Genomic DNA, 72,089 nt, shown 5'->3' on the forward strand with positions numbered 1-72,089 from the left:
AAGAACTACCCCACTCATGATCTTGAGCTGGCAGTTGTTGTCTTTGCACCAAAACTCTGGCGACATTATTTGTATGGAGTTCAGTGCAGAATCTTCACAGACCATCAGAGCTTGAAGTATTTCTTTACCCAGAAAGACTTAAACATGAGACAGCGCAGGTGGCTAGAGTTGGTTAAAGATTATGACTATGAAATCCTCTACCACCCAGGTAAATCTAACAAAGTGGCGGATGCACTAAGGCGAAAATCCAGTACAACTCTGATGCCCTTGTCATCATTATCACTGCCACTGTAGAAGGAACTGTCAGACTTTGGAGTTGAAATTATTTATGGGCAACTCTCTGCATTGACCTTGGAGTCAACCCTGCTTGGGGATATATAGAGAAAGCAAAGTGAAGATCCAGATATCCAGAAGATCAAGCAAGGGATACAAAAAGAAGAAAAATTAGAGTTTCAGGCTTCAGACAGTGGAATCCTCTATCAGGGGAGCCGCCTTTGTCTCCCCAATGATGAGGAATTGAGAAAGAAGATTCTAGAAGAAGCTCATAGTACACCATACTCCATGCACCCCTGTTCCACCCAATGTATCAAGATTTGAAACAGAGATTCTGGTGGTATGGACTCAAGAGAGATGTTGCAAAGTATGTCAGTACTTGCCTGACATACCAGAGAGTCAAAGCAGAACACCAGAGAGCAGGAGGAGTCCTACAACCCATCCCAATACCAGAGTAGAAGTGGGAAGAATATCCATGGACTTCATAACAGGTCTTCCAAGAACCACTAATGGGTACGATGCGATATGGGTTATAATGGACAGGTTGACAAAGTTTGCCCATTTTCTAGCCATCAAGGTGTCCCACTCTATAGAGTAGTTGACACGGCTGTATGTTAAGGAAGTGATCAAACTTCATGGAGTTCCGAAGTCGATTGTTTCTGATAGGGATGGGCGCTTCACCTCTCATTTTTGGGAGTGTGTTTAGAATGCATTAGGCACCAAACTCAAGTTCAGCACAACCTTCCATCCCCAGACTGATGGACAGATAGAGCGAGTAAATCAGATTTTAGAAGACATGCTCCAAGCTTGTGCATTAGATTTTAAGGGTAGTTTGTGCAAGTATCTGTACTTAGCTGAATTCGCCTACAACAATAGCTACCAGGCCATTATCAAGATAGCACCGTACGAAGCACTGTATGGCTGAAAGTGTAGATCACCTATATGCTGGTTGGAGGCTGGAGAAAGAAAAAAGATGGAATCAGAACTAGGCAGGCAGACCGAGATGATAGATGTAACCACTCAGGCCATCCAGAAGATCAGATAGAGAATTGAGACTGCCTAGAGTAGGCAGAAAAGTTATGCTGACGCACGCCGTAGGCCACTTGAATTCCAAGTAGGGGATTCAGTCTTCCTCAAAGTTGCTCCTATGAAGGGAGTGACGAGATTTGACAAAAAGGGCAAGTTAAGTCCCCGCTACGTAGGACCCTACCTGATCACAAAGAGGATTGGGAAGATAGCTTACAAGCTTGGCTTACCTCAAGACATGTCAGCAATACACAATGTATTTCATGTCTCCATGCTAAAGAAGTGCTTCCACGACCCTAGCCAAGTGATTCAACCTCAGTTAGTGCAGATCCAGGAGGATCTTAGCCATGAGAGCAGACCTACATAGATAGTGGACAGAGAAGTTAAGAGACTAAGAAACAAAGAAGTACCACTAGTGAAGGTCATTTGGCAAAATCAGAAGCACGAGGAAACTACTTGGGAGCGTGAGGACAGTATGAGACAGAGATATCTAGAATTATTCTAAGTTTGAGGACGAACTTTTTATAAGGTATAGGGAATTGTAACAACCCAAATTTCCTCATTTTGAGTCCTAATAGTACTTAAAAATATTAAGAAATGCTTTAGATATATTCTAGAGATTTTTAGAAATTTTTAGAGTATTTTTATGCAATTTTCAGAGTTCGTTTGGTATTTTTACCAAAAGAAATGAATTTGAGGCAAAAAGAGGATGGGCCGAGGATTGAACCGAAGACCTCTAGTTAAGCAAAGTCTTAAGTTGTTTCAGATGACCAGGAACCCAGCAGGGCCGTGCTGATCAAATAAAGGGCGAAAGTAATTTAAGCAGTAGTAGATAACATAAAATACCTAGGTATAAGAGGGATAAGTTAAGAGAGGAGTTGAGGTTTTATTTTGTCGTGGCCTAACCCTTCCTCTCCTCTCTCGCGTGCAACGGCGGTGCTCGGGCGGAAACGAAGAAGGAAGCTAGGGCTTCGTCTTCGGCGGCCGGCCAAGGGTCAATCCGAGTGTTTTTTTTTTCACATCCTCACGATCCTCTCGTCAAGGAGAACGTGTAGACGCGAGGAGTCGCCGGAAAATTCGAGCTATCCGAAACCCTAGAAGCCTATCTCGGCTGTGAGTCAAGGGAATAAAGGTAAGTGTTACTCACCTGCATTAAGGTTTGTTTCGAGCTTCGATTTTCTTTTCTCTACTGCCGGAACATGTTGTACCGAATTGAGGTTGCTAGGGATGAAGTTTTTCCTTCTTGGCTTTCAGAATATGCTGTACAGAATTGATTTGTTAGAGGTTTAAGAATAGTTTCAAGATTTGCCTTCTCCTTTGCATTTCTGCTATAGCATGCTTAAAGATTTCTGTCACTCTATAAAAGCATAAGCTTTGAACAAGTTTTACATGGGTTTTGTTTTAAAATTCCAGCAAGCTTAACTTGATTGTGCTACATGAGGGACACGAACAACCCTTGGGGCTTACTGTTTTGGGTTTGTTTGTGTTGTGCAATGGGCATGAACAACCTTAGCTTTGGGAGTATTCGGTAGATCTTTTATTGCTATTTCTTTAACGTGCAGTTTATATCTTTTCTCTGTCTAGTTTAGCAATTCTAGTACAAATTACTTTGTGATTTCTGAGCAAGAACATCCACCAATTTCATATTAACTGTAGGTCCTTTGCTGATTTGTAACCAGGCGTGAACAGCTTGTAGTAGCAGTGCAGATTTATTGCTTCTACCGTGCAGAGTTATCATTTTCTTGCTTTGTTTAGTGTGAACGACTTTAAGAAATAAGCATTGTATGCAAATTTTTGTAAAGCATTGTATGCAGATTTTCGTTTAAGCATTTCAATTTTAGAATTATTTAAGCGTTGTAGTTTTATAATTGTTTAAGCATTACAGTTTTAGAATTGTTTAAGCATTGCAGTTTTGTATAAGGCCTACTTTTATTAGAAGTATTAATTGTTGGGGTTGCAAGGTTGCAAACATAGTCTCATATTGGAAACACATGGGAAAGATCATGGGTTTATAAGAGAAAAGATATCTCCATTGGCATGAGGCCTTTTGGGTAGAGCCCAAGAGCAAAACCATGAGGGTTTAGGCCCAAAGTGGACAATATCATGTCATTATGGAGATATCTAAATTCTTTTCGATCCAACAATTGGTATCAGAGCCCGGACTGCCAGAAGGTTTAACCACCGACTGTGCACAAGAGCTATGGTCTGATTGAACCATGTGAGTACAATATTGACCTCGAACAAAAAAAGTGGGGGCTCCTATGTTCGGATCAAGAGGACCAGACATCAGGCAGGAAGTCCTAGTTGCGGCTAGGCAAGGAAAGTCCTAGTAGGTCGGGTGGACCGAGGGGCAGGAAGTCCTAGTTGCAGCTAGGCAAGGAAGTCCTAGTAGGTCGGGTAGACCGAGGGGCAGGAAGTCCTAGTAGGTCGGGTAGACCGAGGGGCAGGAAGACCTGGTGGGTCGAGGATCGGACGTGGGAAGCCTATCGTCCTTTGTTTGAGGGGGGGATTGTTGGGGTTGCAAGGTTGCAAACATAGTCCCATATTGGAAACACATGGGAAAGATCATGGGTTTATAAGAGAAAAGATATCTCCATTGGCATGAGGCCTTTTGGGTAGAGCCCAAGAGCAAAACCATGAGGGCTTAGGCCCAAAGTGGACAATATCATGTCATTATGGAGATATCTAAATTCTTTTCGATCCAACATTAACAAGTAACAAGTATTTTACTTGAAGAGGCTAGTACCCAACTTCCGAGGTTGTCGTTAAACAAATCCAGGTGACCGGTTCCGATGTCTCGGCCCTGGTAAGACCAAGGTCTTTACCCTCGTAGGACTGGTGGCTCGCTACCTCAGTTTCTATTAGGGAGCGCACAATGGTACTAAGCCTGGGCCCAAGAGATTATTATTTTGAAGTATAAGAGTATAAGTTTTAGGAATAAATGAAATAAGTTTCTCCTGGGTTTAAAAATCAGCAAGTTTAGTTCTTCTTTTCTAGCATGTTGTTTAGTTTTTCTTACTGTTATTTGCTATTAGATGAGCAGCCTTACATGTTTAGCATTTCAGTATGTTTTGATTTCTTTGCTATTAGAAGAGCATGAGCAGTTTTTCTTTTAAAGCATTCAGTTTTAGTTTTTGGCATAGATATGTATATACATGCACAATGAGTTTTGTGAGTAGACAGTGCTTACTAAGCATCTGCTTATAGTTGCATTTCCTCTTACTGCAGATAAAGGAAAATGAAAGCTATAGTGAAGGAAGGCGACAAGGGGGTGCGGGATGGATGTGTGATGTCTGGACTATGGAAGCCTTGGGATCTTGCTACAGAATTTATTAAGATATTTGCTTTTAGACTGGTTGTGAAATTTAGGTGGATTAAGTCTTTCTTGCATTGTTAGAACTATTCTTTCTTGTTGATGGTCTATTCATAGAATGTTTTAGGTATTTAGAATTCTTCCATTTAAATTATTTTGCACATTAGTTCCATTATTTGAGTTGTATCACTGTCGCATACATGTGCATATTGATATATTTTAGTTGAGAATAAATACTTGAGTAGAATGTTGGGATGAGTTATTATGTTTCCAGCTGCTACTTAATTGCATATTTAGAGTTGTCTGAGAGTTCTAAGTATTACTATCAACATGTGAGCAACACTAGTTAAGTAAAGTTTATAGTCTAGTAACGTCCCACCCTCACAGACTAGTAGAGAGGAGGGTGGGGTCGTTACAGATTAAGAATACACACTTCCATAATAACAGAGGTATTGTTCTTTTCTTTAATCAGTATAAAAAAAAACTACCTCAAATGGTCCTGCTCAATACAAATAGAGTGTACTAGTGTAATTTATTAGTCAAGATAAACTAATACCTAATTAGACTACGACTCTTCCAATGGTTTGTTCCTTTCCATCTTAGTCGTGAGCTACTGTTTATAATTTATAAAAAAACTGATAACATGATCTTCTGTGTGTGGCACCACACATCATGTTATCTACAATATAAATTAATTGAACAACTACACTTAACATATAAATGTAGACATTTTTTACCAATGTGATTTTTATTTCTAAATTAATGTTTATACAAAAAGCTAGGCTTTTAGTATACATTCCAACAATCTCCCACTTATTCTAAAAGACTATGCTGCCATATACCCTGCCATAGATCTGATTCCCAAACCTTCAACATGCTCATCAAAAGCTCTTGCCTTAAGGGCCTTAGTGAAAGGATCTCCAGGTTATCACCTGATGCAATCTAGGCGGCAACAACTTCTCCTCGTTATATGATGTCTCGTATTGGGTGGTACTTGCACTCTATTGTGTTTACTTGCCTTATGGGCTCGTGGTTCCTTCGAGTTTGCTACTGCACCACTTATTATCACAATTCTTTCTAATAATTTTGGGCAAACTAGGAATCACATCTAAGTCCATTATGAAGTTTCTGAGTCATACAGCTTCTATGGATGCCTCAGAGACTGCCATATACTCAGCTTCTATGGTGGAGTCCAAAAAACAACTATGCTTAACACTCCTCCATTTATATGGCTTTACCTCCTAAAGTAACACAAAACCCCGAGGTCGACTTACTATTGTCCCTATCTAATTGGAACTCAAAATCAGTGTTACCCACAGGGATCAAATTATTTACCTTGTAAACTAGCATATAATCTCTAGTCCCTCTAAGATACTTTAATATATGCATTACGGCAGTCTAGTGTCTCGGTCCTGGGTTACTTCGATATCTGCTAACTATGCCCTGGGCAAAACAGATATCCGGTCTCGTACACAACATAGCATACATTAGGCTTCCGACAGCCGAAGCATAAGGAACTGCCCTCATATCCTCTATCTCCTTTGATGTCTTCGGAGACATCTCTTTAGATAAAGATACTACATGCCTAAAAGGTAGAAAACCTTTCTTGGAGTCTTGTATGCTAAAATGAGCTAGGATTGTATCGATATATAAAGCTCGGGATAAGCACAACATTCTTTCTTTGTGATCCCTTATTACTTTGATCGTGAGAATATGTTCATATTCTCCCAAGTCCTTCGTATTGAATTGCTTGGACAACCATACCCTTACTTCTAACAACACTTTATATTGTTTCCAACTATCAAAAATATCATCTACGTATAGTACAAGAAATACCACCACGTTTCCATCACACTTCTTGTATATACAAGCCTCATCCGGACACTAAATAAATCTATAGGTCTGGATTACTTCATTAAATCGGATGTTCCAAGACCTTGAAGCTTTGCTTCAGTCCATAAATAGACCGATTGAGCTTACATACTAGATGCTCTTTGCCTTTCACAATAAACCCCTCTGGTTGCTTCATATGGGTGCTTTCTTCAAGACTTCCATTAAGGAAAGTTGTCTTGACATCCATTTGCTAAATCTCATAATCCATATGAGCAGTAATAGATAAAAGAATCCGGATAGACTTAAGCATGGCTACCGGTGAAAAAAGTTTCCTTTTTCAACAAGCCTTGCTTTGAAAGTTTCCACCTTCCCGTCTATCCCTCTTTTCCTATTGTGAACCTATTTACACCCAATGGCTTTTATACCATTTGGTGGTTCTACAAGCTCTCAGACTTTATAGATTCTATTTCAGAATTCATCGCATCTTTTTCAAGATGCTGCATCTTTATCTTGGAGTGTTTTGTCATATGTCTGGGGATCAGGTTCATGTTTACCCGGGATCAAGTCCGAAGACTCTCCCAAAAACATGAATCTCTCAGGTTGCCTCACAACCCTCTCACTGCGACGAGGCACTGTCTGCGGTTGTGTATCATTTGTGACACATCTTGCAGTTTCTTGTGGTACTTCATCTTGTACTGTTGGTATTAGACTAGACGTGTCCTCTCTAATTATTTCCTCAAGAATAAATTTACTTATGGGCTTGTGGTTCATTACATAGTCCTCTTATAAAAATCGGGCATTGGTGCTAATAATGACCTTCTGATTTTTAGGACTATAAACCTCTTTTCGTTTCTCTAGGATAACCCACAAACAAGTGAACTCCTATCCAACTTATCAGTGTCTCCCTTCAGCACATGTGTTGGACTATCCCAAATTCGAATATACTTTAGATTAGGTTTACTCCTATTCTACAATTCTATGGGAGTAGAGAGTTCTGACTTAGAAGGTACTATGTTCACTTCCGTTTCCAAAGTATATCCTCAAAACGAATTTCATAATTTTCTGAATAACTCATCATCGATCTAATCATTTCCATAAGAGTCCTATATCTTCTTTCTACTACACCATTTTTTTGGGGTGTATCAGGTGCAGTTAGTTGGGATTGAATCCCAAATTCTGATAAGTGACTCCTAAACTCTTCCAAGAGGTACTCGCTACTACGATCTCACCGTAGTGTCTTGATACTTTTACCTTGACGTTACTCCACGTCAGCTTAGTATTCTTTGAACTTAGACTTGCGGCGCATCAAGTAAATGTACCACCTCTTGCCTGGATAGTCATAGATCCACACAAATCAGAATGAACCAATTTCAACACATCTTTGGCTCTATACCCCTTAGACTTAAAAAGTTTCTTGGTTATTTTTCCTTCCAAGTAAGACTCGCAGGTTGAAAATATTTCCACTACCAATAAATCCAAAAGTTCATTGGCTATTATCCTTTGAATCCTACTCAAGTTAATATAACCTAGCCTTAGATGCCAAAGATATGATTGGTTCATTTTCAAAGGTTGCTTTCTCTTATTAGAGTTAGAAGATTTGTTATTAATTTCCATTTGTTGCATCGTGGAAGTTATTGGATTTATAAATTACCAACCAACGTACCAGAACAGATAACTTCCCTCTTTTTCTTGATAACAACTTTATTATCAAAAGAGACAGAATATCAAGTTCTTTTGAATAGTTTAGAAACCAAAATCAAGTTATTTCTAAACTTGGTACATAAAGACAGTTTCTCAAAATCTATATTTTATTCCTATCAGAGGATAAACATCTCCCACTGCAACAGCTGCTACTTTTGTAGTAGTGCCTATGTAGACAGTGTTTTCCCTTTCATATAGTTGTCAAGTTTCCTGGAACCCTGCAATGAATTGCAGACATGATCAGTGGCTCCCGTATCTATACACCAGGTACTGGTACATAACACCAATAAACATGCTTCAATAACTAATGAATAAAATACACTTTTATTATTCTTATTTCTGAGAGGATAGTCTAGCTTAGAGTCCAAGTTTTGTTTCCAATCATAATTGGGACTACTAAGTCATAGTATAACGGCTAGGGGATTGACAAACATATGAAATCCTAAGAATCACAAAAATATTTGGTCAAGACCAACACCTTAAAATCCCCGTGAATTTTATATACCATGATAGTGTGGACATATACAAAATCAAAAAAGGAGATTTTATCCATTCATTTTATTATCTCGTGAACCTAACTTTATGACAAATAAAATTAATAGTTGGTCTATCTTTGATCAAATATTTGGTCAAAACTTTGAATTTAAAATAATATTGATTCCTCAAAACAATATCATTTAAATTCACCAACACCTTAAACACCATGAATTTTGCACGCCACGATAGTGTGGACGTATACAAAATCAAACATTTGTAAGAAAAGGGTTTTACCCATTAATAACCTTGTAAACCTCTCTTTATGACAAATAAAATTACCTCAAACACCGTGAATTTTGTATGCCATGATAGTGTGGACGTATACAAATCCAAACATTTGTATAACGGCTAGGGGATTGACAAACATATGAAATCCTAAGAATCACAAAAATATTTGGTCAAGACCAACACCTTAAAATCCCCGTGAATTTTATATGCCATGATAGTGTGGACATATACAAAATCAAAAAAGGAGATTTTATCCATTAATTTTATTATCTCGTGAACCTAACTTTATGACAAATAAAATTAATAGTTGGTCTATCTTTGATCAAATATTTGGTCAAAACTTTGAATTTAAAATAATATTGATTCCTCAAAACAATATCATTTAAATTCATCAACACCTTAAACACCGTGAATTTTGCACGCCATGATAGTGTGGACGTATACAAAATCAAACATTTGTAGGAAGAGGGTTTTACCCATTAATAACCTTGTAAACCTCTCTTTATGACAAATAAAATTACCTCAAACACCGTAAATTTTGTATGCCATGATAGTGTGGACTTATACAAATCCAAACATTTGTAAGAGGGGTTTTACCCATTAATTTTATTATCTTGTCAACTTGACAAATAAAATTACCTCAAACATCGTGAATTTTGTATGCCACGATAGTCTGGATGTATACAAATCCAAACATTTCTAAGAGGGGTTTTACCCATTAATTTTATTATCTTGTTGACTTGACAAATAAAATTACCTCAAACACCATGAATTTTGTATGTCACGATAGTGTGGATGTATACAAAATCTCAACATTTGTAAGAGGGGGTTTTAATTTTATTATCTTGTCAACCTATCTTTATGACAAATTAATAGTTGGTTTTCCTTCGGTCACACAAATAATAGCAGTGACTTCAATGAGGAGGATACTATTAAATGTGCCTAAGTGTATAGCATTACTTGATACTTTATCCATTAAATAAGATTGTGCCCCTTCCGATGGGGAAGATCACACACTCCTAATTAATTTCTATAATCATCCAAAATGGAAGTTTGATCTAGTGATCCGCAAACAAACTCATCCGATGGGCAGGAAGGCACTCAAAGCCAACACGCAAGTTTATCACATCACTTACAACTAGTAATGGAGACCGTGGAATTTATCTACTAATCTCTCTCCCACTTAGTTATTTAAAGTGAGGAATTTTAACTATGCAAGCACACATCACATACATCACAGTAAATAAAAGCAATAAATATGGAAATTAATTTTCCAACTATTATGGCCTTTTCCATCACTGTCCTTCGCGTGCTGCCAGCCCTAGGGTTCATGCTGTAGGATCGAGATGCGCTAGAGGGGGGGGTAAATAGTGCTCGCGGCTAATTCGTTTTTCGATTATCGGAAAACTATCAGAGTTTAAAACGTGCAGCGGAATAATAAGCGGAAATAAAATAAAGAAACACAAAGACACAAGGAATTACTTCGTTCAGAGCCTAAGGCGACTCCTAGTCGAAGGCCCGCGATCCTTGATCACTTTCCGTGGGCAACAACTATAAGCTCGATAAGAATTACAAACTAATTACAATGAAAGTATTATAACAACTTTATACCGACAACTAAAGAAAAGGAAAACAGAGCTCCGGGTCGTCGGGGGGTTGTTGCAGCACTTCTGGATCGTTTCGTTAGCAGCTAGATGCAAAGAAATCGCTTGGAAGTTCAATGATTAAGGTGCTGCTTGAAACCCCCTTATAAAGGGTGTTCAAGGCGCCTCCATGCTGCCGAGTCCTCCGCGTGGATCAAGCTTGAACAAGTCGAAGTTCATCTGAATAAGGCGCCTTATGCCCTATCCAAGGCGCCTTCCAAGGAGCTTTATACCTCCTTCAAGGCGCCTCCATGGGTGCTTCGCAGCCAGCTCCAACTTTGCACCCGAGGCGCCTCCAAGCTCCATGGAGGTGCCTTAGACACTGTTCATCCGAGGCAAAACTTCATTATTTTGTACCTGCAAGACATGTTAGTCCCAAACAATATCCTGCAACACAAAGTTAGCATAAACAACAGCATGAATATGATAAAGAATATTATGACAATCTCCGGACTATCCGGATCTGACTTCAGATTTCCGTCCGGAAACCCTAGGTCTGTTAGTTAGAGCCCTAGAGCCAATCATTTGATGATTGTATGGACTCATGTATATCATATTCTTGTATATATATTAAGGCATTTGGTTTTTGGTTATTATGCTTATTTGTATTAGTGCCAGATAAAATAAGTATAGTAACGTCCTTGAGTAGAAGGTTCTTACCTATATCAATCGATTGGTTGAATCGATAGTGAGATGATATAGGGAACACTACTCTAAATCATTTCTAGTCGAGTATTAACATTCAGGGACAATGTTAATACAATAAGACTAGCATGTAGGTCAGCTCGATGACTTGATCTCACAAGTCATGGATATAGAGATATCAAGCTGACACATGGGTATGCATTAGAGAATGTATACTGAATGACCCGCCATGAGAAAGTATCATGGATCATTATATGAGTGTCATATACTTTCTCATGTGGCTATTAGTATGACTATTAGTCCTTAGACCTAAAGTCACCATGGATCCCTACATAAGGAGTTATGTACTTTGGTTTCGTCAAACGTCACCCGTAACAGGGTGGACTATAAAGGCGATTACTGGGTATGTAACAAATTATGCAGAGGGATGTGAGTGATGTAGATGGGATCTATCCCTCCCATATGACGGGAGCGACATCAATAGTCTTGATAGAGTTAGACCACGAAGTGCATGGCCATGCCCAAATGAGTCAACATTAGATGTTGAGCTCATTTGATCGAGTGAGTCTACTTGGAGTTCAAGATTTAGATTGATTAGAGGATGACACGGTCTATGCCTCACATTGATCAATCTAGATGTCTAGGATAGAAGGACAATGTCACATATTTTGTGAGGAGTCACAATTGGTACTCACAAGGTGATGTCGGATCTCGACATTCTTGTAACTTGGGTAGTAATGATGTGTTGCTAGATACCGCTCATTACTTATGCTCCTAAATGGGTTTAGGGCATTGCCAACGTTACAAGAATGTATAGGGTCACACACTTAGGACAATTAGATGGAGATTTGGTTCATATGATGAACTAAGAGGATTAGATTCATTTGATGAATCATATTGGATTAAGAGTAATCAAAATTGGGCTAATTGAGTTGGAATCAAGTTGATTCATGTATTCAATGAGTCTAATTTAGATTATGACTCATTAAATCAACTTAATTTAATGAATTAGATTCATTATATTAAGTTGGCTTGAATCATATGGTTGGATTAGATCAACCATGAGAGAGATTTGATCAAGTTTGACTTGATTTGAGAGGAAGAGAAAAAGTCATGTTTGACTTGACTTTTTGCCACATCACTAGTGAGTTGGCAAGATGTGGACCAATAGGATTGCTCCACATCATCAATGTGTGCCACCTCATGGAGGTTACAAGCCTCCATAGCATTTAATGTGGCCGGCCCACATTAAATGAGGAGGTTACACTTGTTGCCATGTCATTTAGTGAGGTGGCAAGATGTGGACCAATAGTGTTGATCCACATCATCCTAGAGTGCCACCTCATGGGGGTTACAACTCTTAATGGTCTCCACATTAATTGGAATTAATGTGGGGGTTACACTTCCTAGAGTGGCCGGCCACTTGATGGCTAAGGGGGTTGTTTGAATTTCCTCTCATTGATTCATTCACTCTTCTTCTCCCTTGTGTGCTCTCTCTTCTCCTTCTCCCATTCCTTGGTCGAACACTTCATTGGTGCTAGCACACCTTGTGTTTTGGTCATCTCCTTCTACTTGTGTCTGTGTGGATACATATAGAGGTTGTCTACTTTGACAACTAGAGATCCGGCGACATCTTGGACAAGCGGGAACGTGAAGGGCTTCGCTACAAGGGTAATGATCTTAACTTTAGTGTAGATCTAAAGTTTTTACAAATTCGTACAACAAAAAGGTTTTTCGATAATTTTGTTTACGAATCTTTGCACGAGATCCATGGCTTTGGGTGACTCGGGGTTTCCGCGACGCGAAAAAGCGGTTTTCGCGGCCCGAAGAACCCAACAGTGGAAAGACTTGTACGAGTTCGTTTGTATTTTTATGAAAAATATACCTTCTATGATTTTCTGTAAAAATTGAGTTTTTAGAGTTTTTATGAGTAATTTTTCCGAAGAAGCGAAGCACAAGTGTCTCGGCACTTGTAGGCTTCGGCTACCGGAAAGTTTTCTTTTAAACGGCTTCATTTTGCCCCAAATCCGTTTGGGACAGCGGGGTCGGGTGCCATTAGATCGCAAAGGAGCAACTCACGATGGTTAGATCGTGGGTAGGGGAATTGCCCCTAACCCCGCAAGGGAATTTGCTCCGCGATTGCACCTGAAATCGCTAAAAACGAACCCGCCGGGAAGATTTTACCGAAACGGTAATGTCTCGACCCAAATCGTTTTGGGACAGCGGGTTTAGGCGCTGTTGGATCACAAAGGAACCCTCGCAATGGTTAGATCGCAGCTAGGGGCGCTGCCCCTGGGCCCCGCAAGGGGATCCGTTCCGCGATTGCGCCCGAAACCGCTAAACGGGACCGCCGGGAAATTTTACTCATAAAAATTGTAAAAATTATTTTTAAAATTACAAAAAAATTATGAAAAATATATAATTTTGAATTATATATTAATTTGTGATAGTCATGGCCCAAAATACCCAATAAGATTGGATTTGTGTTGTAATTCATAATACGGCCTGCGTGCCGTCATATGATTGTGTGTGCTGTATTTTTTATTTTTTTTCACGGCCTGCGCGTCGTGCCTTTCTCTTATTCTGGTTGTAAATTAGATTTAGACTCGAATGTAACTCGAGTTTCATATTGTAATGTACAAATTGGAGCGGTGGAGGGTCCACACGAGACGGAGTTCCGAGGCGGGCACGAGCAACACAAGGTGGTCAAAGGGAGGAGCTTGGAGAAGCTATTGACCCTAGGTTGACCATTCGATCTTCTCATTGGCTTGAGAAGATCGTAGTAGGGCCATGACTAAATCACAAATAGATTAATTAATTAATTGTTATGTATCTGATGCATGTTTAATAATTAATTAATTAATTAGTGCCTTAACGATTAGATTAGATCTAAGTCGTGCACATGATGCACCCTTACGATTAGATTAGATCTAAGTCGTGCACAAGATGCATCCTTCTCGATTAGATTAGATCTAGATCGAACCAACTTTAAATGCCTAACCATGCCGTGATACCTATCACTACCTCGATCACATGTATTGTTGAATCTGCCAAAGCAGAGCAATACATATTATCTTGGTAGGGTACGGAGGGACAATCTTGGTCCCGCCTATCAACGCATGGGTGAATACAAACTCAATTATATTGAGTATTCCTAGTTACTCGGTTGGATCGAGTCAACTATAGGCATTCTTCCAATAGTTGGAAAGGTAGGACAAAATCACGTTTATATTAACTCTCGGGCGTATTAGCCAAAGCTAACTCGAGTTTTAATATAAATATGGATCTTGATCCTATAAACAAGAGTTGCATAGAGATGTAATTGGTAATCGTTACCTACCGAGCATACTAAGCCTTGGGCGTATTAGCCAAAGCTAACTCAAGGGTTAGTATGATGTGGATCTTGTCCCACAAGAATTATAATATTCAGTGGGAGCATCATTTAGTTAAAGGCCTAATTAAATGATTTTAAAAGAATATGATATTTATTTTTGCAAATTTTTTGTTGTAGATAACCATGACGTCGAACACGAATTCCTTCTCCCTGCGATCTGTCCTTGAGAAGGACAAGCTCAACGGAGCGAATTTCCTGGACTGGTACAGGAACTTGAGAATAGTTCTCACCCAAGAACGTAAACTGTACGTTCTGGAGCAGCCCATTCCGGAGGCTCCTCCTGCCAATGCCCCGCGAGCCGACAAAGATGCTTACAAGAAGCATCAAGACGACGCATTAGATGTGTCCTGTCTAATGCTCGCGACCATGAACTCAGAGCTTCAGAAGCAACATGAGTTGATGGGCGCTTACGATATGGTTGAGCCTCTTCGCCAACTATATCAGGGACAAGCGAGACATGAGAGATTTGAGATCTCTAAGGCACTGTTTTAGTGCAAGATGTCAGACGGGGCTCCTGTAGGTCCTTATGTACTCAAGATGATTGGGTACATAGAGAACCTACAAAGACTGGGGTTCCCACTTGGCCAAGAGCTGGCCACTGACTTGATCTTGCAGTCCTTGCCGGATAGCAATAGTCAATTCGTTCTCAACTATAACATGAACGAGATTGACAAGCCACTGCCCGAGCTACTCAGTATGTTACGAACTGCTGAGATTAACCTTAAGAAGGTTAAGCCCATTCTGATGGTCCAGAAGCACAAGGGCAAGGGCAAGCCCAAAGGTAAGAGAAAGTCTCAAACCAAGGGCAAAGGCAAGGCACTGAAGCCGAAAGGAGGGGTCGCCAAGGATGCTACCTGCTTCCACTGCGGTCAGATCGGGCACTGGAAGAGGAACTGCAAGGTATACTTGGAGGATCTTAAGAAGAAGCGAAGTGAGACTTCCACTTCAGGTATATATGTTATAGAAGTCAATCTATCTATTTCTACATCATGGGTATTAGATACTGGATGTGCTTCTCACATTTGTACTGATGTGCAGGCGCTGAGAAATAGCAGAGCATTGGCAAAGGGTGAGGTGGACCTACGAGTAGGCAATGGAGCACGGGTTGCTGCTATTGCTGTAGGAACTTATCAGCTATCTCTGCCCTCTGGGCTTGTACTAGATTTAGATGATTGTTGTTATGTGCCTGCTCTTACTAAGAACATAGTTTCAGTTTCTTGTTTAGACAAGAAAGGATACTCTTTTATAATAAAAGACAAATGTTGTTCTGTTTATTTAAAAGATATGTTCTATTGTAGTGCACCACTAATAAACGGACTCTATATTCTAGACCTTGAGAGCCCTATCTATAACATTAGTACCAAGAGGTTCAAGTCAAATGACATGAACCAAACTTATCTCTGGCACTGTCGCTTAGGTCATATAAATGACAAGCGCTTATCCCAGCTCCATAAGGATGGTTTGCTGGACTCATTTGATTTTGAATCATATGAGATATGCGAGTCATGCCTACGAGGAAAGATGACCAAGACTCCTTTTAGTGGGCATAGCGAGAGAGCGACTGATTTGTTAGGACTTATACATAGTGATGTATGTATCCCTTTTAATGTCACTGCTAGAGGCGGTTATAGGTACTTCATCAAGTTTACTGATGACTTCAATAGATACGGTTATGTGTACTTGATGACACATAAGTCCGAATCCTTTGAAAAGTTCAAAGAATTTAAGAATGAAGTACAGAACCAGCTTGGCAAGAGTATTAAAATACTTCGATCAGATCGAGGTGGTAATACTTAAGCCATGAGTTTCGTGACTATTTAGCTGAGTGTGGGATTCTATCCCAACTCACTCCTCCTGGAACACCACAGTGGAATGGTGTGTCCGAAAGGAGGAATCGTACCTTATTAGATATGGTACGATCTATGATGAGTCACACAGATCTTCCGACATATCTATGGGGATATGCTCTAGACACGGCAGCTTTCATTCTCAACCGAGTTCCATCCAAGGCCGTGATAAAGACACCATATAAGATATGGACTGGGAGAGATGCCCAGGTGTCTTTCATGAGGATTTGGGGCTGTGAGGCTTACGTACGACGTCAAGTCTCAGACAAATTAGGACCCAAATCCGACAAGTGCTATTTCATTGGATATCCCAAGGAAACTAAGGGATATTACTTCTACATTCCCAGTCAGCACAAGGTAGTTGTGGCAAAGGGACTTTGTTTCTAGAAAGACTAGTGGGAGCGCGTTCGATCTTGAAGAAGTTCAAGATGCGAACAATAGCACTAATGCCTCGATGGAAATTGAACTGGAACCACAAAGAGTTGTGGATGATGTTGTTCCACAAAGAGTTGAGGAACAACAACCAGTTCAAGTAGACATACCTCTTCGCAGGTCTGATAGGGTACGTCGTCAGCCTGAGAGATACTCATTTCTCTTGTCTGACCATGATGGCATTGTGTTCATAGAGGATGAGCCCACCACCTATCAGGAAGCTGTGATGAGACCAGATTCTGAGAAATAGCTAGAGCCCATTCTCGGAGCTGGAATCTTCGATTCGATGATGCGATCAAACAGTTTGGTTTCATCAAGAACGAAGATAAGCCTTGTGTCTATAAGAAGGTTGTAGAAAACATAGTTGTCTTCCTCATATTGTATGTGGATGACATACTACTCATTGGGAAGGACATCACTATGCTTCAGTCTGTCAAGACCTGGCTAGGGAGTTGCTTCTCAATGAAAGACTTAGGCGAGGCATCCTGCATTCTAGGGATACAGATCTATAGAGATAGATCTAAGAGATTGCTTGGCCTAAGTCAGAGTACATACATTGACAAGGTACTCCTTCGGTTTGCCATGCAGAACTCCAAGAAGGGATTTCTGCCGATGTCCCATGGCGTGAGTCTTTCGAAGACTCAAGGTCCCTCTTCTAGAGAGGAGAGAGACCGCATGGATCAGATCCCTTATGCCTCAGCCATAGGATCGATCATGTACGCTATGCTATGTACTCGACCTGATGTCTCGTATGCTTTGAGCATGACGAGTAGATACCAGTCAGATCTAGGTGAAAGTCACTGGATAGCGGTCAAGAATATTCTTAAGTACTTGAGAAGGACTAAAGAATATTTCTTGATATATGGAGGCAATGATAAGCTAGTTGTAAAGGGTTATAGTGATGCTAGCTTCCAGACCGATCAGGATGATTAAAGATCACAGTCGAGGTTCGTGTTTTGCTTGAATGGTAGTGCTATGAGCTGGCAGAGTTCACAGCAATTCTACAACATTTCCATTTCATTCGAGAGATTATCGATAGAGGAGATGTGAAGATTTGCAGAGTACCTACAGAGGCTAACATCGCAGATCCCTTGACCAAGGCTTTGGCACAGAGAAAGCATGATGGTCACACTAGGTCATTAGGCCTTAGAGCCTATACTGATTGGCACTAGTGCTAGTGGGAGATTGTTAGTTAGAGCCCTAGAGCCAATCATTTGATGATTGTATGGACTCATGTATATCATATTCTTGTATATATATTAAGGCATTTGGTTTTTGGTTATTATGCTTATTTGTATTAGTGCCAGATAAAATAAGTATAGTAACGTCCTTGAGTAGAAGGTTCTTACCTATATCAATCGATTGGTTGAATCGATAGTGAGATGATATAGGGAACACTACTCTAAATCATTCTTAGTCGAGTATTAACATTCAAGGACAATGTTAATACAATAAGACTAGCATGTAGGTCAGCTCGATGACTTGATCTCACAAGTCATGGATATAGAGATATCAAGCTGACACATGGGTATACATTAGAGAATGTATACTGAATGACCCGCCATGAGAAAGTATCATGGATTGTTATATGAGTGTCATATACTTTCTCATGTGGCTATTAGTATGACTATTAGTCCTTAGACCTGAAGTCACCATGGATCCCTACATAAGGAGTTATGTACTTTGGTTTCGTCAAACGTCACCCGTAACAGGGTGGACTATAAAGGCGATTACTGGGTATGTAACAAATTATGCAGAGGGATGTGAGTAATGTAGATGGTATCTATCCCTCCCATATGACGGGAGTGACATCAATATTCTTGATAGAGTTAGACCACGAAGTGCATGGCCATGCCCAAATGAGTCAACATTAGATGTTGAGCTCATTTGATCGAGTGAGTCTACTTGGAGTTCAAGATTTAGATTGATTAGAGGATGACACGGTCTATGCCTCACATTGATCAATCTAGATGTCTAGGATAGAAGGACAATGTCACATATTTTGTGAGGAGTCACAATTGGTACTCACAAGGTGATGTCGGATCTCGACATTCTTGTAACTTGGGTAGTAATGATGTGTTGCTAGATACCGCTCATTACATATGCTCCTAAATGGGTTTAGGGCATTGCCAACGTTACAAGAACCTATAGGGTCACACACTAAGGACAATTAGATGGAGATTTGGTTCATATGATGAACTAAGAGGATTAGATTCATTTGATGAATCATATTGGATTAAGAGTAATCCAAATTGGGCTAATTGAGTTGGACTCAAGTTGATTCATGTATTCAATGAGTCTAATTTAGATTATGACTCATTAAATCAACTTAATTTAATGAATTAGATTCATTATATTAAGTTGGCTTGAATCATATGGTTGGATTAGATCAACCATGAGAGAGATTTGATCAAGTTTGACTTGATTTGAGAGGAAGAGAAAAAGTCATGTTTGACTTGACTTTTTGCCACATCACTAGTGAGTTGGCAAGATGTGGACCAATAGGATTGCTCCACATCATCAATGTGTGCCACCTCATGGAGGTTACTGTTGGTGCAACCTTAGGTCAAGGTTGACCTGGTTGACCTGACTCGAGTTGACCTGACTCGAGTTGTGTTTTGATGTTTGATGATGTTTGACGAGAAGAGAGTTGTATTCCTGATGTTTGACAAGAATAGGTGTTTGGGAGATTGTAGGTGCAACCTTAGGTCAAGGTTGACCTGGTTGACCTGATTCGGGAAAAGTCCAAGCAGGGAGCTTGGCACGCGAAAAGTCCAAGTATGGAGACTTGGCACTGGAAAAGTCCAAGTACGGAGACTTGGCACGGGGAAAAGTCCAAGCAGGTAGCTTGGCACGCGGAAAGTCCAAGTATGGAGACTTGGCACGGGGAAAGTCCAAACAGGGAGTTTGGCACGGGGAAAAGTCCTGGTGAGTGAAGCCAGGCAGTCGGAGAAGTCCTGGTGAGTGAAGCCAGGCAGTCGGGAAATCCTGGTGAGTGAAGCTAGGTGAAAGTGAAAGTCCTGGTGAGTGAAGCCGGGCAAGGGAAAATCCAGATGGATCAAGGGTGATCGGACATCTGGTGTTGAGAAGGTCAAGTAGGTCAAGGGAGTGACCGGATACTTGACACAAAGAGGAAAGTCCAAGTGGGTCAAAGGGATTGACCGGACACTTGGTAGGGAGTCTTAGCAGGTCAAGGGAGTGACCGGATGCTAAGCATGATGTACCAACAGGTCAAGGTTGACCGGATGTTGGTTTGGGAGACTTGGGACTTGGTTTGGGGAAAAACCAAGCTCTGGATCGGTCACCAGACCGATCCAGTGATACGCTTGTGTATTTGATCGGTCTGCTGACCGATCAGATAACAAACAGAAGGCACGCATCGATTCTGTGAGCTTACTGATCGGTCTGGGGACCGATCAGCATGGAGCCTGATCGGTCTGTGGACCGATCAGGCGATATCCTGATCGGTCTGCCGACCGATCAGGTGACGATCTTGAGGAGTGCGAGGAACCGCACTCAATAAGCCCTGATCGGTCAGCAGACCGATCAGAGCACGATCAGTAGCTAGCGGAGTTCGGGAGAAAGCGCTGATCGATCTGTGGACCGATCAGGCACACTCCTGATCGGTCTGTGGACCGATCAGGGCACTAGCCGTTGCAACGCAACGACTATATTCCTTCGTGTTTTTCTTCGCAGGTATAAGAGAAGCTACAGGGCTTCGTTGCTGCTAATGCTTCCTCCTTAGAACTTCTGTTCTTGTGCTCTAGAGCTTCTGCTCTTACCTGCTATCAGAGCTTTGCTGAGCTCCTCGCAGCTGAAGCTTCGCGTGAGCTTCTCGACTGGATTCTCGTCAGCTGCTGCTTCATCACTCCAGTCAACAAGAAAGGCAAGCAAGTGTTTCATATTGTTTTTTGCTTTCTTGTATCTGTTGTACTCCTATCTTGCTTGTGCAAGAAACATTGTGGCGAGGTTTCTCCACCCAGAAGGAGTATATTGTATTAGCCGGTTCTCCGGGGACTCATCCACCGACGGATTGGTAGGCTTCGTCCACCTTACGGACACGCCGAGGAGTAGGAGTTCATCTCCGAACCTCGTTACATCCATCGAGTTTGAGGTTTGATCTTCTCACCGTTGCCTTTCTACTGTTTTATTTCCGCTGCTAACTCGATTTGTAGAAAGAAAGCGAATTTGGGGTCGGCTATTCACACCCCCCTCTCTAGCCTCCGTACGAAGGATCCTAACAAGTGGTATCAGAGCGAGGCACGCTCTTCATCGGATTAACACCCGTGGGAGCACAAGCTAGAGAATGGATCGACTCGGAGAAGACATTACGTTTCCACCCTTCTACGAGTGCTGCGACTTCGCGTATTGGAAGGTAAGAATGAGGTATTTTCTTATGTCTAACCTTGAATATTGGAGTTGTGTTCAATTAGGTTTCAAGCCTCCGATGGACAAGAAAGGAGAAACCCTAGAGAAGAAGGAGTGGACCAAGGAGCAAATCCACCAATCAACCATCAATGATGAGGTAACGAAAATCATTGAATTTTCTTTACCTAATGATATTTTGTGTAAGATAGGAGGATACAATAATGCCAAGGAGTTGTGGAACAACTTGGCCAAACTCCATGAGGAGAGCCCCACTTCAAGCCATGAAGAGGAGCCTAGTGAGCCAAGTAGCTCACATCGTGGAGGTGAGGAATTAGAAGTTGAGGGCTACTCAACATCTAAAGAAGAAGAGGAGGTGAGTTCTTCTTCAAGATCGGAGCACGAAGAAGAAGCTTCTACCTCCGGGAGGGATGAAGAAGAGAGCATCCATCCATCCTCAACCCTAGGTAACTCAAACACTTTAAGTTCAAGTAAATTGCATATAATGTGTTTTGAGTGTAGGGAATTTGGACATTACAAGAGTAAATGTCCAAATAAGACTAAGAAGACTCCACCGGCGCCAAAGATCAAGGAAGTCGGAGTCCCAAAACGTAAGGGCAAGGAGCACGTGGTGTGCTTCCAATGCAAGCAACGGGGACACTATAGGAGTCAATGTCCAAGGGGGAGGCAATCTCACAAGGACAAAAGACCAAGCACGTGTAAAGGGGGAGCGAAGGCAAACCCTAAGGTATCCTCTAAGGTTCATTCTTACATTTCTAATAAGATACATGCTAGTAGTCTTATTGCAATTGTCAAGAATGATAAGCATGATAATCATAGAAATCAACATGTGTGCTTAGGTGCTAAACATCTTAGTCTAGATAAGAACAATACTAAGAAGGCCAACCCTAGGATTAACTCATCTAAGGCTAAGGAGAACCTAGGTAGAAACCCCAAGACAACTAGACATATGCCTAGGAACACCTCAAGAAAGAATGATAAATTAAAACTTGAGGTTTTAGAGAAAGAAAATCAAGTCTTGAGGTCAAGACTTAACACTCTAGAAAAGGCCCTAAAGAAATAAGAGAAGTCAACTCTAGGGTCTAAGGGTCAAGTTTCAAAGCCCAAGGACAAGAAAGGTTTGGGTCACAAACCTAAGTTCCCAATGGTCAAGCCCACCTATCATAATGTTCCATTCGATTATGGAACAAAATCTAGGGCTAAGAAGACCACCACCAAGGTCACAAGGGGAGTCACCCCTAGAGTTGATCTTGATGAGTCCCAAATGACCAAGGCTTTAAAGCCTAAGAGGGTCATTAGGAGGGTTGCTAGGGAAGTTATCCCTAGTGAATATTTAGTGAACCCAATGAGCTCAAATAGGTATTGGGTACCTAGGAGCATCTTCTCTACCCCATAGATGGGTTAGAGAGTGTCAACTCCGATTAGAAGGGTAGTTAACCCAACTTTGAGGAAATTGACGCTCAAGGAGCATTTTCAAGGTTTTTGGGAACCTTTGAAAATGAAATGGAATATTTACTCCTTGGAAGAGTAAAATGTGCCATCATGGAAAATGATGATGTTAATTTCAATTGGCACAATTTGGGAAAATCTAGAGAACTCTTGAGGAAAAATGAAACATGCCAAGATTTGAGGATAAATTTGATCTTTAAGTGGCATGAATGAATCTAGAGTTCAAGAAGCGTCAAAATTAGGATTTTGGCATATTAGGGCAATCAAGGGTTAAAGCTTAAGTATTAGCTAAGGCTAAGGATACTTAGATAGGTAATCTAGATATGTCTTATTCATGCTAAATCTTGCCATGATTGTTTGCCCTCACATGTCATGACATCATATTTAAGTTTATCTTTTGAAATGTCATGATAATGCTTAGGTTAGTTTTATGTCATGTTTATTTAAGTTCCAAACTTTATGCCATGACATCATGACATTGGCACATGCTTCTACCTATGATATTATTTCATGCCATGTCATCATCTCTTGCATTAATGATCAATTTAAATTGATTTAAGGATAGAAACACAATTTGATATTGAGATCAAATTGGTGTTTAGAAAATGCATGAGAACTTAGCCTAAGATGACCTAAACCCATATCTCACATCAAAATTGACTTGGATGTGTTTGATACACTTTAGATGTGTGTGAGATATTAGGATCATGAGTTAGGATCAAGGTGCATAGTTCTTGTACCTAGATGAGCCTAATTCAAGAAATTGGGGATCATAGGGAAAGCTTATGTACAAGTCATGTGCATATAGCCCTAAGATTGTGGTCCCAAATTAAAGGGTTTAAAATCATTTCAAAATTGATTTGAAAAACCTTGGTGAAGCTTTTCTAGTGATAGCATTCATCATTGAACAAATTGATACAAAGTTTTTGAAACCTTGAGCTATTTCAAAACTTTTCGAACTTTGTATCAAGATTTGAAAATGGAAATTATTTTCATAGAAAACTATTTTTCCTTAATAGTATATGTTATGAGGAATATATCCTCAAAATTTTATAATTTTTGGAATTTTCTAGAATTTGTTGTGAGTTTCTGAATTTCGGGAGAAGGAAATCAGAACTCGAGTCTGTCCAAGGCTGGATCGGTCACTGGACCGATCCAGGGAAGGCTGGATCGGTCTGGGGACTGATCCAGAGGGTTTTTGATCGGTCCGGTGACCGATCAGGCATGCTGAATTTGCTAAATTTCGACTGTGGCCTGAAATTTCAGCTGTGGGAGTTGAGTTTCGGGTTTCTAAAGGTTTGAAACTCTCCAAGACATTGTTGGTGCAATGGTCAAGGGGGAGTTGACCTTTAGGGGGAGTCTTAACTAATTGTCAAGGGGGAGTTGACTTTTAGGGGGAGTTTTTTACTTCTTAAGACTTTTGAGGATTAGTGATAAGGAATTGTCACTAAGTTGAGTGTTGAGTTTAGTATCAAGGGGGAAATTAAGGGTTTCAATGAAAGGTATGGGACTTTCATTGAGAAGAAACTCTTGACCTTGATTCCCTCTTTTTGATGTGTGTCAAAAAGGGGGAGAGATGTCCCAAGGGGGAGAGGTTAGGTTTTGGAATGATGTTCAAGGAAGAACATTGGAAAACCTAAGTTAGGTTATCGGGTTAACCTAACTTGATTTTGGATTTTGTCAAACATCAAAAAGGGGGAGATTGTTGGTGCAACCTTAGGTCAAGGTTGACCTGGTTGACCTGACTCGAGTTGACCTGACTCGAGTTGTGTTTTGATGTTTGACGATGTTTGACGAGAAGAGAGTTGTATTCCTGATGTTTGACAAGAATAGGTGTTTGGGAGATTGTAGGTGCAACCTTAGGTCAAGGTTGACCTGGTTGACCTGATTCGGGAAAAGTCCAAGCAAGGAGCTTGGCACGCGAAAAGTCCAAGTATGGAGACTTGGCACTGGAAAAGTCCAAGTACGGAGACTTGGCACGGGGAAAAGTCCAAGCAGGTAGCTTGGCACGCGGAAAGTCCAAGTATGGAGACTTGGCATGGGGAAAGTCCAAACAGGGAGTTTGGCACGGGGAAAAGTCCTGGTGAGTGAAGCCAGGTAGTCGGAGAAGTCCTGGTGAGTGAAGCCAGGCAGTCGGGAAATCCTGGTGAGTGAAGCTAGGTGAAAGTGAAAGTCCTGGTGAGTGAAGCCGGGCAAGGGAAAATCCAGATGGATCAAGGGTGATCGGACATCTGGTGTTGAGAAGGTCAAGTAGGTCAAGGGAGTGACCGGATACTTGACACAAAGAGGAAAGTCCAAGTGGGTCAAAGGGATTGACCGGACACTTGGTAGGGAGTCTTAGCAGGTCAAGGGAGTGACCGGATGCTAAGCATGATGTACCAACAGGTCAAGGTTGACCGGATGTTGGTTTGGGAGACTTGGGACTTGGTTTGGGCAAAAACCAAGCTCTGGATCGGTCACCAGACCGATCCAGTGATACGCTTGTGTATTTGATCGGTCTGCTGACCGATCAGATAACAAACAGAAGGCACGCATCGATTCTGTGAGCTTACTGATCGGTCTGGGGACCGATCAGCATGGAGCCTGATCGGTCTGTGGACCGATCAGCATGGAGCCTGATCGGTCTGTGGACCGATCAGGCGATATCCTGATTGGTCTGCCGACCGATCAGGTGACGATCTTGAGGAGTGCGAGGAACCGCACTCAATAAGCCCTGATCGGTCAGCAGACCGATCAGGCCATACCCTGATTGGTCCCCACGACCGATCAGAGCACGATCAGTAGCTAGCGGAGTTCGGGAGAAAGCGCTGATCGATCAGGCACACTCCTGATCGGTATGTGGACCGATCAGGGCACTAGCCGTTGCGACGCAATGGCTATATTCCTTCGTGTTTTTCTTCGCAGGTATAAAAGAAGCTACAGGGTCTCGTTGCTGCCACAGCTTCCTCCTTAGAACTTCTGTTCTTGTGCTCTAGAGCTTCTGCTCTTACCTGCTATCAGAGCTTTGCTGAGCTCCTCGCAGCTGAAGCTTTGCGTGAGCTTCTCGACTGGATTCTCGTCAGCTGCTGCTGGTGTGAAGCTGCTGCTTCATCACTCCAGTCAACAAGAAAGGCAAGCAAGTGTTTCATATTGTTTTTTGCTTTCTTGTATCTGTTGTACTCCTATCTTGCTTGTGCAAGAAACATTGTGGCGAGGTTTCTCCACCCTGAAGGAGTATATTGTATTAGCCGGTTCTCCGGGGACTCATCCACCGACGGATTGGTAGGCTTCGTCCACCTTACGGACACGCCGAGGAGTAGGAGTTCATCTCCGAACCTCGTTACATCCATCGAGTTTGAGGTTTGATCTTCTCAGCGTTTCCTTTCTACTGTTTTATTTCCGCTGCTAACTCGATTTGTAGAAAGAAAGCGAATTTGGGGTCGGCTATTCACACCCCCCTCTCTAGCCTCCGTACGAAGGATCCTAACAGTTACAAGCCTCCATAGCATTTAATGTGGCCGGCCCACATTAAATGAGGAGGTTACACTTGTTGCCATGTCATTTAGTGAGGTGGCAAGATGTGGACCAATAGTATTGATCCACATCATCCTAGAGTGCCACCTCATGGGGGTTACAACTCTTACTGGTCTCCACATTAATTGGAATTAATGTGGGGGTTACACTTCCTAGAGTGGTCGGCCACTTGATGGCTAAGGAGGTTGTTTGAATTTCCTCTCATTGATTCATTCACTCTTCTTCTCCCTTGTGTGCTCTCTCTTCTCCTTCTCCCATTCCTAGGCCGAACACTCCATTGGTGCTAGCACACCTTGTGTTTTGGTCATCTCCTTCTACTTGTGTCCGTGTGGATACATATAGAGGTTGTCTACTTTGACAACTAGAGATCCGGCGACATCTTGGACAAGCGGGAACGCGAAGGGCTTCGCTACAAGGGTAATGATCTTAACTTTAGTGTAGATCTAAATTTTTTACAAACTCGTACAACAAAAAGGTTTTTCGATAATTTTGTTTACGAATCTTTGCATGAGATCCATGGCTTTGGGTGACTCGGGGTTTCCGCGACGCGAAAAAGCGGTTTTCGCGGCCCGAAGAACCCAACAAGGTCGACCCAACGCCTACTGTTCCCTCTACGGGGAACGCGTCCTCACCTACTCCACTCAGGAGATTTACCTGTTGCCAGTGCGATCCTCCAGATCGATTGGACTTTTGCTCAGCACTCGACGCTTCTGGACTTTCTGCTGGACATCCGCTTCCCGACTAGTCCAGTCTTTCACCTGGTTCGCGACACCAGGACTTTCCACCTAGGGTTACCACCCCCTAGGACTTTTTCCTGAAGCCATCGACCTGCCAAGACTTTCCGCATAGGGTTACCACCCCCTATGACCTAGGGTTAACACCCTCTAGTATTTTCCCTTTGCCTAACCGCAGCTAGGACTTTTCTCCACCTAGGGTTACCGCCCCCTAGGACCTAGGGTTACCGCCCCCTAGGGTTTTCACCTGCCTAACCGCAGTTAGGACTTTCCTGAAACACTCATTCAACATGTTAGATAACAACAAGACTTAACTTTGAACAACTTTGCCATTATCAAAATTCGGGTTCGATCGTCGGATGCTTCCCGCACCAACAATCTCACCCTTTTTTATTATGGCAACCCAAATTCAAAGTTAAGTAAAACAAATGCATAAGTATATTAAAAAGTTTTAAGTGAGCAAGCTTAAGTATATAAATTCAAATGAACCCCTAACTTAAGCTAACACTTAAACTTTTGTGAAGCTCCCCCTTAATACAAGGTTTCCTTTATGAATTTCCTAACACTTACACTTTTGTGAAGCTCCCCTTTACTTTTTTACTTTTTTACTTTTTTACTTTTTTACTTACTTTTTACTTACTTTTGAATTTCCTACTCTCCCCCTTTGCCATTTATCAAAAAAATAAGCCAGTTGAAAATAATTTTCAATTTTTCTTCTTGAAAAGTAAATTAGGCTATGAAAAAAAACGGGACAAGTGCTAAGTTGAAAAATAAATTTTCACTTAAAATTTTGAAAGCACTGAGTTAAAATTTTACAAAACTATCTGAAAGGTAACTTAGAAAATATCTTAGCAAGAATTTATAAAGTTAGGTTTCAAGGTTGGCTAAGTTTGAAAAAAGTTTGAAAGTTGCTCTATGAATCACTTAGCTAAGCCTTTTGAAAACATTGAATTTTGAAAATATAGCTTAAGTGAAAAAGGGACTTAGCTTAATTTTGAAAATAATACTTATTTTTGAAAAAGAACTTGTTAATTTTTAGGTTGAAGAGAGAGAGTAGCTAAAATTTTAATTTAGGTTATTTATTCAGTTGGTCCTTAAGTCCAAGCATGAGTCAAGTTAAATAGCAATCAAATTATCTAATTGGTGTTGATCAGGTATCAGAGCCCTAAAGTGCAACCATGCTTAATCTTAATATTTCCATTTCCTTTAGTTTGAGAGATACTTTTAGCTGAGATAAGGTTATTTTTGTCTTTAACAAGTAACTAAGCAAATTTTTGTGATATCACAACAGTTTAAATTCTTAGTTTTTAAAGAGGGAGTTTAGCAAAAAAATTTGATCAAGACTCAGTTTAGCTAAGATTTTTACTTTTAAAATACTTTTTATCAAAGACTTAGCTAAACTTATGAAGATAATAGTTTTGTTTTAACCTTAAAAAGACTTAGTTTTTCAAAACAAAATTGTTTTGATGACATTTTGAGAATGCTTTGGAAAATACTTAGCATTTTCAGCAAAACTTAGCATTTGAAAGCAATTGCTTTGAGAGACGCTTAGCTAAATTCCCTTTTTGTCTTTTTTAAAAAAAACTTTAAAAGGTACTTAGCTAAATTTGAAAAACTAATTTTAAAACCAACTCAAATTCACTCCCCCTTAATTAATGCTTTAATAAATTCTTTGAGTTCAGGAGTTCAAACATGAGAGGTTAAAATAAATTATTTTCCTATCTTTCCATCTCACTCATTCTAGATTAACAAGCATGTTTAGCATATGAGTGTGCGTGAGATGGAGTTGTCTTTACAGTTGATATAAAACATAAGTTTTAAAATAATTTTGAAATTAAGTTTTGAATTTCAAATAATTTTGAAATTAAGCTTTGAAAAGATTTTACAATGACTTTGAAATTAAGTTTTGAAAAGATTTTAAAATGATTTTGAAATTTAGTTTTGAAAAGATTTTGAAATGATTTTGAAATTAAGTTTTAAAATATTTTGAAATGATTTTGAAATTAAGTTTTAAAATATTTTTAAAATGATTTTGAAATTAAGTTTTAAAATATTTTTAAAATGATTTTGAAATTAAGTTTTAAAAGATTTTAAAATGAATTTGAAATTAAGTTTTGAACAGATTTTAAAATGATTTTGAAATTAAGTTTTGAAAAAAATTTAAAATGATTTTGAAATTAAGAATTAAAATATTTTGAAATTAAGTTTAAAAATATTTTTAAATGATTTTGAAATTAAGTTTTAAAAGATTTTAAAATGATTTTGAAATTAAGAATTTAATTAAAGTTACGAAATTAATTATAGTTACGAATTGAATTTTGAATGTGAAATTCAAATTTGATTCTCTTTTAAATTCTTTAGTCATCTCACCCGATCTAAATTTTCAATCAGGTACTCCTATAATTGTGGTGAGATGAATTGAGGTTTAAATTTAAGGGTTTGGTTTAACTTTGTGTTAGATTCAGGTTTAGCTTTGGGTTTAACAAGTAAGCATTGTTTGGATAAACTTCTGGGCTATGGTTAGTCACAAGGAACTCATTAAAGTAACCATGCCTTCGAGGTTTTCCAAATAGTCCTACCCATTGAACTTAATACTAAACCTTGGTCTAACTAGTTAGGATCCATTTAAGGGTAGTTTCGGTCAGTTCCACTTGGCCAAATGCACCAGGTCGAAGCCATATCTTCCTAGACATGCGATGCCCAAGCTTCCCTAACGTACTATCATCCAAAAACTTCACCAGTACCATGGGTCAAGTTAAACCTATCCCATTTTATCTAACCTTAATTACCCTGCCGGGTAGTCTACTCTTGTTTACCCATTTCGGGTAGATTAAGTTCGGTTACCCAGTCGGGTAGTTTAGTTAGGGGTGCCAGCTATTCTGGATCCTCCTTCTATATTTTTATTTGATTTAAATTGAATTTTTGAATTTTGATTTAAGTTTAAATTTTTTAATTTAATTTAATTTCGAATTTTTAATTTAATTTTGAATTTTAAGTTCGTTTAATAAATATCATTTTTCTTTTTGCTCCCCCTGGATCATAGCCTCGATATGGTCTATCGAGGTAGTGTATTTGATCCTTCGGGACCCAGTATTGGCCAAGTCCAACTTGATTAATCAATTTGGACTTGGGGACCCATGCTTGAATCGTGTTTCTATTATTTCTATTAACTAGAGACAGATATGATTTATATTTTGTTTTGTTCTTAAATCCAAGCCCGGCTTTGTTGTAAACATCTCGCTATTTTCCAAGAATCAGATCCAGATTCTTGGAACCCATGGTAAACCGTTCCAACGTGTCCTTGAGTTCTTTAATTTGAGTTTTCAAATTGGAATTTTCTTCCTCAAGTTGTTGGTCTTGAGTTGAACTTCCAATTTGAGCTGGCTCAGTTAAAGAACTCGAGTCAGTCGCTTCCTTAAGGGTTGTTACCTCCTTTTGGAGTGACTTAACTCGGACGTTGGATTTAGCCAACTTCTTTAGCAAGTAAGGGACTATATTTTTTAAATCGTCTAATTGAGTTTCGGCGAGTAAGGCACTTACAGTGGGGTTAGGTCCTTCGGAAATGAATGCGGATTCATGGCTTCGCTCGGACTCTGTTTCTGACTCGCTCTCCGTTTCGGATTCGAACTCAGACTCGTTGTCGATAATGTTTGCTAGAACTGGTAGAGCGAGAAGGCTCGCTTGCTCTTCTTAATCCGATTCGGATTCGTCTGATGACTCGGACCAGGTTGCTTTCAATGCTTTCTTTCTTCTCTTCTTGTTTGGACAATCTGGCTTGTAGTGCCCCTTCTAATTACAGTCGTAGCACGTGACTCCAGTCTTGTACTTCGTCTTCGTTTGAGTCACCTTTTTCAGCTTGCATATCTTCCGTACGAGCTTTACCAGTTCGAAAATAGCCTCATCATTGTCTTCGTCCTCTGTGTCTGATTCGTCTTTGGACTCGGGTTTGAATTTGCGCCTTGTCGTTGGTTCGCGCATCCTGCTAGTACCTGCAACCAAAGCAACACCTTTCTCGACCGGGCGTGCAGTAGTCTACTCATGCAATTCTAATTCGGAAAACAATTCATCTAGTTTTATTGAGGATAATGTTGGTTGCTACTCGGAAAACCTAGAGGTTCCACTGTACAAAATTTTGTACAAAGGTCTGAACCTTTTCCTAGCTACCATGTGTTCTTTTAAATTAAATTTTGGATCGCCAGCGAAACTTAACACGTTTGATCCAAAACTTAATCTATTCGTTCTTTTAGGTTTTGACTTGGGTCTCCTGCGGAACTTAACACGTTCGACCCAAATCGCCTTAAGTTATTAATTCCATTAAATATTAATTTCCATAATTGGTTCCCAGTACTGACGTGGCGAGGCACATGGCCTTCTTGGATATGGGAGCAACCACCACCGACTAGACAAAACCTTTTATAGAAAGCTAATATTTAATTTCCTAAAATAACTTTAGGTTAACCGAAAAGAACAATCAAATCACAAGGAAAAAATAAAACAAAAGAACACAACTTCGAAAAACATATTCGAAATACTAGAATGTAAGCCTCTTGTATTTGATATTATTTCCATAAATAACTTGTATGATGCGGAAAGAAAAATTACTAGTTATACCTTGTAGAAAAACCTCTTGATCTTCTACCGTATTCCTCTTCTAACCTCGGACGTTGTGTGGGCAACGATCTTCCGAGATGAGAAACCACCAACCACCTTCTTCTCCTCCTAGCTAGGTTCGGCCACAAAAGAAGAAGCTTCACCAAGGAAGAAAATCAAAACACTAACCAAGCTCCAAGAGATGCTAGCTTTCTCTCCTTCTTCTTCTTCTTCTCCAAGTAGTATCCGGCCACCACAAGAGCTCCAAGGGAGAGAGAGAGGTTCGGCCTCCACAAGAGGAAGAGAGGGAAAGGATGGCCGGCCACACCAAGGAACAAAAGAGGGAGAGAAATAATAGAGGTTCGGCCCCCATGAAGGCACCCTCACCCCTTCTTTTATATTCCTTGGCCTAGGCAAATTAGGAAATTTAATTACAATAAAATTTCCTTAATTTCCTTGACATGATTTAATTGAGAAAAATAAAATAAAATTTCCCAAATTAAATTCAAGTGGCCGGCCACATCATGAAGAAAAAATTGAACAATTTTCAATCATCAATTAAAACTTCCTAATTTGTTTCCGGAAATAAAAATTTCTCTTCAAAAATCTCTTCATGGTTGATAAAAAGAAATTTCCATAATTTTAATTTTACAACATGTGAATAATTTTTAAAGAGAAAATAAAATATCTCACCAATCTACAAATAAGGAAAGAGATCAAATCTCTTTCTTTAATCTTTTGTAAATCTTTTACAAGAGAGATATTTTAATTTCAATTCTCTTTAATAAATTATTTCTTCCACATAATAAAAATTAAAATTAAAATTTTTTATACCTAGGCCGGCCCTAGCTAGGGCCGGCCACCCAATCTTATACCTAGGCCGGCCCTAGCTTGGTTCCCAAGCTAGCTTGGCCGGCCCCCTATTGGTGGGTATAGAAGGTGGGTATAGGTGGGTATAGTACTCTATAAATAAGAGGCTACGATAGGGACCGAGAGGAGGAATTGGTTTTGGTCTCCCGATAAAATTAAGCATCCCGTGTTCGTCCCGAACACACAACTTAATTTTATCAATAATAATTCATTCCACTAGAGAACTATTATTGAACTACCGCATCAATCCCAAATTACATTTTGGACTCCTTCTTATTATGAGTGTGTTAGTCTCCCTGTGTTTAAGATATCGAATGTCCACTAATTAAGTGAGTTACTGACAACTCATTTAATTAATATCTTAGTCCAAGAGTAGTACCACTCAACCTTATTATCATGTCGGACTAAGTCCACCTGCAGGGTTTAACATGACAATCCTTATGAGCTCCTCTTGAGGACATTATCAACCTAGTATCTCTAGGACACAGTTTCCTTTTATAATCAACAACACACACTATAAGTGATACCATTTCCCAACTTATCGGGCTTATTGATTTATCGAACTAAATCTCACCCATTGATAAATTAAAGAAATAAATATCAAATATATGTGCTTGTTATTATATTAGGATTAAGAGCACACACTTCCATAATAACCGAGGTCTTTGTTTCTTTATAAAGTCAGTATAAAAGAAACGACCTCAAATGGTCCTACTCAATACACTCTAAGTGTACTAGTGTAATTATACAGTCAAGATAAACTGATACCTAATTACACTACGACCTTCCAATGGTTTGTTCCTTTCCATTATGGTCGTGAGCTACTGTTTATAATTTATAAGGTACTGATAACATGATCCTCTGTGTGTGACACCACACACCATGTTATCTATAATATAAATTAATTGAACAACTACATTTATCATAAATGTAGACATTTGACTAATGTGATTCTTATTTCTAGATAAATGTTTATACCAAAAGCTAGGCTTTTAGTATACACTCTAACAATCTCCCACTTATACTAAAAGACTAAGCTGCTATATCTGCTGTCATACATCTGATTCCTAACCCTTCAACATGTCCATCAAAAGCTCTTGCCTTAAGGACCTCGGTGGAAGGATCTATAGGTCATCACCTGATGCAATCTAGGCAGCAACAACTTCTCCTCGTTTATACGATTTCTTGTATTGGGTGGTACTTGTGCTCTATTGTGTTTACTTGCCTTTATAGACTTATGGTTTCTTCGAGTTTGCTACTGCACCAATATTATTACAATAAATTGTAATAATCTTTGGACAAACCAGAAATCATATCTAAGTCTATCTTGAGATTATTGAGTCATTCAGCTTTTATAGCTACCTCAGAGGCTTGCCATATACTAAGTTTCTATGGTGGAGTCCAGAAAAACACCTATGCTTATCACTCTTCCATAGTTATGACTTTACCTCCTAAAGTAAACACAAAACCCCGAGGTTGACTTATTATTGTCCCTATCCGATTGGAAGTCAAAATCCATGCAACCCACAAGGACCAAATTAACTGCCTTGTAAGCTAGCATATAATCTCTAGTGCCTCTAAGGTACTTCAATATATGCTTTACTGCAGTCCACTGTCCTTGTCCAGAGTTACTTTGATATCTGCCAACTATGCCCTTGGCAAAACAGATTTCTTATCTCGTGCATAGCATTCATTAGGCTTCCGACAGCCGAAGCATAAAGAACTGCCTTTATTTCCTTTATCTCCTTTGATGTCTACAGAGACATATCTTTAGATAAAGTTACTCCATCCTGAAAAGGTAAGAAACCTTTCTTGGAGTTTTGCATGCTTTAAAACGAGCAAGGATTTTTCCGATGTATGAAGCTTGGGATAAGTAAAATATTCTTTTCTTGCGATCCCTTATTACTTTGATCTCAAGAATATATTCATTCTCCCAAGTCCTTTATATCGAATTGTTTGGACAACCATACCCTTACTTCTGACAACATTTTGATATTGTTTCCAACTACCAAAAATGTTATCTACGTATAGTACAAGAAATACCACCACGCTTCCATCACACCTTTTGTATACACAAGACTTATCCGGTTACTAAATAAATCCATAGGTCTGAATTACTTTGATAAACCGGATGTTCCAAGACCTTGAAGCTTTGCCTCAGTCCATAGACTGATTGAGCTTTACACAAGATGCTCTTAGCCCTTTGCAATGAACCCTTCTGGTTGCTTTATATGGATGCTTTCTTCAAGACTTCCATTAAGGAATGCTGTCTTGACATCCACTTGCCAAATAGATAAAAGAATCCGGATAGACTTAAGCATGGCTACCAGTGAAAAAGTTTCCTTTTTCATCTAGCCTTGCTTTGAAGGTTTCTACCTTCCTGTCTATCCCTCTTTTCCTATTATAGACCTTTTACACCCAAAGGCTTTTACACCACTTGGTGGTTCTACAAGCTTCCAGATTTTATTAGAATACATATATTCTAATTCTATTATTCATTACTCTTTGCCAAGATGTTGCATATTTATCTTGGAGTGCTTCGTCATATGTCCGGAGATCAGGTTCATGTCCTTCAGGGATCGAGTTCAAAAACTCTCCCAAAACATGAATCTTTTAAGGTTGCTTAACAACCCTCCCACTACGACAAGGCATTTTCTGCAATTGTGTATCATTTGTGATACGTGTTGCAGTTTTCTTGTGGTATCTTATCTTGTACAGTTGGTACTAGATTAGACATGTCTTTTATTATTTCCTTAAGAACAAATTTACTTATGAGCACGTGGTTCATTATATAGTCCTTTTAAAATCAGTCATTAATGCTAACAATGACCTTCTGATTTTTAAGACTATAAACCTACTTTTGTTTATCTAGGATAACTTACAAACAAGTGAACTCCTATCCAACTTATCATTATCTCTCTTTAACATATGTGCTGGATTACCCGAATCCGAATATGCTTCAAAATAGGCTTACGCCTATTCAGCAATTCTAGAGAGTTCTAACTTGGAAGGTACTATGTTCACTTTCGTTTTCAGAGTTTTATCCTTAAAACAAACTTGGTAATTCTCTGAATAACTCATCATCTATCTAATTATTCCATAAGAGTCCTTTACCTTCTTTCTACTACACCATTCTGTTGGGGTATACCAGATGCAGTTAGTTGGGATTGAATCCCTACTTCTGATAAGTGACTCCTAAATTCTCCCAAGAGGTACTTGCCACTATGATCTCACCATAGTGTCTTTTTACTTTGTTGTTTCTCCACATCAGCCTAGTACTCTTTGAACTAATCAAAGTACTTAGTCTTGTGGTACATTAAGTAAATTTATTTGTATCTTGAATAGTTGTCTATAAAATAGATGAAATATTCAATACTACCTCTTGTCTGGATAGTCATAGGATCACACAAATCAGAATGAACCAATTTCAACATATCTTTGACTCCATACCCCTTAGACTTAAAGGCTTCTTGGTTATTTTTCCTTCCAAGTAAGACTCGCAGGTTGGAAAGATTTCCACTACTAATGAACCCAAAAGTTCATCAGCTACCGATGAATCCTACTCAAGTTAATATAACCTAGCATTAGATGCCAAAGATATAATTGGTTCATTTCCGAAGGTTCCTTCCTCTTAAAGTTAGAAGATGTGTTACTAATTTCCATTTGTTGCATCGTGAGAGTTATTGGATTTATAAATTGCCAACCAACGTACCAGAACAGATAACTTCCCTCTTTTTCTTAATAACAACTTTGTTATTAAAAGAGGCAGAATATCAAGTTCTTTGAATAGTTTAGAAACTGAAAACTAGTTCTTTCTAAACTTAGTGCGTAAAGACAATTACTCAAAAATCCATGTTTTATTCTTATCAAAAGATAAACATCTCCCACTGCAACAGCTACCACTTTTACAGTAGTGCCCATGTGGACGGTGATTTATCTTTCATTTAGTTGTCGGGTTTCCTGGAACCCTGCAATGAATTGCAGACATGACTAATGGCATCTTGTATCTACACTCCAGGTTCTGGTAGATAACACCACTAAACATGTTTCAACTAATGAATTACCTACACCTATGTTGTTCATAGTTCTAAGAAGATAGTCTACCTTAATGTCCAAGTCCTATTTCCAATCATTACAATTGAGACTATTAAGCCTTTTCTATAGTATGACTACTAGGGGATTGACAAATATTTAAATCCTAAGAATCACAAAAATACTTGGTCAAGATCAACTCCTTAAAAATTCCCATGAATTTTGTATGCCACGTTAGTGTGGACGTATACAAAATCAAAGAGGAGATTTTATCCATTAATTTTATTATCTCGTCAACTTTACTTTATGACAAATAAAATTAATAGTTGATCTATCTTTGATCAAATATTTGGTCAAAAACTTTTGAATTTAAAAAATATTGATTCCTCAAACAATATTATTTAAATTCACCAACACCTCAAACACCGTGAATTTTGCATGCCACGTTAGTGTGGACGTATACAAATTCAACATTTGTAAAAGGAGGGTTTTAACCCATTAATTTTATTATCTTGTCAACCTAACTTTTTGACAAATAAAATTAATAGTTGGTATCATTTGGTCGCACAAATAATAGCAGTGACTCCGATGGGGAGGATACTATTAGATGTGTCTAAGTGTATACCATTACTTGACACTAAGTCCATTAATAAGATTATGCCCCTTCCGTTGGGGAAGATCACACGCTCTTAATTAACTTCCTATAGTCATCCAAAAATGGAAGTCTGTTCTAGTGATCCACAAACAAGCTCATCCATTATGGAGGAAGGCGCTCAGAGCCAACGCGCAAGCTTGTTTGCATCACTTACAAATCAGTAATGGAGACCATGGGATTTACTTAAAAATCCCTCTCCCACTTAGTTATTTATAAATGGGGAATTTTAACTATGCTAACCTACTAAATATGTAAACTAACATGCACACACAGCACAATATAAAAGCAATAAATAGAAAATCTAATTTTCAACTATTATGGCTTTTATCTCTTGTTGTCCTCCGTGTGTTGTCATCCCAAGCTGCTGCCATATTTGGCCACTGCCACCGGGTCTAGCTGTCGCATCCATCTTGCTCCTAGTTCCGCTGCGCCTCTGGTCCTTAGAAGGTTCCACGCTTTGCAAGATTCGATCCGCGACATAAATAGAATTTTACATTTTGATCCTATATTCCTCGAAGGAATGTACATATAAACTAGATCGAACATAAAATAAAATTTACATCCATCGATCCTATATTCCATAAAAGGAATGTACATGTATCTAGATCAAAAATAAAATCCTAATAAAACTAAATACAGCTCCTGCTGTATTTTAATACAATCCTGCACACACATATAAATGCCCTTGACATGTCCAAGGGTCCAATCACACACATAAAACTATAAGCCATAATAATTGGATCCTGCATCCACAAAGTTAGCACATCCTACTATTATCCTGCCTAAATTATGTATGACATGTGCATAATTAAACTAATACCAAATACACAGAGGCAAAACCCTAGCTCTGATACCAATTGTTGGTTGCTACTCGGAAAACCTAGAGGTTCCACTGTACAAAAATTTTGTACAAAGGTCTGAACCTTTTCCTAGCTACCATGTGTTCTTTTAAATTAAATTTTGGATCGCCTGCGGAACTTAACACGTTTGATCCAAAACTTAATCTATTCGTTCTTTTAGGTTTTGACTTGGGTCTCCTGCGGAACTTAACACATTCGACCCAAATCGCCTTAAGTTATTAATTCCATTAAATATTAATTTCCATAATTGGTTCCCAGTACTGACGTGGCGAGGCACATGGCCTTCTTGGATATGGGAGCAACCACCACCGACTAGACAAAACCTTTTATAGAAAGCTAATATTTAATTTCCTAAAATAACTTTAGGTTAACCGAAAAGAACAATCAAATCACAAGGAAAAAATAAAACAAAAGAACACAACTTCGAAAAACATATTCGAAATACTAGAACGTAAGCCTCTTGTATTTGGTATTATTTCCATAAATAACTAGTATGATGCGGAAAGAAAAATTACTAGTTATACCTTGTAGAAAAACCTCTTGATCTTCTACCGTATTCCTCGTCTAACCTCGGACGTTGTGTGGGCAACGATTTTCCGAGATGAGAAACCACCAACCACCTTCTTCTCCTCCTAGCTAGGTTCGGCCACAAAAGAAGAAGCTTCACCAAGGAAGAAAATCAAAACACTAACCAAGCTCCAAGAGATGCTAGCTTTCTCTCCTTCTTCTTCTTCTTCTCCAAGTAGTATCCGGCCACCACAAGAGCTCCAAGGGAGAGAGAGAGGTTCGGCCACCACAAGAGGAAGAGAGGGAGAGGATGGCCGGCCACACCAAGGAACAAAAGAGGGAGAGAAATAATAGAGGTTCGGCCCCCATGAAGGCACCCTCACCCCTTCTTTTATATTCCTTGGCCTAGGCAAATTAGAAAATTTAATTACAATAAAATTTGCTTAATTTCCTTGACATGATTTAATTGAGAAAAATAAAATAAAATTTCCCAAATTAAATTCAAGTGGCCGGCCACATCATGAAGAAAAAACTGAACAAGTTTCAATCATCAATTAAAATTTCCTAATTTGTTTCCGGAAATAAAAATTTCTCTTCAAAAATCTCTTCATGGTTGATAAAAAGAAATTTCCATAATTTTAATTTTACAACATGTGAATAATTTTTAAAGAGAAAATAAAATATCTCACCAATCTACAAATAAGGAAAGAGATCAAATCTCTTTCTTTAATCTTTTGTAAATCTTTTACAAGAGAGATATTTTAATTTCAATTCTCTTTAATAAATTATTTCTTCCACATAATAAAAATTAAAATTAAAATTTTTTAATTTAGGCCGGCCCCCACTAGCTTGGGTTCAAGCTATGGCCGGCCACACCTAGGCCGGCCCTAGCTTGATTCCCAAGCTAACTTGGCCCCTATTGGTGGGTATAGAAGGTGGGTATAGGTGGGTATAGTACTCTATAAATAAGAAGCTATGATAGGGACCAGAGGAGGAATTGGTTTTGGTCTCCGATAAAATTAAGCATCCGTTTGCCCCGAACACACAACTTAATTTTATCAATAATAATTCATTCCACTAGAGAACTATTATTGAACTACCGCACCAATCCCAAATTACATTTTTGGGCTCCTTCTTATTATGAGTGTGTTAGTCTCCCTGTGTTTAAGATATCGAATGTCCACTAATTAAGTGAGTTACTGACAACTCATTTAATTAATATCTTAGTCCAAGAGTAGTACCACTCAACCTTATTATCATGTCGGACTAAGTCCACCTGCAAGGTTTAACATGACAATCCTTATGAGCTCCTCTTGAGGACATTATCAACCTAGTAACTCTAGGACACAGTTTCCTTTTATAATCAACAACACACACTATAAGTGATACCATTTCCCAACTTATCGGGCTTATTGATTTATCGAACTAAATCTCACCCATTGATAAATTAAAGAAATAAATATCAAATATATGTGCTTGTTATTTTATTAGGATTAAGAGCACACACTTCCATAATAACCGAGGTCTTTGTTTCTTTATAAAGTCAGTATAAAAGAAACGACCTCAAATGGTTCTACTCAATACACTCTGAGTGTACTAATGTAATTATACAGTCAAGGTAAACTGATACCTAATTACACTACGACCTTCCAATGGTTTGTTCCTTTCCATTATGGTCGTGAGCTACTGTTTATAATTTATAAGGTACTGATAACATGATCCTCTGTGTGTGACACCACACACCATGTTATTTATAATATAAATTAATTGAACAACTACATTTATCATAAATGTAGACATTTGACCAATGTGATTCTTATTTCTAGATAAATGTTTATACCAAAAGCTAGGCTTTTAGTATACACTCTAACAGATAAATCTTTGGAAACTTTGTAGGCATCAATCATGGATGCCCACAAAGTGTTCCTCGGAAAAGCGCTTAGCGTGTACCTTATTACGTCGCAGTTTTCCACCTTTTGGCCGATCGCAAGAAGCCCGTTGAGTAGGTCCCGAATGCGTGCGTGAAGCTGGTTCGCCATCTCACCTTCTTGCATTTTGATATTATACAATTTATTTAAAATTAAATCATGCTTACTTACTTTAGCGTCTGACGTGCCCTCGTGCCGCTCGATTAGTTTGTTCCACAGCTCCTTCGCACTTGAAAATGGTCCGACTCTATTCAGTTCTTCTTTTATCAACCCGCATTACAGCATACAGGTTGCTTTAGCATCAGCTTCGACCTTCTTTCTTATGCTAGTATCCCAGTTAGTGCATGAAACGAGTTCTCCAGCGCCATCAAGTGGTAGCTCAAGAACGGTCTGGATGATGATCCACATCTCGACTTGTGTCTTGAGATGGTAGATCATCCGGTTCTTCCAATAGGTAAAGTCTTCGCCGGAGAAGAGCGGGGGGCGAGAAGTGCTAAAGCCTTCTTTGAGGGCCATTTGTAATATGTAACAACAAAAACATAAAGAATGTTCCAAGACTAGGTCTTGGATTAGCAGTGCGGGAGAAATAAGAAAAAAAACGAGCTTGAGTGGTATTGTACCAATTTCGAGCAAAACTAATTCGATAAAACAATTAGAATGTAGCTAGCAAGCTAATTCTAATTTGACTCCGAAAATCTGAAAATACCACGAAAAAGATGCATGATTGGTGGTTGCACCAGATCAACGCGACCCCGCTCTGATACCAATTCTAGGATCGAGACGCGCTAGAGGGGGGTGAATAGCGCTCACGACTATTTCGTTTTTCGATTATCGGAAAACTATCGGAGTTTAAAACGTGCAGCGGAATAATAAGCGGAAATAAAATAAAGAAACATAGAGACACAAGGAATTACTTCGTTTGGAGCCTAAGGCGACTCCTACTCGAAGGCCCGCGATCCTTGATCGCTTTCCGTGGGCAACAACTATAAGCTCGATAAGAATTACAAACTAATTATAATGAAAGTATTATAACAACTTTATACTGACAACTAAAGAAGAGGAAAACAGAGCTCCGGGTCGTCGGGGGGTTGTTGTAGCACTTCTGGATCGTGTTGTTAGCAGCTAGATGCAAAGAAATCGCTTGGAAGTTCAATGATTAAGGTGCTGCTCGAAACCCCCTTATAAAGGGTGTTCAAGGCGCCTTGAGGGCTGTTCAAGGCCCCTCCATGCTGCCGAGTCCTCCGCGTGGATCAAGCTTGAACAGGTCGAAGTTCATCTGCATAAGTGCCTTATGCCCTATCCAAGGCGCCTTCCAAGGCGCCTTATACCTCCTTCAAGGCGCCTCCATGGGTGCTTCGCAGCCAGCTCCAGCTTTGCACCCGAGGCACCTCCAAGCTCCATGGAGGCACCTTGGACACTGTTCATCCGAGGGAAAACTTCATTATTTTGTACCTGCAAGACATGTTAGTCCCAAACAATATCCTACAACACAAAGTTAGCATAAACAATAGCATGAATATTGATCCTGTCCGAATCACCGAACCAAGGGACGCTGGGCACGTGGCGCGCTCCTAGTCGAGGGCGTAGGTCTCCGTCTGGTCGCACGAATCTCCGGCGAACCTGCACAGAAGTCGGGCCGGGAAGGGTTCCCGGCGTCGACCCTCCGACGCTCAAGTCAGGCAAGCAAATAATGCAAAAGGTGGCTCCAGAGATGAATTTCCGCGTACCTGCGGCGAAGTAAGAGGCTCTATATATATAGAGCGAGGAGAGAACTAATGCACGTTCACCGAGGTGCAGACTTGTCAGCAACCCATACCTCGGTATGTACTTGTCAGAGAGCTTACCTGACACCATACTGCTACAGTCCGAGCATGTCTTTGATGGGACAACAGGACACCCCGTTGCCAGACTAGGAGTATGGCGTAGCCATACGACTTGACGGCTGTCAGAGGGTGTTCCCTTCCTTTTCCCACCGCCCGTCCGTCCGACCGGGCGAAGAACGTCGTCCGGACGGCCTTAATTCCCTACGTCGGCCGGGCGGCCCGTCCCTCCGCTCGGTCATTATGTACTGTTTCATTGAGCGTCGGAACCCTGGTCCCTACCAGGGTGCCTTTTACTACCAGATGTCCCTTTCTTCTAAATCCGGTCGGCTCGTCCTTCTCCGGCGGGCCACTGGGCCCTTTGACCTCCCCGTGGTGTTGACCCCTCGTTATGGGGTTCCGGATTCTTACCACCGGATCACTTGCCTCCCCCTCGAGTCTAGTCGAAGGAGGCGAAGTCCGACTGACTGGACTGCCGATCTGACTGAGCAATGATCCTTGCATTAGTCCGCTCGGCCAAGCATAAGGATGCTCATCCGTTCGGCAGTATCTTGTCCGTGCCTTGTGCTTCTCTCGGAATCCATGTCCAATGCTCCCCCCACTGTTTATCACGTGCACTGCGCACGGTAAGGGGAGCTCATTAAATGCGGCCAGTATCTCGCTGACGCGTGGCGATCGTGCGCTTGTCAGCGCATGGCGGTGGCGTCACTTCCGATGGGACAGCCGCCGTTTGAAATGAACGGCTGGATGATGACCTCGTTATCAACGACCTGGATCGGACGGTGGAGGTTGCTTCCGGGCGACAATATAAAGCTCGCGGCTCCGCTTCCGCCGCCGCCTCACTGCTTCATTCTCCTCCGACACTTCTCTGCTCGTTTTCTCTTCCGGCGACCTCGCCCCTCAACTCTTCGGCAAACCTCAGCCCTTCGTCGATCATCTTCTTTGTTTGTAAGGCCTTTTTTCTTGTTCCCAGCGTTTTCTTCTTTTTGTTACCCGTTTCCTTCAATCGACTTTTCTCCATTCTTTGCTCGCCCCTTCCCTCGGAATCCTATATTCTTGTCTCTTGACCATGACTAGCACTTCACAGTCGACCGGCGGCGCTCCAGGTCTATGGTACACGACCATGGAGAGCCGTTTTGATGAGGAAGACGCATTGCGTCTCGTCCGGACTTATGACCTGCCGACCGACCACCAAATAGTGTTAGCCACACCGGCCGATCGGCCTCATGAACCGCCGTCCGGCACAGTGCTTTTCTTCCGAGATCAATTTCTAGCCGGACTGCGTTTTCCACCCCACAAATTTTTCTTAGAAGTCTGCAACTATTTCCGCATTACGCTCGGCCAGGTAGTTCCCAACTCCATTAGGCTGCTGAGCGGAGTGATAGTTTTGTTCATGCTGAACAACATCCCCTTAGACCCAAAAATATTCCACTACTTCTACTATCCCAAGCAAGCCGAGTGGGGTACCTTTGTTTTCCAGTCTAGGATAGGCTTCATCCTTTTTGATCACATGCCGAGCTCCAACAAACATTGGAAGGAGCATTTTTTCTATATACGTTTTCCCGAGCGGCCACCTTTTCGCACCAAGTGGCAGACAGCAATGCCAGCGCAACCTGATCTCAGCAAATTTAGAGGCGACGCGGCCTATCTTAATGCAGCCGAACGGCTAGTTGGTCAGCGATATCATATTGACAAGATGCTCCTTCCGGGAGTAATGCACATATTCGGCTTGTCTTCTACCCCAGCTGATCTGCTTTGCAGCATGAGTAAGTTCCCTTATCTTCCCCTTTATTTTGTTCTAACTGATTTATTTTTCGCTTCTGCAGCTGAAGTCATGTGGCGTGCCAGAGCTACCGAGAAGCTCAAATTGAAGGCCGCTCAGATTGAGGAGGTCACGAACAAGGAGGCCGCCGAGCGGGGCCTTGCTCCATCTGATCCGGCCTGCGGAGAAGGTGAGGGGGTACCAATTGTCCCTGAAGCCTCAGACGTCCCTGCCTCTCACCATGAGGCCGTGGGCGACCGGGAGCCTCCTACCGAGGCTGAGGTAGAGGGTCGTTCGGCCGATGATGTGCCGCTACGCACTCGGAAGCGCCGACGACCAGAATCTGGCCATGCCCCTACACCTGACGAGCCACAGACTGAGCGGAGCGCGGGCGCACCAGTGCTGTCCGGGACGGTTTCCCTCGAGAGTACCCCAACCCCTCAGGGTTCTCCGAGGGCCAGCTCTGAGGTGCCGCCGTCCAGCCCTTCCAAAACTTTGCGCCGTATCAGGCGTATGGGTGAGCTTCCCTCCTCTTCTGCCGGTGGGCCGTCCGATAAGGCCGCTGCTTCTCAGAGCGAGCCGAGCGGCCAAAATTTGATAAAGACCGTTCTGCGCCTCCCCTCCGAGGCGTACATGGCTGCTGCTGATCGGCCAATGGTCCCCGAGCAGCAGATTACTCTGACGGGCCCTCTTTCCCAAGCTTGGATAGATGCTCGGCGTCGCATAGCCAAGATGACTCCCGGGCAGCTCGGCGATAGCAACCTTCAACAGGCCACCGAGGTATGTTCTCCTTTTCTTTGTTTGCATATTCGAATTATGTTGTTAACCCGAGCACATTTGCTGGCAGAACTGGGTGGAGCAGATAGCTATCAGCGATCGGTTGGCCGAGCTGGAGGACGAGTTGAAAAAACAAAAAACCGCGGGGGGTAACGGGCAGTCGATTGCCGCTCTGGAGAAGGCCAAAAAATCGCTGGATGCCGAACGGAAAAGAGCTAACGATTTGGCGAGCAAAGTCGTTCGGCTTGAAGCGATGATCAAGCAACGAGAGAAGGAGATCAAAATGGTGACCACTCGGAAGCAACAGGCCATCAATGATATGGACCGTATGAAGATGGAGATCAGGGGGTTGGAACAACGCATCAAAGACTTGGACGCCCTGCTGGCCACCGAGAAGGAGGGCCGCTCGGCGGATCTCCAAAGATTCGACGGAGATTTGGCCGAGCTCCAAGCCGCCAGCGATGCCGCCCATGCCGCGCTCAAGGAATACCAAGAGGGGGAGTCAGCCCGCTCGGACGAAGTGAGGAAAGCGTTCCTTTGCTCGGAGGACTTCGGAGAGAAGTTTACCGACAAGATATCCCTCACGTTCGAGGAGGCGATCAAGGCGGCGGTGGGATATCTGAAGACCAAAGGTCACCTGCCTGCCGAGTTGACCATCCCCCCCGAGGATCTAGCGAGCGTGATGGACACCATCCCCGACGCTCTTTTTGATTTTGATGTGTAAGAAGCGTTTTTATAAACTTTTTTGTATTCCCGCCGTTCGGCCCAGACTATCTCTGTAAGACTTTTTTGGCTTGCGTAATAGATGATCTTTTGTTCCTTTTTATGACGACTAAATATTCTTTATAACCATTCCGCTCGGCACCTCGCTATGCCAGACAAGCGAATTATCTTTAATGTCTCATTACGCGCCTGATCAGCCGTTCAGCGCGCAACCTTGTTTGCCTTTTTGATTCCGATAAACCATCCTTGGCTTCGCGCCTCACCTCAGAGTAGTTTTCGCTGGATGAGAGCCGCTCGGCCGCCGGCTCGTCTCTCGATATTTAACGTCGGTGCATGACAGCGCGGTTATTTATAGCCGGTCGGCGCGGCTCTCGATTTTTAACGACGGGGCTCGTCGGCTTTCCGCTCGGATGTTTATAGACGCCGGCTCGTCTCTCGATATTTAACGCCTCGATTTGACGGTTATTTAGAGCCGGTCGCTCTCGATTTTAACGATGGGGCTCTCGGCTTTCCGCCGACGCTTATAGACGCCGTCTCTCGATATTTAACGTCGGTGCTCGACGCACGGTTATTTATAGCCGGCCCACGGGCTCTCGATTTTAACGATGGGGCTCGGCTTTCCACTGATGTTTATAGACGGCTCGCCTCGATATTTAACGCCGGTGCTCGACGACTGTTATTTATAGCCTGGCCTCGATTTTAACGACGGGCTCTCGGCTTTCGCCGACGTTTATAGACGCCTGCCTCCTCGATATTTAACGCCGGTGCTTGACAAGACGGTTATTTATAGCGGCCGCATCTCGATTTTAACGACGAGGCTCGCCGCCTTCCTCGGATGTTTATAGACGCCGTCTCGATATTTAACGCCGGTGCTCGACGGCACGATTATTTATAGCCGGCGTGGGTCTCGATTTTAACGACGGACTCACGGCCTTCCGCCGGATGTTTATAGACGCAGCTCTTCTCTCGATATTTAACGCCGGTGCTCGACGGCACGGTTATTATAGCGCGGCTCTCGATTTTAATGACGGGGCTCGTCGGCTTTCCTGGATGTTTATAGACGCCTGCCCTCGATATTTAACGTCGGTGCTCGACGACGGTTATTTATAGCCTCGGTACGCTCTCGATTTTTAACGACGGGCTCTTCCGCTCGGACGTTTATAGACGCCGGCTCGTCTCGATATTTAACGCCGGTGCTTGACGGCACGGTTATTTATAGCCGTCGGACGGCTCTCGATTTTAACGACGGAGCTCGCGGCTTTATGTTTATCGATCGGCGCGGCTCTCGATATTTAACGTCGGTGCTCGACCAAGACGGTGGTTATCTCCGGATGGCTCGATTTTAACGACGGGACTCGTCGGCTTTCCGCTCGGATGTTTATAGACGCCGGCTCGTCTCTCGATATTTAACGTCGGTGCTCGACGGCACGGTTATTTATAGCCGGTCGGCGCGGCTCTCGATTTTTAACGACGGGGCTCGTCGGCTTTCCGCTCGGATGTTTATAGACGCCGGCTCGTCTCTCGATATTTAACGTCGGTGCTCGACGGCACGGTTATTTATAGCCGGTCGGCGCGGCTCTCGATTTTTAACTACGGGGCTCGTCGGCCTTCCAAGGCTAACTCCTTACCAGGGCGAGCGACCTTGGCCTTCGTTTCATATCCCACGCTCGAACAATATTTATGCCCGGCCGAACAGCACGGGTCATTCGCTTACAAGTTTAAATATATAACCCTCCCGGCCGATCGGCTCGGGGGCCTTCGCTCTTCGAGCGCTTGGCTCGGCTATAACCCTCCCGGCCGATCAGCTCGGGGGCCTTCGCTCTTCGAACGCTTGGCTCGGCTACAAACCTCCCGGCCGATCGGCTCGGGGGCCTTCGCTCTTCTAGCGCTTGGCTCGGCTATAAACCTCCCGGCCGATCGGCTCGGGGGCCTTCACTCTTCGAGCGCTTGGCTCGGCTATAAACCTCCCGGCCGATCGGCTCGGGGGCCTTCGCTCTTCGAGCGCTTGGCTCGGCTATAAACCTCCCGGCCGATCGGCTCGGGGGCCTTCGCTCTTCGAGCGCTTGGCTCGGCTATAAACCTCCCGGCCGATCGGCTCGGGGGCCTTCGCTCTTCGAGCGCTTGGCTCGGCTATAAACCTCCCGGCCGATCGGCTCGGGGGCCTTCGCTCTTCGAGCGCTTGGCTCGGCTATAAACCTCTCGGCCGATCGGCTCGGGGGCTTCGCTCTTCGAGCGCTTGGCTCGGATAATTTATATGCCCCTGCCGAACGGCAAGGGGTCTTCACGCAGTAAGCCGTTCGGCGGAGAATGCTCAATGTGTTTTCATATTTTTGCTTCCAGCATTACAAGTACATAGGCGACTAGCATATACACTAGAATGAATTACACTCGTGCACCTTTCATCCAGCTCGATAAGGCTGGAGATGATTTGCACTCCACGGTCGATCCAGCTGCCGTCCGTCTTCATCCTCCAAATAATAGGCTCCCGAACGGAGCTTCTCAATAACCTTGAAGGGACCTACCCAAGGGGCTTCAAGCTTGCCAACATCGCCGACCGGTTTGACTTTCTTCCAAACGAGATCGCCGACCTGAAATGATCTGGGGATTACTCGTCGGTTGTAGTTCTGCTTCATCCGCTGCCGGTATGCCATCAGCCGAACGGACGCCTTTGCCCGCTCCTCTTCTACCAAATCCAGCTCCATGTTCCTCCATTCGAAAGCGTCAACACGTGTTGTCGTCCAGCCTCGTCCATTGTTTCCGATCGGATGCAGGAGCGTTCCCACAGATGGCGCCAAATTGATCCTGTCCGAATCACCGAACCAAGGGACGCTGGGCACGTGGCGCGCTCCTAGTCGAGGGCGTAGGTCTCCGTCTGGTCGCACGAATCTCCGGCGAACCTGCACAGAAGTCGGGCCGGGAAGGGTTCCCGGCGTCGACCCTCCGACGCTCAAGTCAGGCAAGCAAATAATGCAAAAGGTGGCTCCAGAGATGAATTTCCGCGTACCTGCGGCGAAGTAAGAGGCTCTATATATATAGAGCGAGGAGAGAACTAATGCACGTTCACCGAGGTGCAGACTTGTCAGCAACCCATACCTCGGTATGTACTTGTCAGAGAGCTTACCTGACACCATACTGCTACAGTCCGAGCATGTCTTTGATGGGACAACAGGACACCCCGTTGCCAGACTAGGAGTATGGCGTAGCCATACGACTTGACGGCTGTCAGAGGGTGTTCCCTTCCTTTACCCACCGCCCGGCCGAGACGTCCGTCCGGCCGACCGGGCGAAGAACGTCGTCCGGACGGCCTTAATTCCCTGCGTCGGTCGGGCGGCCCGTCCCTCCGCTCGGTCATTATGTACTATTTCATTGAGCGTCGGAACCCTGGTCCCTACCAGGGTGCCTTTTACTACCAGATGTCCCTTTCTTCTAAATCCGGTCGGCTCGTCCTTCTCCGGCGGGCCACTGGGCCCTTTGACCTCCCCGTGGTGTTGACCCCTCGTTATGGGGTTCCGGATTCTTACCACCGGATCAAATATGATAAAGAATATTATGACAGTCTCCGGACTGTCCGGGTCTGACTTCAGATTTCCGTCCGGAAACCCTAGGTCGACCCGACGCCTATTGTTCCCTCTACGGGGAACGCGTCCTCACCTATTCCACTCAGGAGATTTACCTGTTGCCAGTGCGATCCTCTAGATCGACTGGACTTTTGCTCAACACTCGACGCTTCCGGACTTTCTGCTGGACATTCGCTTCCCGGCTAGTCCAATCATTCACCTGGTTCGCGACATCAAGACTTTCCACCTAGGGTTACCACCCCCTAGGACTTTTGCCTGAAGCCATCGACCTGCCAAGACTTTCCACATAGGGTTACCACCCCCTATGACCTAGGGTTACCACCCCCTAGGGTTTTCCCTTTGCCTAACCGCAGCTAAGACTTTTCTCCACCTAAGGTTACCGCCCCCTATGACCTAGGGTTACCATCCCCTAGGGTTTTCATCTGCCTAACCACAGTTAGGACTTTCCTGAAACACTCATTCAACATGTTAGATAACAACAAGACTTAACTTTGAACCCTTTACCATTATCAAAACTCGGGTTCGATCGTCGGATGCTTCCCGCACCAACACATGTCGTCGGGTCCATCAAGCTTCCTTTTTCGCTACGCCTCTAGTCCTCCAATAGCACCATGCCTCGCAAGGATATGACCCGCGATGGAAAAAATAAAATTTTACATACATCGATCCTATATTCCACAAGGAAATGTACATCAAGTCTAGATCGAACATAAATGTAAAATCCTAGGGCTGTAAAATATCGAAAAAATGGCGAATAATGATAAGGGAATTTTTTGAAATTTTTAGAAATTTTTCTAGAATTTTTCAGAGATCGTATGGACGAGCTTACGGGGATAAAACTGGGTCCCGAGAAAGCCTATTTAGGCAACCCCATTTAAACAAGGAAAAGTTGAATTTTCCTTTTTATTTTCTTTTCTTTTCTTTTATTTTCTCCTTTTCCTTCGTTTACTCTCGACCCTTACCCGACGCCATCCCCGCGCCTTCTTCCCTAACACCCGACGGTTCCTTTTTCTCAAACTGTCGATGCCAATCCTTCCCTTCCTCCTCCGACAGCCACTTCTCACCACTGCCCGAACCCTACTCTGCTGTCGACTCTTGACCCGAGCAACACCGCCACACCCGCGTGCCCTACCCTCCGTGACGCCGAAGCCTCCTCTTCCATGACGTAGAGCAGCGCGACGCCGGCACTGCTTTGCCTTCTCCGAAGCCCTAGCCGTTTCTCCCCAATGCTCCCTTTGCCTGATTGTCTTACCGACGCCGCCGACACCCTCTCCGATTTCCTCTATGCCGCCACCGAGACTCGGCTGATCTCTCACTGTGCCCTAGGTTCTTTGCCGGTACGTCTCTGCTCGGGTTGTTTCCGGCCGGGAGCAAGGAGGATTCAAGTCATAGTTTCTTCCTTGTGCCCAAGCTTGCGATCCTTCCCAGTCACCACCCCTCTGCTAGATCACATCAGCGATCTCCTGCTTGATCCGGTTGATATCAGTGGGGTTCAGTGAGGTAAGATTAGGTTGTTGCATGATTTATGATCCCACTTATTGAATTCAACTTGATTTGATCAGTGGGAAGGATTCCATCAGGGAGATTCAGCTCTGTGGAGGGTCTTGGTTCTGGTAGCTATTCCATCTAGCAGCCCATCTTAATGTCAATAGCAACACTTCCCATTGTGGATCGAGTCTGTTACCATCACATATGACTGAAGGCGAGGAAGAAGTAAGGTTAGTAGGTACGCTTCCTAGTGGTGATTTTGAGTATCTCATCTTGATATTGTGTTGATTGGGTGTTTCTTTTTTGGATCCGGGCAACGAAGAGGTGTCCGGCAAGAGCTGTGGTGTTTCCAGCAACAGTTACATCCTTCCGGCAGCAATCTTTTTGGCTGTGAATTGAGGTATGGAATTAGGGATAAATTGGATTACTAGTTGATACATGATTAGTGCGATTGACTAGTTAAATGTAGGTTATAATCTTATATGTAGATCATGGTTGGATTTGATTATTTTAGATGGATAGTAGGTTGATAAATAGGAGGTTAATCAATAGTCTTATTCGATTATGATTATCCTAAATAGGTTTGAGGATTTGATTTAGCTAATTAATTTATATGTAATTAGCTAAATCTGGATTTCATGTATTACAGGACTCTGATTTGCGACGAGTTGCCTTGTGTGGGATTTCCTTTGGCACACGCGATATTTAAGGCGGGTACCTTGACTTATCTTTGATAATGTCATATTGATATGTTTAGTAGGTTATAGCCTTTAGTAATAATTATGTTCGTTCTTATTTCGATATGTCACTACTGGATACCTATTACATGCTTGTTTGCTCACCTGTTATGCATTTATTGTTAGTACCCACATGATTTTATATATGCTCATATGGTAGTGACATACCATGCCTCATTATGCTCAGTACCTAGGTTTTTATATCCTACCTGACCTGTGTACCTTAGGTCTTCAGATTTGACCATCAATACTACGGTACATATTTTATATATATGGATATTGTTATGCTGATCAGGTTATTTCCATGCCTAGTGTCATGCATCATCTCGCATGATTGCATGCTGCGCAATAGTCTGCTCCATTATTGTCGAGCACATCGCCAGTTACATGTATCCGTACACACCACCACTCATAGGTTAGTGGTATATCAGACAAGTGTGTGACAGTTCTGCTGTTTGGCTCCGTTGATCTGGTGACTCAGCGTGGTAGCCAGCAGACAGTTCTGCTCTGTTTGGCTCCGCTGGTTTAGTGTAGCAGCGTGGTAGTCGGCAGGCGACTGGACTCTGTTTGGCTCCGTTGGTCCGCTCGTGGGTAGTGTGACGCAGTGTGGTAGCCGGCAGAGATTCCTCCTCGTCACCGAGTACCGGGAGATGAGAGCATTGCGCTCCCCCATTTATGATTTGGGGTAGGAGGATAGGTGTACTCCGACAGCATCCCGTTCACTCGGTCACTCATGAGGAGCAGTGACGGTAGAGTGCACGGTTGTCACATCCCTACCCACTCGGTTTCACCATTGTGTGTGAGATGGCTGACTGGCGTCAGGGGTGACCATGTCATTGGCATCATATGCATTAATAAATTTACTGATTGTGTTTGTTGCACTTATATGTTGCATTTGTATGGATGCATATGTTTGACATGCATACAGGATTTATGACATTCTCGGTCTGACGACTTGACTATTTTGATAGGAGACCCTGGTGAGTACAGTTCTCTTCAGCCCTTTCTGTTATGCATTACCAGCTTTTGTCTAGGAGACTGTACTCCATAGTTATTACTGTCTGTTATATCATACTATACATGTCAACTGGTATCTGCTGAGTTGTTGAACTCACCCCCCATGGACACTATCTTTTTCAAGTACCAGGTCATTATGGAGTCGCTTGGAGTATCCTGTCTGCCGGTCCCCACGTCACATCAGAAGACTTACAGTTTCCCTTTATGTTTTATTTAAATTATGTGTCAGTGTATTTAGCTTTGTGCTCCGGCTTTGTTTCTGGAGTGTTATTGTTGTTACGTGGTATTTTGTGTTGTTGTGTGGTGTAAGCCTAGTCGGCTAGCTGTGTTTTGTTTTGTATGGGCTTGTCTTTATGTTTTTTCCGCTGTGTTGGTTTTGATTTCAGCCGAGTGGGCTGATAAAAATATATATAACTGCGTGGTTGTTGTTATATTTGTCCAGCCGTGTAGGCTGAGATTATTAACTGCATGGTTGTGTATATATTCCAGCCGCATGTGGCTGATGTATATTGTATATGTAGAAATGCTTCAGATTGTCAGCCGTACAGGGGAAGTGCTGTCGAAATTTTCTTCGGACAGGGACTCCCCCGGGGCGTGACAATTTAGTTGTATCAGAGCAGGTATACGATACTCTCTATGTATTCTGGATTTTCGAGATTTATCTGATACTAATTTATTGGTATTAGAGTTTGGTTTACGAGTCTTATTTCTCATGTTTCAGATTTCGTGTTTTAATCTTCTCGATGTGACTTTTCGGGTTTTGGGACCTTGCAGCGGCAGGATATCTCCAAGCTATAGGAGATATGTTGGTATACCATTATCCTACCTTTCTGTTAGTGTATACATTGTTGACTGTGATAGTTATGACATATAATAGCACTTTGTATCTGGTATCTGTCTGATGTTATAGCCATATTACATGTGATGGGTTAGCCACTGATGATGATCGACCCTATTAGAAATCAAGGATTACAGTTTCTGGTAATTTTTCATATCATACACCAGTAGTTTTAGCTTCTGTTACTACTAGTTGGTTAGCAGATTGAGGCACATACCAGCGTCTGCTATTATTAGCTGGGTAGTGGATAGTATCTATATCTTCATGTTGACCTAGCCAGTAGTATACCATTTTATCTTAGTTAATTGCATCAATAAATATTGATTTACTCTTGTTAGATCGGTCAGTAGAAGACTGATTTACGTTTGTCAACTTGGGTAGTCGTAGATCGATATACCTTTGTGATTGCGGAGGATTAAGTACATTTGTTAGATTTAGATAGTCGATGACCGATTCATTTTGGGTTGGTCCGATCAGCAGGGGATCGAATTACTCTATTTTATAGTTGGATATTTGGGTTATTCATGCTTAGTTGGATATCTTGAGCACATTGAGTACATAGCTTGTACTGACGTGGGGAAAGACTGAATTAGTCGTATACCGTTGTCGGTTTGGTCAATCTATAGAGGATCGATGTATCCTATTCCATGGATACGTTAATTTTTAGACTGTATGTACCTAGTTGGATAACATAGAAGGTAGCATAGGGAATATCAGGTTGATTGTATTAAATATGCTGATTCTACATATCTATGTGGTGTGTACATATGATTATTATGCATAGTAGGAGTGTTATGATGGACGGACTAATTGTATGTAGTGGGTGTATACTTTTCTAGTTATGATTGTTGTGGGTTTCTAGTAGATTATACCCGAGTGGTCTGATTGGTTTATTGGAGGTATTTTGTTGATTAAATCTATGTTGTGAAATGTGCACATGTGTTTGAGTGTTTTATTGGAGGTATCTTATCGATTTAATCTGAGTTGTGATATGTGCAGATGTGTTCGGTTGTAATATTCGAGGTATCCTGTTCATCATATTTGTTCTGTGTCTACACTCGTGTCGATTATGATTTGTTGGAAGTATTACGTTGATTATACTCTTGACATAGGGGTATATATGTCATGTGAGTGTTTTTTGAGGTGTATTGTTGATTATACCTATGTTGATATATGCATACGGGCTCGATATACATTGTTGGAAGTATCACGATGATTTATACCTATTTTGGATATGTTTGGTGTGTACTAATTGGAGGATTATGTCGATCATACATATGTTGTGTGTGCACGTGTGCCAGATGTATGGTTGGTAGCATCATGATGATTCTACCTATGTTGAATGTAGAATGTTGAGTGTCTACATTATGTTATTGGTTGTATTACCCTGTCAACTAATTCTCCTATTAGTGGGTGACCGACCCACTAGGATGATGATAGAGTTGACTATGGATTTGATTTGCTTACGAGGTTGTTATACCCTAGGCTACCCACAGTGATCTATGGTAGAGAGATCTCGTGCAGTCTCTAGCTAGATAGTTAGGTGCTTTGGGCACTTATGTATTGTTGTGGTGGAGCGTTGCTCCCACATGTTATGGATCGTTTGTGGTGGAGCGTTGCTCCCACATATTGTGGATTGCTTGTAGTGGAGTATTGCTCCTATATATATATTGTAGATACATATTTTAGATTATTTATGGTGGAGCGTTTCTCCCACATATAGAGGATTTCTTGTGGTAGAGTGTTGCTCCCACATAGGTGGTATTTCGTGTGATGGAGCGTTGCTCTCCCACTGGAGGATATATTCTTTGGTGATTTATATCGTTGGTGATCAGATTCCTGACTTGTTGTCGGGGATCTTATGATTAGAAATGTCTGTGATACGGACATTATGTGTCTTGGTTTTACCATTAGGGCTTGTAGAGCCTTAGATGTTTTCAGGGACTCTATGAATTAGATATTCCTAGGATGTTTGGATCGGTTTCCATTGTCTTTGTTGACGATGTTGTGATCTATTACGGATCTGAGATGAGTCTCGTACACCATCTTCGCATAGTTCTAGAGATGTTTCGATGGAAACGTCTATATATGAAGATCAGTAGGGCGTATTTTGGTTGTCTTCTGTGAGATGTTTGAGACACACGGTCACCAGTAGTATACTGTGGTTCCACAGGAGATAGGGGTCGTTACCGTTGGGAGTAGACGGAGTCTATAGAGGAGGCTCACAACTCCCTTTGTTTGGCTCGATATTTCTGAGAGACGTTGAGGGTTGCTCTCGGATTGCTATGCCACTTACACGCCTGACCAGGAAAGGCGTGAAGTTCACTTGGACTGAGAATTGCGAGACCAGCTTCCAGGAGCTAAAGCGGAGACTAGTGTCGGCTCCAATTTTGATTTTACCTTCTAGAGAGGACAGATTCGTGCTCTATACCGACACATCTCTACAGGGTTTGGACGCTGTTTTGATGCAGCACGGCAGGGTAGTCTCCTATGCTTCTCGGCAGTTGGAGGAGCATGAGAAGAACTACCCAGTACATGATTTGTTGTTGGCCGCCATTATTTTTTCCTTGAAGATTTGGCGGCATCACCTTTATGGTATTACAGTTGAGATTCTCACTGATCATAAGAGTCTCAAATAACTTTTTGCTCAGAAGGAACTTAATCTCCGATGGAGGAGATGGATTGAATTCCTGAAGGATTATGACTATACCATTAGCTACCACCCAGGGAAAGCTAATGTGGTTGCCGATGCACTTAGCCGGAAGTTCAAAGAGACTTTGGCTTGCCACCGAGTTTCAGTTACAGACTTGGTTCAGAGTTTCTCCGAGTTAGACCTTGAGGAGCATGGACCGACAGAGTAGGGTATTCTTGTTACCATGGTTGCTCAGTCGTCGATCAGGACGAGGATCCGAGAGGCCCAGGCTGGTGATCAGCATTTGCAGTTCATTGGTAGCCAGAGATGTCCCGGGCAGCAGACCGAGTTCACACGAGACGAGGAGGGTATTATAAACTTTCGAGGCAGATTATGCGTACCTCAGTCTCATCCGGTCTTACAGGAGCTACTTCAGGAGGCTCATCACTCTCGATTTACGATCCATCCAGGCGGGACCCGCATGTACCGAGATTTGAGGCGTTCCTACTGGTGGAACGGTATGAAGAAAGACATCACGGAATTTGTAGCTAGATGTCTTGTCTATCAGTAGGTGAAGGCTGAGCATCAGAGACCTGCCGGCTTACTTCAGCGGATTCCTATTCCTGAGTGGAAATGGGAACATATTACTATGGACTTTGTGGTGGGTTTGCCGAGGACACGACGAGGCCATGACACGATTTGGGTAATTATTGATCGATTAACCAAATCTGCGCACTTTTTAGCGATCCGGAGGACAGATTTCCTGGATCGATTAGCAGATCCATATTGCCGGGAGATCATCAGATTACATGGTGTCCCTTTGACTATCATTTCCGACAGAGACCCCCGGTTCACGTCTCGTTTCTGGCAGAGTCTATAGCAAGTCTTGGGCAATCAGCTCCGTTTCAGTACAGTTTTCCATCCGTAGACAGATGGACAGTCGGAGCGGACCATTCAGACTCTAGAGGACTTGCTGAGGTCATGTGTATTGGATTTTTGGGACAGTTGGGAGAACCATTTGCCATTTGGTAGGGTTCGCCGACAACAACAGCTTTCATTCGGCTATCCAGATGGCACCGGTTGAAGCATTGTATGGTAGGCTTGTCGAACACCCACCCTATAGGATGAGGATAGGGAGGCCCAGTTGTTGGGACCCCATAGAGCTCATCATGAGGCAGAGTTGGTCCGTACTGTCAGACGGAGGATGTCAAAGACGCAGGACCGCCGGAAGAGTTATGCTGATTGGAGACGCAGACCCTGGAGTTCTCTATAGGTAACCATGTATTTCTACGAATTTCACCCACGAAAGGGGTGAAGAGATTTGGCCTCAGAGGTAAGCTAGCTCCGTGATACATTGGACCTTTCCAGATCTTGGAGAGGATTGGAGATGTAGCTTACCGGCTGGCACTACCACCGTCCCTGGCAAGCGTGCATGACGTATTTCTTGTGTCTATGCTGAGGAGGTATATACCCGACCCGACATATGTGCTGACAGATATCTTAGTTTTCGTTCAGCCTGACGTTACTTGTGAGGAGGTTCCGGTACGGATTCTGGACCGGAAGGAGCGTCAATTACGGAACAAGACTATCCGACTGGTTGGAGTCGGATTGCAGCATCATTCAGACGAGGAGGCTACTTGGGAGCTCGAGGATACGATCCGAGCTCGATATCCCCATCTTTTCACTTGAGGTATGTGATTTAATTTACCGATCATCATTTATACTCTTTACCTGTTGTTAGTATTGCTGATGGTAGATAATGAAATTTGGGGACCAAATCTTTTATTAGTGGGGGAGAATGTAAAATACCGAAAAAATGGCGAATAATGATAATAGAATTTTTAGAAATTTTTAGAAATTTTTCTATAATTTTTCGGAGATCGTATGGACGAGTTTACAGGGATAAAACTGGGTCCTGAGAAAGCCTATTTAGGCAACCCCATTTAAACGAGGAAAAGTTGAATTTTCCTTTTTATTTTATTTTCTTTTCTTTTATTTTCTCCTTTTCCTTCGTTTACTCCTGACCCTTACCCGACTCCATCCCCGCGCCTTCTTCCCTAGCACCCGACGGTTTCTTTTTCCCAAACCGTCGATGCCAATCCTTCCCTTCCTCCTCCGACAGCCACTTCTCACCACAACACGAACCCTACTCTGTCGTAGACTCTCGACCCGAATAGCACCGCCGTACACGCGTGCCCTACCCTCCGCGACGCCGAAGCCTCCTCTTCCACGACACCGAGCAGCGCGGCGCCGACACTGCTTTGCCTTCCCCGGAGCCCTAGTCGTTTCTCCCCGACACCTCCTTTGCCCGATTGTCTTACCGACACCGCCGACACCCTCCGATTTCCTCTATGTCGCCATCGAGACTCGGCTGATCTCTCACTGTGCCCTAGGTTCTTTGCCAGCACGTCTTTGCTCGTGTTGTTTCCGGCCGGGAGCAAAGAGGATTCAAGTCATAGTTTCTTCCTCGTGCCCTAGCTTGCGATCCTTCCCAGTAGCCACCCCTCTGCTCGATCACATCAGCAATCTCCTGCTTGATCCGGTTGATATCAGTGGGGTTCAGTGAGGTAAGATTAGGTTGTTGCATGATTTATGATCCCACTTATTGAATTCAACTTGATTTGATCAGTGGGAAGGATTCCATCAGGGAGATTCAGCTCTGTGGAGGGTCTTGGTTCCGACAGCTATTCCATCTAGCAGCCCATCTTGTTGTCAATAGCAACACTTCCCGGTGTGGATCGGGTCTGTTGCCATCACATATGACTGAAGGCGAGGAAGAGGTAAGGTTAGTAAGTACGCTTCCTAGTGGTGATTTTGTGTATCTCATCTCGATATTGTGTTGATTGAGTGTTTCCTTTTCGGATCCGGGCAACGAAGAGGTGTCTGGCAAGAGCTGTGGTGTTTCCAGCAACAGTTACATCCTTCCGGCAGCAATCTTTTTGGTTGTGAATTGAGGTATGGAATTAGGGATAAATTGGATTACTAGTTGATACATGATTAGTGTGATTGACTAGTTAAATGTAGGTTATGATCTTAGACGTAGATCATGGTTGGATTTGATTATTTTAGATGGATATAGGTTGATAAATAGGAGGTTAATCAATAGTCTTATTCGATTATCATTATCCAAAATAGGTTTGTGGATTTGATTTAGCTAATTAATTTATATGTAATTAGCTAAATCTGGATATCATGTATTACAGGACTCTGATTTGCGACGAGTTGCCTTACGTGGGATTTCCTTTGGCACACGCGATATTTGAGACGGGTACCTTGACTTATCTTTGATAATGTTATGTTGATATGTTTAGTAGGTTATCGCCTTTAGTAATAATTATGTTCGTTCTTATTTCGATATGTCACTACCGGATACCTGTTACATGCTTGTTTGCTCACCTGTTATGCATTTATTGTTAGTACCCACATGATTTTATATATGCTCATATGGTAGTGACATACCATGCCTCATTATGCTCAGGACCTAGGTTTTTATATCCTACCTGACCTGTGTACCTTAGGTCTTCAGATTTGACCATCGATACTACGGTACATATTTTATATATATGGATATTGTTATGTTGATTAGGTTATTCCATGCTTAGTGTCATGCATCATCTCGCATGATTGCATGTTGCGCGATAGTCTGCTCCATTATTGTTAAGCACATCGCCAGTTACATGTATCCGTACACACTACCACTCATGGGTTAGTGGTATATCAGACAGGTGTGTGACAGTTCTGCTGTTTGGCTCTGTTGGTCTGGTGACTCAACGTGGTAGCCGGCAGACAGTTCTGCTCTGTTTGGCTCCACTGGTTTAGTGTAGCAGCATGGTAGCTGGCAGGCGGTTGGACTCTGTTTGGCTCCGTTGGTCTGCTCATGAGTAGTGTGACGCAGCGTGGCAGCCGGCAGAGATTCCTCCCCGTCACCGTGTACCGGGAGATGAGAGCATTGCGCTCCCCCATTTATGATTTGGGGTAGGAGGATAGGTGTACTCCGACAGCATCCCGTCCACCCGATCACTCATCAGGAGCAGTGACGGCAGAGTGCACAGTTGTCACTACCCTATCCACTCGGTTTCACCATTGTGTGTGAGATGGTTGACTGACGTCAGGGGTGACAATGTCATTGGCATTATATGCATTGATGCATTTACTGATTGTGTTTGTTGCACTTATATGCTGCATTTGTATGGATGCTTATGTTTGACATGCATACAGGATTTATGACATTCTCGGTCTGACGACCTGACTATTCTGATAGGAGACCCTGGTGAGTATAGTTCTCTTCAGCCGTTTCTGTTATGCATTACCAGCTTTTGTCTAGGAGACTGTACTCCATAGTTATTACTATCTGTTATATCTTACTATACATGTCAACTGGTATCTACTGAGTTGTTGAACTCACCCCCGTGGACACTATCTTTTTCAGGTACCAGGTCATTATGGAGTCGCTTGGAGTATCCTGTCTGCCGGTCCCCACGTCACATCAGAAGACTTACAATTTCCCTTTATGTTTTATTTGAATTATGTGTCAGTGTATTTAGCTTTGTGCTCCGGTTTTGTTTCTGGAGGGTTGTTGTTATTACGTGGTATTTTATGTTGTTGTGTGGTGTAAGCCTAGCCGGCTAGCAATGTTTTGTTTTGTATGGGCTTGTCTTTATGTTTTTCCACTTTGTTGGTTTTGTTTTCAACCGAGTGGGCTGATAAAAATATATATAACTGCGTGGTTGTTGTTATATTTGTCCAGCTATGTAGGCTGAGATTATTAACTGCGTGGTTGTGTATATATTCCAGCCGCATGTGGCTGATGTATATTGTGTTTGTTGAAATGCTTCAGATTGTCAGCCGTACAAGGGAGGTGCTGCCAAAATTTTCTTCGGACAGAGACTCCCCCGGGGCGTGACAAGGGCTAATACAACTCCTGCTGTATTAGTTAAATACAATTATGCACACACAATAAAATTCCCATGACATGTCCAAGGGTCCAATCACACACAATAATCATAAGCCATAATAGTTGCAGCCTACAACCACAGAGTTAGCATATCCTACTATTATCCTGCCTAAATTATGTATGACATGTGCATAATTAATCTGAAACCCAAACACACAGAGGCAAACCCTTGCTCTGATACCAATTGTTGGTTGGTCCTAGGAACATCGTACTGGTTCCACTGTACAAAAATTTTATATAAGTGTCGAACCTTTCCTAACAACCTATTATGTTCTTTAGAAATTAAATTCAGAATCGCAAAAGGAACTTAACATTATTGATTCCAAATTTAACTTATCTGTTCTTAGTGGTTTAGACTTGGATCGCAAACGATGCTTAACATTATTAATCCAAATCCACCCATGTTACAAATTTAATTAAATATTAATTTCAGAAATCGGCTTCCAGGTTAAACATGGCGAGATACTAGGCCTTCTTGCGTATGGGAGCATCCACCACTTCCTAAACAAAGCCTTTTAATGAAATCTAATATTTAATTTCCTTATATAACCTTAGGTTTAACCAAAAAGAACAATCGAATCACAAATTCGAAAAATCAAAAAAGTACAAACTCGAATCACAAATTCGAAAACTAGAATCCTATGACTCTTGTGTTTGGTATTTCAAAAAGGTATACAAAGAAAAACTAGTATGATGGGGAATAGAATTACTAATTATACCTTTCATAGTAAACAACAACCTCTTGATCTTCTACTGTATTCCTCTTCTTATCTTGGGCGTCGTGTGGGCGACGATCTACTGAGACGAGAACCACCCAAGCTTCCTTCTTCTTCTTGTGAGTTTCGGCCACCACAATAATTCCAAGTGTAAAATACTGGGAAAAAATGGCTAATAATGATAAGGAAATTTTTCTGGAATTTTTAGAAATTTTCTGGAAATTTTTCGGAGCTCGTATGGACGAGTTTACGGGGATGAAAACTGGGTCCCAGGAAAGCCTGTTTGGGCTACCCCGTTTTAACAAGGAAATGCTTGATTTTCCTCTTCATTTTTCCTTTTCTATTTCTTATTTCTTCCGCCAACAGTGCCGAGCCGTCCCCGATCCCCTTCTTCTCCTCACGGCGCCATCTCCTCCGTGCCCTAACCGGCGCTGAGGCGATTTCTTCTCCTCCTCTCTTCCTCTCTTTTCCCGAATGCCGGCAGCGACCAATTGCATTTGCCCTAGTTTGGATCACAAGCCATCTCCGCCGCTAAGATCAGGAACGCGCCGCCGACGTTCAAGCCACCGTCGGCCCCCTCCTTTGCGCCCTAACTCCCTGATATGAGGAGTTTCCTCTTCTGTCATTGCCCTAGCTCGCCGAGATCCTCAGCCGGTACGTGCTAGCGACCGAAGCTCCAGCACCGCCTCCTGTTCTTGCCGACGCCGAGGGCCCAACTTCCTTTCCTTTTCGTCAGTGTGCCCTAGCGTTTGCCCGATGTCGCGCCTTGCATCTACGCCCGACGCCATCATCCTCACCGTGCCCTAGCTTGAATCGATCTCGCTGTGTAGCACAGATCTTCCTCCAGCCGACGCTATCGATTTGTCTCGACGCTACCGCCGGCCAAGGAGTAAGAAGGGGCGTTGTCTCAAGGGTCCAACCACCCTTTGCTTCTTCTCTTGTCTTCAAGGTGCAGCTAGTCACTTGCTTGGAGTCGTCCGACCATCACCAGAAGAGCCAGAGATGGAGAGGAGTATGCTGGTATTAGATTGAGGTAAGGCGAATGCCCGAAATTGATTAGCAGTGATTGGTTTTCCATTCTATGTATTGGGATGTTAAGATTTAATGTTTGGCTTGTTCTTGGAGTTTTGGCCAGCACTATTCACCGGCGAATCACAGTTCCGGCCATCCTATTCCGGAAGTGACTCTCTCTAGCCGTGAGTTGATGGAGGGGAAATCCAAGTTAGGTGAGTTGAGCTATGAAATGATTACATATTTAGAATTGTGATAATATATAGATGATGATAAATTGGTTGATTTGGTGAGTATTTGGAGATACCATTATTAATTGGATAAGTGGAGTTAATTAGTTGATTTCATGAGCATTGTTAGAATTATTGAATTGGTACTTTGATTGGTGGATCAAAAATAGAGTTATGATCTATTTGGATCATATTGGATTTATGTTAAATTGATTTGTTAGTAAATGGATTTGGGTGAAATGAAGTTCATAGTTGGATTTGAGTTTTTCCCTAATTAAGTTGGGTTGGATTTAGCTAGTTGTTATTTATGAAAGTAGCTAAATTGTACATCACGTGATTTGCAGGACATTGATTCAAGACGAGCGGCATGACGTGAGTTTTAGTCTTATACGATCGACAGATAAAGGCGGGTACCTCTTGACTTATCTTTTTATGATATTGTCAATTGGATATGCATAGTATTTTATAGCTGCAAGCAATGATCATGCTTGCCTTTGGTATGTCACGGTTTGATACCCATAGCATGATCCGTTTGGTCGCTTGTTATGTATCCATGTTTATACTTCATGATTATTACCATCAGTATCTTAGTTCCTAGAGTATGTGACATACCATGCTTTACTGAGTTTAGGACTAGACTCTGGATTTTTTATTATATGACATGTGTATCTATATTTTTATATCATACCTGTTCTGTGTACCTAGACCTTTTGCTTTGATCTATGTACATTATTGGTATATATTTTTATGGAGGGGGATATGTTCAGGACCTAGGTTGGTATACCATAGAGGGCCTGTATACCCTAGATTTGTCGATTTGCCTTACTTGTACTAGGGTACACGTTTCTATATATATATATGTGGATTTGGTTCAGGATATTGTCATGCTTAGTTTCATGCACCATTCACATGATTGCATGTTGCGTGATAGGCTGCTCCATTATTGTAGAGCATATCGCCAGTTTCATCACTGTTCGGTGCTCCGTTGGTCCGCTTATGGGTAGCGTGACGCAGCGTGGTAGCACGTCAATTTTTGCTCTGTTCGGTGCTCCGTTGGTCCGCTCATGGGTAGTGTGACGCAGCGTGGTAGCACGTAAGGGATCCCTCCCCGTCATGGTGTACCAGGAGATGAGAGCATTGCGCTCCCCCACTTATGATTTGGGGTAGGAGTATGTGTGTACTCCGACAGCGTCCCGTCCACTCGGTCACTCATCAGGAGTAGTGACGTCAGAGTGCACGGTTATCATAGCCCTACCCACTCAGTCTCACCATTTGTGTGTGAGATGACTGACTGGCGTCAGGGGTGACCATGTCATTGGCACCATATGCATTTATTTGCTTGTGTTTGTTGCACTTATATGCTGCATTTTGGTGGATGCATTTGTTTGACATGCATACAAGAGGCATATTGTGTATTTGGTTTGACGACCCTTTTGTCTGGATAGGAGTTCCTGGAGAGTACAGCTTCCTCGGTTACCTTTCGGTTTTGTGTATTTCCTATATATGATTAGGGAGTTGTATTCCATGTTTATTGCTGTTAGATATATCTTGCTAGGCATGTCTATTGGTATTCGCTGAGTTGTTGAACTCACCCCCGTGGACACTATCTTTTTCAGGTACCAGGTTGTTTATGGTGTCGCTTGGAGTATCCTGCCTGCTGGTCCCATGTCACCTCAAAAGATCTGTCTTCGCTGTTGTCCATCTGTACTTTGGTATTTGTTCATCTAGCTTGTGTTTCGGTTTTGTTTCCGAAGTGGTGTTTTGTGGTGTGGTGTAAGCCTAGCCGGCTAGCATGTCATGTAATTTGGTTTTCTATCATTTTTCTGCTGTGTTTTAGATTCTTGTTCCTACCGAGTGGGCTGATGATATAAACTGCGTGGATGATTTTGTGTTATATTTTTATTACTATTATTGTTCCGGCCGTGTTGGCCGAGGTATATGTGGCCCCGAGAGCTTTGTATAAATGCTTCAGATTGTCACCCGTACAGGGGAGGTGCTGTCGAAATTTCTTCGGACAAGGACTCCCCCGGGGCGTGACAATTTAGTGGTATCAGAGCAGGTATACGATACTTGCTATGTGTTCTGGATTTTCGAGATTTATCTGATATCAATTTATTTGGTATCAGAGATCGACTTACGAGTCTTATTTTCCCTGTGTTTTGGATTTCGTGTTTTGGTCTTCTCGATGTGACTTTTCGGGTTTTGGGACCTGGCAACAGCAGGACATCTCCAAGCTATAGGAGGTATGTTGGTATAATGTTATCCTACCTTTCTGTTAGTATATGAACGGTTGACTATTACAGCTTATGGCATGTATTAGCATTCTTTATTAGTACCTGTCTAGTTGATATAACATATATTTTATGTGTTAGGTAAACCCCTGATCATGGTCGACTTTAATAGAGATCGAGAATTACAGTCTCTGGTGATTTTTCATATCATATCACCAGTAGGTTTAGCTTCTGTTACTGCTAGTTGGATAGAAGATTGAGACATATACCGCCCTATTCTATTATTAGCTAGGTAGTGACTAGTAACTATATATTCTAGTTGACTCAGCCAATAGAATACCGATATACTTTAGTTAGTTTTCGTTGGTAGATGATTATTGTACTCTGGTTAGATCAGTCAATAGAAAACTGATTTATGTTTGTCGACTTGGGTAGTCATAGATTGATATACCTTAGTTGCTTATGACGGATTAGTGTATTCTTGATTAGTTAGTAGATGACCGATTTAGTTATGTTGGTCCGATCAGTAGGGGACTGTCATACTCTATTTTTAGAGGTTCGAATCTTTAGATTATTTGTGCTTAGTTAGGTATCTAGAGCACATTTGAGTATGTGACTCGTACTGACGTGGAAAAGACTGAATTAGCCGTATACCATTGTCGGCTTGGTCATTCTATAGAGGATCGATACATCCTATTCCATGGGTACTTTAGTTTAGACTGTATGTACCTAGTTGGATTGTTTATGATTTTGTTTTCCTGTATGATCTTTATGTTTGATTTTATTTAGTTATACCCCTAAACTATGAGAGTAGGTAGCATAGGGTTGGTGTGGTAGACTGGATTAAATATGTTGATTTTACATACCTGTGTAGTTTATACACTTGATTATTATGTGATGTAGGAGTTCTATAATAGACGGTTAAATTGCATGTAGTGGGTGTATATTTGTCCAGATGATGGTTGTGGGTTTCTAGTAGATTATATCCGAGTGGTTAGACGTATGTGTCTGATTGGTTTATTGGAGGTATTTTGTCGATTTAATCTGAGTTGTGATATGTGCAGATGTGTTCGGTGTAAGATTCGAGGTATCTTGTGGAATATATATAATTTATGGGTACACTTGTGTCTATTAGGCTTTATTGGAAGTATTTAGTGATTTTACTCATTTGGTATGTGTTGTGAGTATTATTGGAGGTGTATTGTCGATTATATCTACATTGATTTTTGAACACGGGTTGGTATGCATTGTTGGAGGTATCACGATGATTTATACCTATGTTGTGAGTATGTTTGTTGTGTACTAGTTGGAGGATTATGTCGATTATACATATGTTGTATATGCACGTGTGCCAGGTGTATGATTGGTAGCATCATGATGATTCTACCTATGTTGAATGTAGAATGGGAGTGTCTACATTATGTTATTGGTTGTATTACCCTGTCAATTAATTCTCCTATTAGTGGGTAACAGACCCACTAGGATGATGATAGAGTTGACTATGGATTTGACTTGCTTACTGTGTTGTTATACCCTAGGCTACCCACAGTGATATGTGGTAGAGAGATCTCGTGCAGACTCTGGCTAGATAGTTAGGTGCCTTGGGCACTTATATTTATTTGTGGTAGAGCGTAGCTCCCACATATTTTGGATTGTTCTCCCACAGGTAATGGATCGTTTGTGGTGGAGCGTAGCTCCCACATATTATTATTTGTTTGTGGTGGAGCGATGCTCCCACATATTGCAGGTTGCTCGTAGCGGAGCATTGCTCCCATATTTATTACAAATCCATATTACGGATTATCTGTAGTGGAGTGTATTCCCACGTATTGAGGATTTCTTGTGGTAGAGCATTGCTCCCACATATATGGTATTTCGTGTGATGGAGCGTTGCTCTCACACTGGAGGATCTATTCTTTGGTGATTTATATCGTTGGTGATCAGATCTGTTTATTGTTGAGGATCTTATGGTTAGGAATGTTTGTGATACAGACATTATGTGTCTTGGTTTTACCATTAGGGCTTGCGGTGCCCTAGATGTTATCATGGACTCGATGATTCTGGTATTTTGAGGATGCTTGGATCGGTTTCCCTTGTCTTTGTTGACGATGTTGTGATCTATTTCGGATACGAGGTGACTCACGTATACCAACTTCGCATAGTTCTAGAGATGTTTCGACGAGAACATCTATATGTGAAGATCAATAGTGTGTATTTTGATTGTCTTCTGTGTGATGTATGAGACACACGGTCACCAGTAGGAGTATACCGTGGTTCCACAGGAGATAGAGGTTGTTACCATTGGGAGTAGACAGAGTCTATACAGGAAGCTCGCAACTTCCTTTGGTTGACTCGATGTTTCGGAGTTATGTTGAAAGTTTTCCACACATTGTTATGCCACCGACACACCTGACCAGGAAAGGCGTGAAGTTTACGTGGTTCGAGGATGACAAGACCAGCTTCTAGGAGTTGAAGCGGAGACTAGTGTCGGCTCCGATTTTGATTTTACCTTCTGGAGAGGACGGATATGTCCTCTACACCGACGCATCTATTTAGGGTTTGAGCGCTGTTCTGATGCAGCACGATATGGTAGTCTCCTATGCTTCTCGTTGGTTGAAGGAGCATGAGAAGAACTACCCTGTACATGATCTGGAGCAAGTCACCATTATTTTTGCCATGAAGATTTGGCAACATTATTTATATGGCGTTACATTTGAAATTCTCACTGACCATAAGAGTCTCAAATATCTGTTTACTTAGAAGGAACTTAATCTCCGACAGAGGAGATTGATGGAGTTCCTGAAGGATTATGATTGTACCATTAGCTATCACCCGGGGAGAGCTAATGTGGTTGCCGATGCGCTTAGCAGGAAGTCCGGAGGGACTTTAGCTTGCCATCGAGTTGTGGTCACAGACTTGATTTAAGGTTCCTCCGATTTGGGCCTTGAGGGGTAAGGACAGACAGAGCAGGGTACTTTGATTACCATGGTTGCTCAGTCGTTGATCAGGACGAGGATACGAGAGCCCTAGGCTGCTGATCAGTATTTGTAGTCTATTTGCAGCCAGATAGCTTCCGGGCAGCAGACCGAGTTCACACGAGACGAGGAGGGTATTATATACTTCCGAGACAGATTATGCGTACCTCAGTCTCATCCGGTCTTACAGGAGCTACTTCAGGAAGTTCATCGCTCTCGATTTACGATCAACCCAGGCGGGACCGCATGTAGCGAGATTTAAGTCATTCCTATTGGTGGAGCGGTATGAAGAAAGACATCGCGTAATATGTAGCGAGAGGTCTTGTTTAACAGCAGGTGAAGACAGAGCACCAGATACCTACCGGATTATTTTAGCGGATTCCTATTCCTAAGTGGAAATGGGAATGCATTACTATGGATTTTTATGGAGGGTTTGTCAAGGTCACGACGATGTCATGACGCGATTTGGGTAATCGTTGATCGATTAACTAGATCCGCGCATTTCTTAACGATCCGGAAGACAGATTTCCTGGATCGATTGGCAGACTTGTATTGCCGGGAGATCAACAGATTACATGGTGTCTCTTGACTATTATTTCAGACAGAGACCCTCGAGTCACGTCTCGTTTCTGGCAGAGTTTGCAGCAGGCCTTGGGCACTCAGTTTTTTTTTTCAGTACAGCTTTCCATCCGTAGATAGATGGATAGTTAGAGCGGACCATTCAGACTCTAGAGGACTTGCTGAGGTCATGAGTATTGGATTTTTGAGGTAGATGGGAGGACCACTTGCCATTGGTAGAGTTCGCTTATAACAATAGCTGTCATTCGGCTATCTAGATGGTACCATTTGAAGCATTGTATGGTAGGCTTTGTCGGACACTCACCCTCTGGGATGAGGTTGGGGAGGCCCAGTTGATGGGACCTCATAGAGCTCAGCATGAGGTCGAGTTGGTCCATACTATCAAACTGAAGATGTCAAAGGCGCAGGACCGTCGAAAGAGTTAACTAGATCGGAGACGCAGACCCTAGAGTTCTCTATTGGCGACCATGTATTTCTGCAAGTTTCACCCACGAAAGGAGTGAAGAGATTTGGCTTCAGAGGTAAGCTAGCTCCGCGATACATTGGACCTTTCAAGATCTCGGAAAGGATTGGAGCGGTAGCTTACCGGTTGGCACCACCACCGTACCTGGCAGGAGTTCATGACGTATTCCATGTGTATATACTGAGGAGATACATACCCGACCCGACACATGTACTGACAGATATTTCAGTTCCAGTTCAGCCTAACATCACTTATGAGGAGATTCCGGTACGGATTCTAGACCGGAAAGAGCGTCAGAGCGTCAGTTGCGGAACAAGACTATCCAGCTAGTTAAAGTCGGATGGCAGCATCATACAGATGAGGAGGCTACATGGGAGCTCGAGGATACTATCCAAGCTCGATAACCCCATCTTTTCACTTGAGGTATGTGATTTAATTTACCGTTCAGTATTTATACTCTTTACTTGTGGTTGGTATTTGCTGATGGTAGATAACGAAATTTGGGGACTAAATTTTTATTAGTGGGGGAGAATGTAAAATAACGGGAAAAAATGGCTAATAATGATAAGGAAATTTTTCTGGAATTTTTAGAAATTTTCTGGGAATTTTTTGGAGCTCGTATGGACGAGTTTACGAGGATGAAAACTGGGTCCCGGGAAAGCCTGTTTAGGCTACCCTGTTTTAACGAGGAAATGCTTGATTTTCCTCTTCATTTTTCCTTTTCTATTTCTTATTTCTTCCGCCAACAGTGTCGAGCCATCCCCGATCCCCTTCTTCTCCTCACGGCGCTGTCTCCTCCGTGCCCTAACTGGCGCCGAGGCGATTTCTTCTCCTCCTCTCTTCCTCTCTTTTCCCGAATGCCGGCAGCAACCAATTGCATCTGCCCTAGTTTGGATCGCAAGCCATCTCCGCCGCTGAGATCAGGAACACGTCGGCGACGTTCAAGCCACCGCCGGCCCCCTCCTCTGCACCATAACTCCGTGATATGAGGAGTTTCCTCTTCTGTCATTGCCCTAGCTCGCCGGGAGCCGAGAACTACCGTCGCACAGAGCAGTGACGGCCACCAGATCCGACCCAGCGTGCCCCTTGTTTCTGCCCTAGGTGCAGATGCCGAGGGCCCAACTTCCTTTCCTTTTCATCAGTGTGCCCTAGCGTTTGCCCGATGTCGCGCCTTGCATCTACGCCCGACGCCATCATCCTCACCGTGCCCTAGCTTGAATCGATCCCGTTGTGTAGCACAGATCTTCCTCCAGTCAACGCTGTCGATTCGTCTCGACGCTACCGCGCGGCCAAGGAGTAAGAAGGGGCGTTGTCTCAATGGTCCAACTACCCTTTGCTTCTTCTCTTGTCTTCAAGGCGCAGCTAGTCACTTGCTTGGAGTCGTCCGACCATCACCAGAAGAGCCAGAGATGGAGAGGAGTATGCTGGTATTAGATTGAGGTAAGGCGAATGCCCGAAATTGATTAACAGTGATTGGTTTTCCATTCTATGTATTGGGATGTGAAGATTTAATGTTTGGCTTGTCCTTGGAGTTTTGGCCAGCACTATTCGCCGGCGAATCACAGTTCCGGCCATCCTATTCCGGAAGTGACTCTCTCTAGCCGTGAGTTGATGGAGCGGAAATCCAAGTTAGGTGAGTTGAGCTATGAAATGATTACATATTTAGAATTGTGATAATATATAGATGATGATAAATTGGTTGATTTGGTGAGTATTTGGAGATACCATTATTAATTGGATAAGTGGAGTTAATTAGTTGATTTCATGAGCATTGTTAGAATTATTGAATTGGTACTTTGATTGGTGGATCAAAAATAGAGTTATGATCTATTTGGATCATATTGGATTTATGTTAAATTGATTTGTTAGTAAATGGATTTGGGTGAAATGAAGTTCATAGTTGGATTTGAGTTTTTCCCTAATTAAGTTGGGTTGGATTTAGCTAGTTGTTATTTATGAAAGTAGCTAAATTGTACATCACGTGATTTGCAGGACATTGATTCAAGACGAGCGGCATGACGTGAGTTTTAGTCTTATACGATCGACAGATAAAGGCGGGTACCTCTTGACTTATCTTTTTTTGATATTGTCAATTGGATATGCATAGTATTTTATAGCTGCAAGCAATGATCATGTTTGCCTTTGGTATGTCACGGTTTGATACCCATAGCATGATCCGTTTGGTCGCTTGTTATCTATCCATGTTTATACTTCATGATTATTACCATGAGTATCTTAGTTCCTAGAGCATGTGACATACCATGCTTTACTGAGTTTAGGACTAGACTCTGGATTTTTTATTATCTGACATGTGTTTCTATATTTTTATACCATACCTATTCTGTGTACCTAGACCTTTTGCTTTGATCCATGTACATTGTTGGTACATATTTTTATGGAGGGGGATATGTTCAGGACTTAGGTTGTTATACCATAGAGGGCCTGTATACCCTAGATCTGTGGATTTGCCTTACTTGTACTAGGGTACACGTTTCTATATATATATGTGGATTTGGTTCAGGATATTGTCATGCTTAGTTTCATACACCATTCGCATGATTGCATGCTACGTGATAGGCTGCTCCATTATTGTAGAGCATATTGCCAGTTTCATCATTGTTCGGTGCTCCGTTGGTCCGCTTATGGGTAGCGTGACGCAGCGTGGTAGCACGTTAGTTTTTGCTCTGTTCGGTGCTCCGTTGGTCCGCTTATGGGTAGTGTGGCGCAGCGTGGTAGCACGTCATGGATCCCTCCCCATCATGTTGTACCGGGAGATGAGAGCATTGCGCTCCCCCACTTATGATTTGGGGTAGGAGTATGTGTGTACTCCGACAGCATCCCGTCCACTCGGTCACTCATCAGGAGCAGTGACATCAGAGTGCACGGTTATCACAACCCTACCCACTCAGTCTCACCATTTGTGTGTGAGATGACTGACTGGCGTAAGGGGTGACCATGTCATTGGCACCATATGCATTTATTGCATTTATTTGTTTGTGTTTGCTGCACTTATATGCTGCATTTTGGTGGATGCATTTGTTTGACATGCATACAAGAGGCATATTGTGTATTTGGTTTGACGACCCTTTTGTCTGGATAGGAGTTCCTGGTGAGTACAGCTTCCTCGATTACCTTTCAGTTTTACGTATTTCCTATATATGA

Source organism: Zingiber officinale, chromosome 1A, assembly GCF_018446385.1.
Source record: "Zingiber officinale cultivar Zhangliang chromosome 1A, Zo_v1.1, whole genome shotgun sequence".
NCBI classification, from domain to species: Eukaryota; Viridiplantae; Streptophyta; class Magnoliopsida; order Zingiberales; family Zingiberaceae; genus Zingiber; species Zingiber officinale.